This window comes from Phoenix dactylifera, chromosome 8 (assembly GCF_009389715.1).
Source record: "Phoenix dactylifera cultivar Barhee BC4 chromosome 8, palm_55x_up_171113_PBpolish2nd_filt_p, whole genome shotgun sequence".
In the NCBI taxonomy this organism is placed as follows: Eukaryota; Viridiplantae; Streptophyta; class Magnoliopsida; order Arecales; family Arecaceae; genus Phoenix; species Phoenix dactylifera.
The window spans coordinates 12943033-13015121 of NC_052399.1; the positions used below are offsets into that span (position 1 = coordinate 12943033).

At 43.2% G+C, this 72089-nt stretch overlaps 3 protein-coding genes across 3 annotated transcripts; 2 read left to right on the forward strand and 1 right to left on the reverse strand.

Moving 5' to 3' along the window:
- Positions 1–635: 635 nt before the first annotated feature.
- Positions 636–1229, forward strand: LOC103716571 (ethylene-responsive transcription factor 11-like). The gene has a single exon (XM_008804613.4). It carries the CDS (start codon positions 636–638, stop codon positions 1227–1229), a length of 594 nt encoding a protein of 197 aa, XP_008802835.2.
- Positions 1230–21049: 19820 nt separating this feature from the next.
- Positions 21050–22225, forward strand: LOC113463357. The gene is made up of 3 exons (XM_026808257.2): positions 21050–21369; positions 21468–21565; positions 21763–22225. The coding sequence occupies exons 1-3, from the start codon at positions 21266–21268 to the stop codon at positions 21918–21920; spliced, it is 360 nt and encodes a 119-aa protein (XP_026664058.1). The 5' UTR covers positions 21050–21265; the 3' UTR covers positions 21921–22225.
- A 20110-nt stretch (positions 22226–42335) lies between these two features.
- On the reverse strand, positions 42336–49432 carry LOC103716570 (40S ribosomal protein S15-like). Its single transcript, XM_008804612.4, has 4 exons — positions 49302–49432; positions 49058–49203; positions 48860–48917; positions 42336–42863 (listed from the first exon to the last, which is right to left on the reverse strand). The coding sequence occupies exons 1-4, from the start codon at positions 49302–49304 to the stop codon at positions 42615–42617; spliced, it is 456 nt and encodes a 151-aa protein (XP_008802834.1). The 5' UTR covers positions 49305–49432; the 3' UTR covers positions 42336–42614.
- Between the last annotated feature and the right edge of the window lie 22657 nt (positions 49433–72089).

The following is a 72089-nucleotide window of genomic DNA, read 5'->3' on the forward strand; positions in this document are numbered from 1 at the left end:
ATCCATATTTTCAAATTAACCCAAGTAATTAATAATATTTTTGTGTTCCTCGTAAGACCTTGTACTACCTCTCGTTGCGCAAATAGATGAGCTGACGTAACACCTCCAGCTCCATGTCAACATGGTCAAGATGGGATTTCTAATTAAATCAAGGAAGAGAAAAAAAGATATGAGGGATGAGCTTTAAGGTTTGTGCGACTTGAGATAAAAATGAATAAATGCTGATCCAGGTAAGGGGGTATAGTTGCCATTTACACCCTAATCTTTTACAATTGTTCCCGAAAAGACGGTTTGTTAGGGATGCATGAGAAATAATAATAAGTTTACGTAGTCGCTCCGCAAATAAAGATAATAAGAAGTTTGAGAAAATATTGGGTGCGATATAAATATATATATATATATATATATATATATATATATATATATATATATATATATATATATATGTATATATATATGTATATATAAAAGAATTTTCTGTCGGGCGGAACCAAAACCGTCGGTTTCGCTATAAATAAGCCCCCACCCTCCCCTTTCCCCTCCATTCTGTCCTCAAGCCTATTTCTTTCTTTGTTACCTTCTCTCTCGAGCTCTAATTGTGGAGCGGTGTGCTGCACGGTGAAGGCGGGCCGGCGATGGCGGTGGAGACCTTGCGGCTGAGGAAGGATGGCTTCGCTGCCGGGGGAAAGGAGCAGCCGCCGCCGCCGCCGCCGCCGGCGGCGGCGGGGGTGGCGGGAGGGCAGGGAAAGGAGGCGCACTTCCGGGGGGTGAGGAAGCGGCCGTGGGGGAGGTTCGCGGCGGAGATCAGGGACCCGTGGAAGAAGACGAGGAAATGGCTGGGGACCTTCGACACGGCAGAGGAAGCGGCCCGAGCCTACGACGAGGCCGCCCGCAACCTCCGCGGCCCCAAGGCCAAGACCAACTTCGGGTACTCCGCCGAGATCTCGTCTTCCGCCCTCGTCACCGTCGCTTCCGCCGCGCCGGCGGGGGCCTGGGGCCTGCAGCAGTGGCGATCGGCCTACCCGGGGCCGCCGGACGGCCGGGATCTATTCCTGGGGCCTCCGGCGGCGGGTGGATCGGACTTCCCCGCGTACCGGTTCGAGGCGGTGGAGTTGGTGGTAAGGGGCGAGCAGGAGAAGAAGATGATGGCGGCGATGGCCAGAAAGGAGGAAGAGACCAAGAAGAAGCCCTTAGGCTTCGACCTCAACCTTCCCGCCCCTCTCTTCTGATATAGATCCGGCGGCCCAGATTCCTCCTCCGGCCTTCATTTTTTTCTTTCTTTCTTTTTTACGTTTCCGTGTTCGTTTTATTTCCACCCTTTTACCGCCGGCGGATTTTATCTGCCTTTCTTGGCTTGGTGTACAGTCTAATGAACGGCTAATTCGGGAGCTTTTATCGTATAAAACCTGCGAAATTTTCGAGAGACTGCGAGCAAGTTCAGTGCTGAATTGTTATTGTCCGCGGTTCTAATCGTACGTTGCTTTTTTTTTTGTTTTATCTTTTGCGATAATCCTGATAGCGGAGAACTCTTGTCAATATGAAAAGACCAAAATGCCTCTTGAAACTTTCTATAATTGCCACCGGCGACAGGGGGGTGGTCAGCGTTTAAAGCGTTGTACGCCCGTGCTGCTGGCGGAGGGCAATTTAATTATTTTCACTCCATCCCAGATCGCCGACAACTGTTCCTCGGTGACTTGACGGAGCCACGTTGTACCCCGATGGATGCAATTACCAAAACATCCTCGTAACAATACTGAGTCGTGTTGGATTATTTAAGGGCATTTTCGTCGCACGGTAAATTTAGTGGCCCGGGACGGCGTCGTCGCGAGGGGAAAGCAAGAAAGAAGGAATTACTTAGTGGATTAAAAAAATTGGAGCGGCCGCCCGATGCGCCGTATAAGGCACGAGGTGAGGGGGCGGGAGCGAGCTTGCGGGTCCCATTCTTGTGGCGGGGATTATACGTGTCAGCGGATCCGGCGTTGGGGTTGGGGGTCATCGCTGCCTCGCCCCGGGCATGCCGCCTCCCAGACTACCCGCTCGGTCAAAGCGGCTGTGCATTGACCGGGGCCCACCGCGCATCTCGCACGTGCGGAGCGCCACGGCCGGGCTGCCTCGGTACGCGGGGCGCACGCCGCAGGGAGTCCCTCATGCCGTCCACGTCACGAGTCACCCTCCGGGCAATTCCCGACCGGAGTCGGGGGAGCGAATCTGGACCATGGAATTTAAGGTTGACGGCTGCGATGGTGCGGTGGCAGGTGTACGGGGATGGCATGTACGCGAGCGAGAGAGAGAGAGAGAGAGAGGGGAGGGGAGGACGGAGTGAGTTGGGGACCAGGAGATCACGTGCAGGCACGGAGGCTATGGCGAAGCGGGGCCCACCGTTGGGCCTTTGACAGCATGGATGCCTAGGGGGCGGCGCGGACGGCGCGGATGGATCGATGCCTCCTTTGTTCATCGTCTGCACGTGTTCTCTACCGATCGGTTCGGTAGAACAAAGTTGTGGATGTAAACATCACAAGCGAGTTTGGTGAAACGAGGTGTACACGTGTACAGCGCACTACTTTATTGGCACGTGCGATATATGCTGCAACTTGCATGTAGGATAATAAATCAAAGTAAATCAATCACGCAACTCAAATCAAACAATCAGAACGCTTCACTGTCAATCGCAGATACTTCAAATCAAACAATGTAATCCACGTATTGGATTGCCACTGATGTTGAAGTATAAAGTATATATATTTTTTAACATCCTTTTCTACGTAAAATGTGTAAAAAATAGGAAAAAAAAAAAAGAAAGAGAGGATAAACGATGGAAAAGATTGTTGTAAATCTTCAAAAATTTGTAATAGCAATATCGAGAAATAGAACGCTAGAAAAATTATACAAACATGTAGAACTTACTATTCATCATCTCTATTGATAAAATTTTGAAAATAGCTTACAACCACAGACAAAAAACGAACTAGATAATAGTTGGAGCATGATAGTACACATGTCTAAGTTAAGTATTCTTTCTACCCCTCCAATTTCTGTATTGTAGCATATGTCTAGGTTAAGAATTCATTCTATCTCTCCAATTTTTGTATTGTAGTTCTCAACAGGCAAAGCACTACCAATAGCCGTTTATACAGGATCAACTCGTTAAATGACTGTTTTTCATTACGTTCTGTCTTTTGCTCGAGACCATTTATGGACAGTATTCAGTATTCTGGATAGAGAGGGATCTATCCCTAGGGTTAATTTTATTTCAAGGAGCCCTATCTTTAAAATAGACCTTATATTTTTCACACCACATCAAAAGCAATTACCGAGATAGACCTAGGTCCAAAAGCTGTATGGATTATGTTGCTGGTGGTCCAAACCGAGAACGATTGGCACAGTGGTGTGAACGGGATTCCGTCTGAGTCGCCTTGGTTGGTGTTGATTGTGCTCCACCTTCCACCGGGAAACCTGCAAGCAAGCCTCGCACCACCACTGGGGTAGTGGGGGCCCTCCGACGATCAAGTCAGAGGAGATTGGAGGAGAAGGAGAGATAATTGCAGGTAGTAGGAGAATGCTCTGGAAGTTCTTGCTTACCTCCCCCCTTCTCCCCCCCGCAGCATATATACCAGGCTGGGGGGTCCTTCGGGGGGGTTGGTCATCGTGTGGCACGATGGAGTTGCCACTGACATGGCCGTTACAGGGCGTCGTGGGGCAGCGCTGGGTACGGCCGTGACAGGGCGTAGTGGAGCTCCGCCTTGTACGGCTGTTACAGGAGATCGTGGAGCAGCGCCGGATACGACCGTTACAGGGACAGAGGGTCGTGGCGTGCTTCAGGGGAACAGCCTGTCGTTGTCGAGAGGTTGCCGACTCGGGATCGGATTGCTGGATCAAGGGGCAGCCGACTCGGGGTCGGGCTGCGAAGCCGAAGATATCCGACTCGGGGTCGGATTGCTGGATCAAGGGGCAGCCGACTCGGGGTCGGGCTGCGAAGCCGAAGATATCCGACTCGGGGTCGGGTTACTGGATCAAGGGGCAGCTGTAGTCTTCTTGGGCGCGCGTGTCGGTCACGTGGGGCATGGTGGCTGAGTTCCCCCGTAACAGTAGCCCCCCACTTCCGAGCCTGGAACCAGAAGGGGAACGGGTGAAGGAAGTGATGCTTCGAGATTGCCGCCATCCCTCGGAGAGGCGCGCGCGCTTCGAGCTCCCCGTCTTCTTTATGGCGTATGGCGGTTGTTGCTGACCTGGCAGTCTAAGGATTTCGGCGGACATCCTTCCTTAATGGCGTCGATTCGCCTTTGGGGCGCGAGCGACCCTTCGGCAGCCAGGCATCCTCTGGCGTCACCGGGGCGTCACCCACCTTTCCGCCTATTTAACCGGGGGTCCTCCTCCGTCCGCCTTTCTCTTTACAGACATCTTCGAGTTTCTCCTTTGCGCTGCCGTCATCGCCGTCGGACTGTTCGCTTGCTCCTCCTTTGACGCTCTCGGAGCTGTTCTTCCTTCTCTTCCGGTGAGTTGCTCCATTCTTTAATTTAGGGCTCTCCATACTCTCCTTTTGTATTAGTGTACTCCAGTCGTTCCGGTCTTTTCCCCCTTTTCGACCCTGTCCTGACCGTAGATTCACTGGCCATTAGGGATGGGCGAAGTGAGAGCAGACCGCATTAAGTCGGAGTTGGCCGCCGAAGACCTAGATAGGTTCGTGGCTCGATACCACCTTCCCGAGGCCTGCAATGTTACACTCCCGGGGCCTGAGGAGAGGATGTCCCATCCTCCTCCAGGGAAGGTTGCCATCAATGAGGGCATTCTTCAGGCCGGGTTCCGCTTTCCCCCCTCGGACTTAGTCGTTCAGGTGCTTCGGGGTTTAAGAGTGGCGCCGACGCAGCTGGTGCCGAACTCATGGCGCGCCCTGACAGCCTTTCAGGTTCTCTGCCGCATGCACGAGGTTCCCGCCACCCTGAATGTCTTTTGGGAATGCTACGGCCTGAGTGGCCACCCCCAGGATAAAGGGTGGTGGTGCTTTGTGGCGCGGCGAGGGTGCGGCCTCGTCAAGGAGGCTCCCACCTCCATTCACGGCTGGAAGGAGCGCTTCTTTTTCGTTGACGCAGATCCCTCTTGGGGAATCAGGGCAACCTGGGAGACGCCGATGAAGTCCCCGATTGGCCTATCGAGGTTGTCGAGGGAGGAATCCGACGGCGTCGCCGTCTTGAAGGAGTTGGTTGCCGAGGGTCGGCTCCCCCCGGTGTGTCGCCTTATTTCCGAGGATACCTTGGTGAACGTCGGTCTGAGCTCGGTCCCCACTGACCGTGAGCCCACCACCATTTCTTTTTTAGCTCTTTTCTCCTCTTTCGTTTCGTTCTTTCCTTCAGTTTCTCAACCTCCGACCATCTCGTCCTTTTTGCAGAGATCGACGACGTCATGCGGTCGGACAAGGCAACGGCTGTTGGTAGGACGTCCCTACTGGAAGCAGTCCGGAGGAAGAAACGAGCTCCTCCGAGCGGGGCTCCACCGGCGAAGAAGTCCCGCCGGCAGGCGACTCCGACGCCGACAGACGGGTCCGGACCCACCGATCAGGGGGACGCCGCGGGCGCGGACTGGGAGTTGACGTTGTATCAGCCCTCCGATGCCGAGACTACCGTTTCTCCGGAGGCATCACCCGGGCGCGCCCAAGATGGACGGGTCGGACATGATCGGTCCCCAGCCCAGCCTTCGACTCGGTCGGCTCCGGATGATACGAGGAGGGACGCGCCGAGGCCCCGGCCGAGCAGGACCCTGTCAATTCCAGGGGCGGCCCCCGCCCCGAGCGTGGTCAGCATGACTCTTCCCCAAGCGATGGGTAAGGGTAAGGCTGCGGAACCACCGTCCGACTCCGGGGAGAAGTCGGGGTCGGCCTTCACTTTCGCCGGCGCCCGAAACCTCATCGAGACGGTACTGCTGGAGAAGGACCGCAGGCAGGTCCGGGAGATGAGGGTCCCTGACGTTGGGGCTGCCAGCTGCGTCTGTCTCATGTCGGTGAGTGTTCTTTCGGTCGCTTTTATCATTTATAGGCTCTGTTGATCCCCGCCTGACGCCCTCGCTTTTCCTATCTCTTAGCTCGCCCAGTACATGATCCGCCTGGAGGAGTGCTACGAGGAACAGGCGAGGCTTCTGGCGAGGGCCGAGAGCCAACTGAAGGCAACAGAAGAGGGAGGTCAGGCTGCGGCGGGGAGGACGACCAGGGACCTCGAGACGAGGCTCCAGGTAGCCGAAGAGCGGGCACTCGGCTTCGCCACCCTCGAGAAGCAACTGTTGGAGGCTCGGGAGCAACTCAAGGTTGCCTCAGGTCTCGAGGGCGAGATCAAGAAGGCGGAGGAGCGGGCCGAGAAGCAGTCCCGGAAGGCTGCCGACTACCGGGAGAGGTGGGAGAAGGCCCAGCGGTCAGCCGACAACGCCCGCAACCGGACCCAGTCTCTTGAAGCCAAGCTGGGCGAATTGGAGTCGGCTTTGGAGAAGTCCCGCGCGAGCGACCAGGAGCTTCATTCGCGCCTGGAGGAGGCTGAGGCTGCTCGCATCGCTGCCGAGGCGAAGCACAAGGAGGCCCAGGCTGATCTGTTGAGGGTCTCCTCCGAGGCGGATGACCGGATTGTGGCGAAGGTCTTGGAGGCAAAAGCTCAGATTATGGAGCGAGCAGAGGCGACGCTGGCCGAGAAGAGTGCGGAGATCGGGCGTCAGGCGGTACAGGCTTATCGTCAGTCCGCCGAGTTCACCCGTGATATGTCGGAGGCGGTACAGGCCTATCGTCAGTCCGACGAGTTCGTCCGTGATATGTCGGACGCGGGGTCCGACTCCTTTGTCCTAGGCTTCGAGGAAGGCCTGGCAAGGGTGTCGGCTAAGTACCCCGAAATTGACCTGAGTGGGATCTCCCTTCTCGACTCCCCTCCGGCGCCATTGCCTGCTGCTTCTCCAACCGTCTCCCTACCCCCTACGGACGTGCCCGACGTTCTCGACCCGGGGGTTCCTCCAAGCTGACCTTCTGTATTTTGTTCTTTTCTTTGTGTGTTGGCGTTTTGCCAAGTTGTATGGGTCTCAGCCCTGAAACAATGAAAGTTAATGCAAATAGAGTTTCTTCATTTCACTTTCGTCCTTCTTCTTTTTAACTCTTGGTAGCGTCTCACTGACTCCCGACTCTTGAAATTCTTCTAGCGCTAGGCCAGGCATCTGAGGGTTAGGCCTCAGGAAATTCTTCCGGCGCTAAGCCAGGCATCCGAGGGTTAGGCCTCAGGAAATTCTTCCGGCGCTAAGCCAGGCATCCGAGGGTTAGGCCTCAGGAAATTCTTCCGGCGCTAAGCCAGGCATCCGAGGGTTAGGCCTCAGGAAATTCCGCTCGTTGGTCGGCCAAGGCTGGCGCAAGCCGAGGCGACCGGTCGGGGCTTCAGGCTAGTCTGCTCCCGGGATGATCATCGGGTTAGAATGGCATCCAAGGGCCGAGCCTCGGGAAATTCCGCTCGTTGGTCGGCCAAGGCTGGCGCAAGCCGAGGCGACCGGTCGGGGCTTCAGGCTAGTCTGCTCCCAAGATGATCATCGGGTTAGCCTGACATCCAAGGGCCGAGCCTCGGGAAATTCCGCTCGTTGGTCGGCCAAGGCTGGCGCAAGCCGAGGCGACCGGTCGGGGCTTCAGGCTAGTCTGCTCCCGGGATGATCATCGGGTTAGCCTGGCATCCAAGGGCCGAGCCTCGGGAAATTCCGCTCGTTGGTCGGCCAAGGCTGGCGCAAGCCGAGGCGACCGGTCGGGACTTCAGGCTAGTCTGCTTCCGGGATGATCATCGGGTTAGCCTGGCATCCAAGAGCCGAGCCTCGGAAAATTCCGCTCGCTGGTCGTGCGCCTGTCGCTCGCCGCCCGACGGGATTTCTCCATGGCCAGCTGCGATTGTATTTCTCCTCCTCTCCAAGCGTCGCCTGGGGAACACCAGATGGGCATTAAGTGCTAATTAAGGGGTTACCTGGGAAATCGGATCGCCAGTTGCTGCTTGCAAGGAGTGTCAGTTAAGCGGCCGCGATACGCGCGTTCTTCGAGGCGGATGCGGCTTGGGGCGCGAGCGGAGATACGTGGACCTAGGGGTACAGGCCACCCGGAGTGTCCTGCACAAAAAATGCGATTAAGGAGAATGACGCTTAGGAAATCGCGGGAAGATACGCCTTGAGAGCCGGATCGGCTCCGGATTCAATGCGCCCGCATTTATTGGAGCCACCCGTATCGGAATGACCGGGGGGCCGCAGTTTGGCTATAAATATAGGTGCAGGTGCGATGGAGCCTGCCAAGCCGGAGCTGTTCAGGTTGCCATGGATCGTGGGCCTCCTCTCCAGCGCATGGTTGAGAGACCCCTGCCGAAGGAACGGGAGGCGCGCCCTTCGCGACTTCCGCCAACTAGCCGTTTCATCTGGGATCAACAAGGAGGTTCTCCCCGGCGGAACTCCGCTCTAGGCGTTTCATCCGGGATCACGTCTCCCCTCCTTGAAGTTCGGCCTCCCGATTGAGCTCCGCACCAGGTGCTTGATCCGGGACCGCGCCTCCATATGCTCTTCCCCCTTGTATTCCTTCTCTTCCCTAACACTGGGGAGGACCGGAATATCCCTTGGAGGTGGCGTTCCCCTGGAGGCAGCGGGAGCTTCGTCTGCGGCGGCTCCTCGTCCTCTTCGTGGGGCGTGGATGGCGCCTCCGGTTGGAGGCAGTGTGGACTTCTCCTTCGTCCACTTCTTCTTCATCCGCGCCGGCTCTTCGTCTCTTTCGTGAGACGCCGATGGCGCCTCCGGTTGGAAGCACCCACTTCCGACGGGATTGCAACCGCTTCAGATGGAGGTTTCGGGATCCCAGATCTTCAGCTCCTCGGAGTCTCCACCTCTTCTTTACTTTCTTTACACCCTAATTCTCCTCTGGGAATTCCTTGTAATCACACGAGCACGCCGTTGTAACCAGAAATTATTGAAATGCAAAGTGTTATACATTTTTGAACTGTCTTTCTGGCATCGTCGTTCTACTGGTAATACATCCGCAGGTTAGCGGAATTCCAGCTCCTTAGAATTTCTCGACCATCTAGGGCCTCTAACTGGTAGGAGCCAGGTCGGTTTACCCAGCGAACCTTATACGGGCCTTCCCAATTTGGCGCTAGCTTTCCACCTTCCGCAGGTTGAGATGCTTTAGCTCGCCTTAGCACCAGATCTCCGATTCTGAAAAGCTTCGGTCGGACCTTGGAGTTGTAATATCGGGCCACCCTCTGCTGATACATCGCCATCCGAACCTGCGCCATTTCCCTCGCTTCTTCCAAGAGATCCAGGTTCCCTTGGAGTTGTTCCGAATTGGCCTCGGGTCGGTGCGCGGCCACCCGAGGTGAGGGGAGTCCGAGCTCCACGGGGACAACGGCTTCCGTGCCATAGGTTAGGCTGAAAGGCGTCTCCCCGGTAGGGGTCCGATGCGTGGTCCGATACGCCCAAAGGACATTCTCGAGTTCTTCGACCCAAGCTTGCCCCGTCCGACCGATTCGCGCTTTGATTCCTTGGAGGATTGTCCGATTTGTGACCTCGGCCTCGCCGTTGGTTTGGGGATGCGACACAGATGTGAACCGATGCCCGATCCCGAACTCCTCGCAAAAGTCACGGAAATGCTTGTTGTCGAACTGTCGGCCATTATCCGAGATGAGGACCCGAGGTACCCCAAATCGGACAATGATGTTCTTCTTCACGAACTTCCGGACTTGCACCTCCGTGATAGTGGCCAGCGGCTCTGCCTCCACCCACTTGGTGAAGTAGTCGATTGCAACAATCAAAAATTTCCGCTGAGCTGAAGCAACGGGGAATGGTCCGAGGATATCCATTCCCCACTGGGCGAAGGGCCAGGGTGCAGTGATTGGTGCCAAGGGGACAGAAGGGACTCTCTGGACGTTGGCGTGGCGCTGGCAGGCGTCGCATTTCCGTACATGATCCTTTGAGTCCTCCAACAAGGTAGGCCAATAATAGCCTTGCCTCATGATCTTGTGCGCCAAGGACCTAGCCCCCAAGTGGGATCCGCAAACGCCTTCGTGGACTTCGCCGAGGACGTAGGCCGCTTCCGAGGGGCGGAGGCACTTTAAGAGGGGGGCGGTGAACGAGGTCCGATACAGCCTCCCTTCGTTGAGTACGTAGTGGGCGGACTTCATAACAAGTCGCCGAGCTTGATCTTCGTCTTCAGGGAGGATCCCTTCGGCGAGGTAGGCGACAAGCGGGTCCATCCAAGACGGCTCCGGGTCAATCGCCATCACCGCTCCAGCCTCGCCGATGCTCGGGGCATCCAGGGTCTCCAGGTAGATCGCCCTCGACAAGTTGTGTGCGTCTGCGCTCACTAAGCGGGACAGCCTGTCGGCCCTGGCATTTTCACTTCTTGGGACCTGCTGGATGTCGACACTGCCGAGGTCGGGAATGAGTGCTTGCACCTTCCGGACGTAATTCTGCATGGTCGGGTTCCGGGCTTCGAACTCCCCACGGACCTGCCCGACCACCAGCTGGGAGTCGGTGAAGACCTTCAGGCGCCGGATGCCGAGCTCCTTGGTGAGTTTGAGTCCCGTGACTAGGGCCTCATACTCCGCCTCGTTGTTGGTCACTGGAAATCCGAACCTCAAGGCATACTCGACTATCACTCCATCAGGGCTGGTGAGGACCAGCCCGGCCCCTCCACCTTCGGGGTTCGACGACCCATCGATGTGAAGCGTCCAAATCGGGAGGTCGAGGCTAGGTGTTTCCGGCGACCTAGGTTCCGCCTCCTGCACCGTGCACTCAGCGAGGAAATCCGCGAGCGCCTGGGCCTTGATAGCGGGTCGGGGCTGGTAGCGGATGTCGAACTCACCAAGTTCTACTGCCCACTTCACCAGCCGTCCTGCATTCTCAGGATTGCTGAGGATCTGCCGCAGCGGTTGATCGGTCAAGAGGGTGACAGAATGGGCCTGGAAATAGGGGCGAAGCCTCCTGGTCGCGGTCAGCAGCGCGAAGGCGATCTTTTCAGCCTTCGTATACCGCGTCTCGGCATCCCGTAAGACCCGGCTGATGTAGTACACAGGCTTCTGGAACTTTGCCTCTTTCCGAACCAGTACCGCACTGACTGCGGTTGGGGAGACCGCCAGATAAAGGTAGAGCATCTCCCCTTCTTGCGGCTTGGACAGCAGGGGAGGAGACGCCAAGTATTCCTTGAGCTGGTCGAATGCTGATTGACATTCGGCCGTCCAGAGGAAGTCTTTCGGGCGTTTCAACACCTTGAAGAAAGGTTGGCAGCGTTCGGCCGACTTTGCCACAAATCGTCCGAGCGCGGCGACCCTCCCAGCGAGCTCTTGAACCTCCTTCACTTTGGTCGGAGGGGACATATCTTGGATGGCCTTGATTTTGTCAGGGTTGGCTTCGATCCCCCGCTGGTTGACAATGAAACCGAGGAACCTCCCGGCCGAAGCGCCAAAGGCGCACTTCGCTGGGTTCAGCTTCATGCGAAACTTCCGCAGGGTGGCAAAAGTCTCCTCCAGATCCGCGATGTGCTGGTCTGCATGGCGGCTCTTCACCAGCATATCGTCCACGTACACCTCCATGTTCCGGCCGATTTGCTCTTTGAAGATTTTGTTGACGAGGCGCTGGTAAGTGGCGCCAGCATTCTTCAGACCGAAGGGCATTACCTTGTAACAGTACAGCCCCCGGTCTGTTATAAAGGCAGTTTTCTCCTCGTCCTGTGGAGCCATCATTATCTGGTTGTTGCCAGAGAAGGCGTCCATGAAAGACAGCAGCTGATATCCGGAAGTCGCGTCGACCAGTTGGTCTATCCGCGGAAGCGGAAAGCTATTCTTGGGGCATGCCTTGTTCAGGTCGGTGTAGTCGACGCACATCCTCCACTTTCCGCTCGCCTTCCGGACAAGTACGACATTTGCCAGCCATTCGGGGTAGCTGACCTCCCTTATGAATCCTGCCTCCAAGAGCTTGTCTACCTCCTGGTCGACCACTCGGATCCGATCCGGGGCACAGTGTCTCTTCTTCTGCTTTACTGGTCGGTGGGTTGGGTCGACGTTGAGGGCGTGAGAAATGACCTCCGGGTCGATCCCAGGTACATCGGCCGCCGACCAGGCAAATACATCGGCGTTGGCTCGGAGGAATTCCACCAACCGAGCCCGAGCTCCCGGGTCGAGATTGGTGCCGACCCAGACCGTCCGGTCCGGGCGACCTTCCTCGAGGGGAACTTCGATCACACCTTCGGCCGGCTCCCCGTGCCGCAAGGCCACCTCGTCTCTGGCGTCGAGGGACTCGACGCTTAAGGCTTCTACGGGCTTCTTCCCTTTGAGAGTTGCTAGGAAACATTGCCTTGCGGTCGGTTGGTCACCTCGGACCTCTCCAATCCCGGCCGCCGTGGGGAACCGCATGAGCAAGTGGTACGTTGAGACCACCGCGCGAAGGGCGTTCAGTCCGGGTCGTCCGAGGATAGCGTTGTAGGCCGAGGGAACACGGACGACCGAGAACCCGAGCCGCACCGTGGCTTCTGCGGGTGCAACGCCCGCAGTCACAGGCAGCTCAACGACACCTTCGGCCGAGACAGCGTCTCCAGTGAATCCTATGAGGGGGTGGATGTTTTGTGCAACAATTGTCTGGACAAGCTCATCTTTTGGAAGGCCTCGTAAAACAAAATATCAGCTGAGCTTCCACTATCCACAAGAACACGCCTTACATCATAGTTTGCCATAGTGAGGGAGATCACCATGGCGTCGTCGTGGGGGGTCTGAACCCCCTTTACATCTTCATCACAAAAAGTGATTACATTACCGACCCTCTGCCTCTTTGCGACGGCTGCCCTTGATGCTTCAGTCGAGCCCCCCGCGTTCCTCTCGGGCCGGGGGCAGCCCCCAGTGATAGTATGGATCACGCCCGCGACGGGTCGATTCTGCTCCCGAGGCTCCGGAGGGGCCGGGTCGGCCGGACGCGAGTCTGCGGGGGGACGTCGGTCGTTTACAAATCGACCAAGACGCCCTCGGCGGATGAGAGCCTCGATCTCGTCCCGAAGCTGGAAGCAGTCTTCGGTGTCGTGGCCGTGGTCCCGGTGGTACTCACAGTACGCCCGAGAGGGCCTCCTCCCAGGGATCTTCTTCATCTGTCTCGGGACCGGGAGGTCCTCCCGCCCCTTGATTTCCATGAGGATCTGGGCCCGGAGAGTCAGGAGAGGAGTGTACCGGTTGAAACGTCGGGGCGGAGAACGAGGGCGTAGGGCGCCGTGGTTCCTCGCCGGCGACAGGCTTCTGCGCCGACGCTGAGGCGTCGGGCTCCTCCCCTGGCGTGCCTCTTTTCGCCTTTTCTTCCCGAGCTTTGGAGGGATCTCGGCGGCCTCCTTGCTCCGGTGGGCGGCCGCCTCCTCGGCGTCCGCATACTGGTTCGCCCGGGACAACAGCTCCGGGAAGCTCCGCGGCAGGCGTTTGTCCAGGGAGAAGGTGAGTCTGCCCTTTCGGAAGCCACGCTTCAGGGCTGAAAGAGCCACCTCCTGGCTCAGGTTCCGGACTTCCAACGTAGCCTTGTTGAAGCGGGTAAGATAATCCCGCAAGCTTTCTCCCTCGTTTTGCCGGACATCAAAGAGGGAGTCGGAGACCAGTCGCCGCCGGCTACTGACGGCGAAATGGGTGATGAAGAGGCGGGTAAACCGATCGAAGGTCTGGATCGAGTTAGCCTCCAAGCCGGCGAACCACGCCCTTGCCGGGCCACGGAGGGTCGCCGGAAAAGCCTTGCAGAGGAGAGGACCTGATGCTCCGTGGAGGAGCATAAGGGTCCTGAAACTCTCGACGTGATCCCGCGGGTCCGCCGCCCCGTCATAGGGCTCGATCGCCGGCATTTTAAACCCCGGCGGATTCGGGGTCCGCAGGATCCTCGAGGCAAGCGCCGGTTGGGAGGAGATCTCCAAGTCGGCGAAGGGATCTTTAGAGTGGCCCTTCAGGACCTGGAGTTGTCGGTGGAGATCGTCCACCCGCCGGTCCAGGGAGCGCGACCGATGGGTGGGAGACAAGGAGCACCGAGAGGGGGACCGACTGGAGCGCGGGTTCCTTGAGGACTGGGGGGTCTGGGAACGCGCCCGGGCCCGCCTCTCGTACCCCGCGCAGCTCCGATGGGACGGTCCCGGCAGAATGGACCGTGCTCGAGAATCCTCCTCGCGCCGGCGCTCCTCCCCATGGGAGAGGAAGGAGCGCGGGTTAAGGAGGACAGGTGAGCGCTCAGGGAGCAGCGGCTCCTGGGCCCGCTGCGGCGCCCGAGACATCACACCCTGCAGGTTCAGCACCGCCTCCGCGAGGGTGCGAACCTGCTGGGCTAACTGGTCGAACTGAGCGGCTTCGACCATCTGAATGGGGGGTGGAACGGTGGAGTGTTGCTGAGAATGTGTTGGAGACGCAGCGGCCTCCCGGCCGGAGGCGCGAGAGGCCCCGCGACCGGAGGCATTGGAAGCTCCACGACCACCTCGCCGTGCCATTACGATCGCCCTAAGATTCGGCCCTCCTTCTAGCGCCAACTGTTGCTGGTGGTCCAAACCGAGAACGATTGGCACAGTGGTGTGAACGGGATTCCGTCTGAGTCGCCTTGGTTGGTGTTGATTGTGCTCCACCTTCCACCGGAAAACCTGCAAGCAAGCCTCGCACCACCACTGGGGTAGTGGGGGCCCTCCGACGATCAAGTCAGAGGAGATTGGAGGAGAAGGAGAGATAATTGCAGGTAGTAGGAGAATGCTCTGGAAGTTCTTGCTTACATCCCCCCTTCTCCCCCCCGCAGCATATATACCAGGCTGGGGGGTCCTTCGGGGGGGTTGGTCATCGTGTGGCACGATGGAGTTGCCACTGACATGGCCGTTACAGGGCGTCGTGGGGCAGCGCTGGGTACGGCCGTGACAGGGCGTAGTGGAGCTCCGCCTTGTACGGCTGTTACAGGAGATCGTGGAGCAGCGCCGGATACGACCGTTGCAGGGACAGAGGGTCGTGGCGTGCTTCAGGGGAACAGCCTGTCGTTGTCGAGAGGTTGCCGACTCGGGATCGGATTGCTGGATCAAGGGGCAGCCGACTCGGGGTCGGGCTGCGAAGCCGAAGATATCCGACTCGGGGTCGGATTGCTGGATCAAGGGGCAGCCGACTCGGGGTTGGGCTGCGAAGCCGAAGATATCCGACTCGGGGTCGGGTTACTGGATCAAGGGGCAGCTGTAGTCTTCTTGGGCGCGCGTGTCGGTCACGTGGGGCATGGTGGCTGAGTTCCCCCGTAACAGATTACATTAAACTATATTGTGCTTTACCGGTCTAACGTCCAACCTAATTTTTGTAATAGAAAAATCTAATCAATAGCATCCCACTGAAAAAATTCTAACATTATCCCACTTAGGCAATAATGATTGGGTCTTTATTTTATAAAACAATTTATTTAGAAAATGGCTCTCGGGCCAAACAAATATTAGTGGCCATCAGAACAAATAAACATTTAAGTACAAGATCTTGTCCAATGGATATATTAATATAGAACCATGAGGGTTGTACTGCTATTTATGGACACAAGATCTTCATAATTATAAATGTCAATACACCGTCAACATGGATCTCACAGCATGGTAAAATGTAATGTGGTTTAGCAGACATGATCTATGAGTAATAAAGAACATGCAAAATCCATATTTGGTCGACTGTATGGTTCCAAGGAGACCCTTATGGGATTTAGTCCCTTTGCACTTCCAAAGAAGCTAGTCTTATATCCCAATTCATATGAGACCCCTACTTCTTACCTAAAGACACACAAAATTGATGCATCATAAAACATTTAAGCTTTGTTGACAAGTGATATACATTTATGGAAGCATATGAGCACATGATTCAATATGTCCTCGGCAGACATTTATGACCTAGCTAGGGAGTGTGCCTGGTACCTCTATTTTGCTATTTTCAAATTCGAGATAGTGTGTCCGCAACAATATTAAACTAGAGGGGGTGTAGTTGCAACAGAATAAAAGAAGAGGGGGTATGAAACTTCTACCAAAATAAAGGATATGTAACTACAACAAAATTAAAGGATGTGTGAATGGAGCTACTACAAAATTAGAGGAGGTGTGAGCGCAACAATGTAAAAGTATTGGATATATATATGTTGGCCATATATATATAACTAAGATTATGCATTTTGGTTCCGAAATATGCAAAACATTTGGAAATTGCCTGGGATTAGAAAGCTTTGGAGTCGTTTCAATGCAAAATTACCTAAACTTGATTAGGTAAACCCATTTAGTTAAGCCAAATATTTGATTCTTACTGCATAAGTAGTTTCGAGATTACAAAATTAGCTGGGATAGCCTCTAAAAGATCCAACCTCGGACAATCCCCAAATCTCAAAATATTCAACTTAGAACAAGACCCTTAACACACCCAACATTCGAAATTGAGATACCATGAAAAAATTAGCTGTAACAATCCCAGATGCCAACATACAATACACTACACACTTACTCCTTTTGCGACTGTAAAGCTCGGTGTTGCCCAAGGTAACAACCCAAGAGGGGGAGGGTGAATTGGGTTTTCTAAATTTTAAAATCTTTAATTAATTTTTAAGTAAATGTGGTTTGGCCCATGTGATAAATAGAGGTGTAGTGGAAGAAATAGTAGTAAAGCTTTAAACAATTGTGATTAAGTCACTTTTAGAATTTAAGCTAAAACAATTTCTTATAAATGAACAATTAATACCTAAGTCAAGTATGTGTTAGTACAATAATGAAACGACAATGCAAGAGTCACAAAATTAAGCACAACACAAACACAAGAACATATAGTGGTTCAGTGCACCCCAAAGCACCTATATCCACTCCGCAAGCATTTTCTTGAGAATTCACTATAACCCCTCGGGTTACAATTGGATTGTTTTATCGGGCTCACAATCCAAAAACCCTACAATTGGTTTTACGGGATCACCAATTAAACCTAACCGTTGGTTTTACAGGCTCACCAACAACCTACGTTGGTTTTACGGAAACACCAACAACCTACGTTGGTTTTACGGGCTCACCAACAACCTACACCGTTGGTTTTACGGGCTCACCAACAAACCTTACAATGAATGAGAAATAAAAGGTTTAAAGCTCCTAAGTGAGCAAATAATACAATAATACACTTAGAGAAGAGTTAAGAAAATATTTATCGCTTTGTAGATTGCTCTTCTCTTCTTTGCCAATGTTACTTCACTCCTCAAGAGGTTGGTAAAGCTCTTGAATTCACTTGAAGACTGCTCAACCACCTTCTTTCAGAATTTGAATGAAGCAATGAATGAAACTCTCTTAGATTTTCTTTTCTCTTGAATGCACACTTTAATTTCCACCAAGATAACTTTCTTTGATGAATAATGGCTCTTAAATACTTTTCCAACCTCCAAAGATCACCTCCTAGCCATTGAAATGGAGAAACTAGCCATTTATAGCTTTTGGGAGCTCAAAAAGTACCTCTGCAGAACTAGCCGTTATGTTGTCAGCCGTGCTGGGGTCGACCCAAGCTTTTCTGGGGTCGGCTCAAGTCACTGTTCATTAGGCTGGGGTCGGTTCAAGCTTTTCTGGGGTCGGCCCCTGCTACAGTGGGGTCAGCCCTCTCAGAAAATCCAGAAGTTTGTTTTTCTGACTTTACAGGTTGGGGTCGACTCATGCTTTCTTGGGGTCGACCCATGTTACAATGGGGTCGGCCCCTGCTACAGTGGGGTTGGCCCTCTCAGAAATTTCAGAGAAATATTTTTTAAGTTCTGAAGCTGGGGTCGACTCATGGTCTCGTGGGGTCGGCTCAACTAGTTCTGAAGGAAACTTGGGGTCGGCCCTCTCAGTCAATTCCAGAAAGCTGTTTTTGCAGTGGCTGAAGCTTGGGGTCGGCTCATGCAAACTTGAGGTCAGCTCCTCCTAAGATCGGCTCAAGGAAACTTGGGATCGACTCTAGTTACTGTTCATCTATGCCAAATGTACCAGGATGTGCCAGAATATTTCTAAAACGTGCTAGAGTCGACTCCATCTCTTCTAGGGTCGGCTCCTACTCTGTGCCAAGTATTCCAAAGGCGTGCCACTTCATTCCAAGACGTGCCAATTGTATCGGGGTCGACTCCAAACTAATTGGGGTCGACTCTAACCATGTTTCTCTACACTTTGAAGGTTAGTTATGCATATTAAACATATAAAAGAAGTAACAACATTGCAAATCATTTCTTTCTCCTTAGGATGCTTGGCACATTAAAGTTTAAGCTCATTAAGCATGTAAATGACAGAATTAAGCTTCAATCAAAAGAACTTGACTCTAAGGTATATTAAACTCTAAATTAGTTCTTTCCTCAAGTTCTTCCAATATAATTTATTTTTAGATGTGTTCTTGAAAGTTCTTTTAAATGTATTAAGTAAAGCATATCAAGGATGTATCAAATCTTTCTTCCTTACTCACTTATGTACTAAATCAATTGGATTGAAAGCATTAGTATTCCCATTTGACCTCAATGGCTTTGTAAACATTAAAATCACACTAGGATCCTCGCTCGGTCTCAAGCTTCCTGTTGCCCTGCAAGAGCCTATTAATGATTTTCTTGTCCCTTGCATTTCAAGGCGGATTAAATGCTTCCATGAGATCTCTCTCCCCCCCTCCCCCGCTATTTCCCTCTACCTCCCTCCTTTTGCCTTCGGATTTCTCTAGATGCAGAGAACCTACGGTTATTTAGAAACGAATCGCGTGACTTCATGCGATTCGCAATATCCTTAACACCAAGATTCTACCCCAAACAACTGATATCAAGGGTATTTTTATTCTACAACAACTTTATGTTGTCATGGGATGATCATGTGCCACCATTCTAATAACGAAAATGCACGATAGAACTACTTTGGAACAATTTGGAAACTTCAAGGGCTACTTTGAAAATTTTAAAAATGAGAAAGTATGATTGAGGGGCAAAATTGAAGGGGTGAAACTATAATTTTCCAAATAACTAGGCAAAGCTTAGAGTTTGAAAATATCAAAAAAATTATAGTATTAGAAAGAGGAGTCATCGTTCGGCTCCTTACATTTGTACGATGTTGTGGAGGAAAGAGTTTTAACGGCTATTGAAGTCATTGATAGAAAGAATGCTAAATAACTACTCTTGCAGGTGCAAAGAAGGAGATTTTATCGAAATAAAAAGCTTGAATTAACTAGTTGCAATTAGAGGATAGAAATATAGAATGTTTTTGTAAATTGGCAAATGGTCAAAAGAGGTTTAATTCGATTTGCCAAATTGAAGAGTAGGAAGGGTCATCACTAATAAAAAGGAGATAGATGTTTCTACAAGTTTTATGAAAATGTATTTGGACCTTATAAGTGAGTGACATGTATATTGGTGGGTCTTCTTTCTTGATCAGATGGAGAAGGAATTCGCTTTGGATCAAATTAAGGTTGTTGTATTTGGATTACGAGTTGATAACTTTCTAGTTCATATAGAATTTTCCTATTTTATTTTTTGAAAAATCTATCGAGTTTATGAAAGAAGCCAATATCTTGTATAATCAATTGGGAAGTTTCTTGGTATTTTGATTGATATTTTTCAGTCAGATCTTATGGGAGGAAGGAATATTTTAGATGGGCTTGCAGCTGCCCATGAGCTCATTTCATGGTGCCGGATGGAATACTCTTCAAATTGGATTTTGAAGAAGCCTACAACTATGTGGAACAAAACTTTTTTTCAAGGTTTCAGAGATTAGAGGGTTTGGTTCTAAGTGGATTTCGTAGACCAAAGGGTGCTTTTGTAGTGGTGAAGCTATTATTTGATGGATTAAGATTAAAAAGGGCCTTAGGTAAGGTGATCCTTTGGCACCTTTTCTTGTATGCCTTAATAGTTGATGTTCTCTCTAGAATGTTGAAGAATGTTGCTCATTCAAGATTTATTGATATTTTGGCTCCATTATGAGTTGACTATTATGAATTTGAAATACGGACATAATTTCTCCATACATAGAAGTAAAGTTGCCCAAATCTTCTAGTAGTGTGGGAGTCTTGTGTACTAGGATGTCCTTTTTACCGATAATTTAAAGCTTAATTCTTTATATTTTGCTAATGATATGCTGATGGCCTGGCCAGTATCCATTAGCTCTTCTTTGTCCAAGTTTGTTTCATTTGGCTAGGGATCAGAAGGCTGAAATAGCAGCATACCGGATCTCATTGAAGATTCTTTTGGTCAGTTGCTACCAAAGGAACTCATCTGGTCAAGCTTTGTTAAAACATTACCAAATATTGGAGATTCTCAATCTTATTAAACTTTTAGGACTCAGTTCATTTGCGGAAAGAATTTTCCGTCACTAAGATATTTTTTTTAAAAAGCTGATGTCTGAGTATATGATGCTTAAAAAAATTATTTTTGCATATTTAGTTGACAATAGGAAAGTAGCACATCTCGCAGTAACTTATGTTTGGCTGAGCATCTATTTTTCTAAAAAAGTGGTATAAAATATCTGTCATACCCTTAATAAATGAAAAGATTTTATCCTATTCTATCTAAAAGCTTAAGGGTATTTTTTTAAAAAAAAATACCTCACATTTCAGCCGATGGAAATTGGACGTTCTCCTTGTCCCATATAGGTTTTTTTTCTTCATAAAATGTAAAAATCTTGTTTCTATGGGAAAGCAACTTTTCCATCTTTCTTCATTAAAAACTTCAACCAAACATGAAGATCTCTCCATTTTTCCGTTGATCCTGCTTTTTCTCCTCTTTTTTCTACGAACCAAATGAGTCCTTGCTCTACAATGAAAGTGAGTTTTTCCGATGCTTTCCCGCCGATGCTTGAAAGAAGCATCGGGAATTTGGGCACCGCGCCAAAATTTGCCGATGCTTTTTGATAGCGTCAGAAAAAATTCAGATTAGACGATGCTTATAAGCATCGTCACAGTTCTACAACACTTAAAAGCGTCAGAGGCCTAATTATCTCTCGAGTCTTCTTTCCCCAAAACGACGCTTTATAAAGCGTCCTCGGAGGCCTAATGATTCGCTAATCTCCCCCAAAGACGATGCTTTAAAGCGTCGTTGGAGGCCTAATAGACCAAAACGGCAATAAAGCTAACCCCCTGCCTTTTTTCTCCTCGAGCCTAACCCTTTCTCTCTCTCTCTGGCGCGCACGGAGAACAAACCCTAACCCCTTCACCCAGCTGTCATCATCTCAGCGCCCTCTCTCCCTTGATGGGGACGACCCCGCACCGTTGAGAAGGGCACTCCATTAAACCATGTCATCTTTTTGGTTCTGGTCTTCATCTTCTTTCTTTTGGTCTCGATTTTAATGGTGGAGGAACCCACGAAGATCCCCGACCAAGCCGGCGGCGAGGTGCCGAAGGAGGAGGCTGAGGCCTTCCACATTCGGACTCTCGCCGCCGTCGTCGGCAGGTTTCGATCCGTGCCCTTCTCCCTATTTCAATTTCTAGGGTTAGAGTTTTGGATTCGTGGTATCGAGATCTTCTTTGTGTTTTTGTCATGATCCTTAGTAATGAGAAGGTGAAGGATGCGGTGATCTACCACTACACGGATGCTGCCAGCGGGTTCTCTGCCAAGCTCACTCCGAAGCAAGTCAAGAAATTGTCAAGTGAGTTCTCTTCTTTCTTTCATCCCTACCTGCAGGTTCTTCTTTTTTTTGTTTGGTTTTCGATGTTTGTTAGATCTATTTCGTTCAATTGAATTGTTACCTGTTCGCATAGATCTAGTAAGTGATTTCGATTCCATAGGCTTCCGATCCAGAACGACTCAAGAATTTGGGTTTTTTTTTTTCTTGGATCAATGTAGAGAAGGTTGGTCGCTTGGATTTTTCTTCTCGCCCTTTTTGTTGGCAGCTAGGTTTTCAGAGATTCGAAAAGGAAGAAGATGAAGACCAAATGAAGATGAAGATGAAGGCTTTTTTGCTGGCAGCTGGGTTTTCAGCTGGGTTTGCATTTCTACTATAATTTGTAATTATGCTTTCTATTCCTACTGTAATAGATTTTCTATTGTAATTCATAAAAAAACAATAAATTGAGCATTTGTTGTTGTTCCTGTGCTATTAGAAGAAGCAGAATCATGTTGTTGTAATGGAGAATGGATTTCTTGTTAATCACTATCAACAGATTTTTTTCTCTAAAAAAATTAATTAGGTTTTTTTATTTTTTAAAAAATAATTATTATTGCCGACACTTTAAAGTGTCGGTAGAGCTTTCAATATTTGCTGACGCTTTTGAAAAACGTCGGCAATTTAGTTCTCCACTTTAACATAAGCGACACTTTGGCGACGCTTTTGAAAGCGTCGGAAAGAAAAATACCGATGCTTATAAGTGTCGGTAAAGAACATATAAAGCGTCGCCAAAGCCTCTTTTTGCTGTAGTGCTAGCATAAGTTGAAATGGAGGTCATCTTCTTCTAGTGTGTATACATGTGTGTGTGTATAATTTTTTAGATATTTTATACAACATAAATCATGATCAATAACATGAACATTTGTTCAGTGGGTCTATTATTAAATTTTATCAGGAAGCACAATAGCATTCCTAAATTTCATCAATCACGACCTCAAAACTAGTGGTAAATATCTAGTTTAATGGCCTTCGGTTCTAATCTTGTTAATTTATCTACTGTTATAGAAATACAGATAGAAAAAATTTGTTTGGGGAGACAAATTTTTATGCTTGAAGTTAGGGAAGAGGCCAGTGCCGGCTCGAGCCTTAGAAGACCAAGGCGGTCGTCTAAGGCCCCTGGCCCAGGGAAGGCCCCCACCCAGCCACGGCTTAGTTTTTTTTTTTATTGCTCCATTAATGGCGCTATGGCAGACGGGGAGTGGGCTTGGGCGACGGATGTGAAAGGCTAAGCTGGGATTGGGAGTGGGCGGTGGCGTCTGGCAGACGGGGACTAGCGACGGGCGATGGCTACCGGGCTCCGCCCGTACGCCGCTACAGCTTGCAGTGCGTCCCTTCGGCCAACATCGAGTCGTCGACAAGCAACGAGTGGGCAACGTCGAGTCGTCGACAAGCAACGGTCAACGCAACGGCCAAGTCCAACGGGCATTTCCTCCCCGATTCCCCCTTCTCTCCCCCCTTCTCTGACCGTCTGCCGCGGCCCGCCTGCGGCCTGCCTTTTTAATGCCGGAACCTTCTCCGGTTCTCGGTAGAATCGGCTTGCAGAGCGCAAAATGGCAAAAGAATCGATTTTAACTTTTAAGCTCGGCTCTCAGTTCTCTCCAGCTCTCCTCGCCGACGTCGCCGTCCTCGGCTCCGAGCTCCGTGTTAGATGTATGCCCTAGAAGCCAATTTGGCTGACACATTGTTGATTCTAGGGACATAATTTTGTACTTGACTATTTATTATTGAATAAATAAATGGCATCTTTTTCATTCATATTGTTTATGTGTCTATGAATCGTCCAAGAAATTAATAAGATGATGATACATATTCTCAAGAGTTGAGAATTTGAGCCATGTATCATTGGTGATTTATTTCTAAATGCTCCTGATCAATGGATCATCACGAGGACGGTGATCGATCCGATCAGTGCACAGATCACTTTTCTTCTGGATGGACGAGACTTGAGTCCACAGTGTAGGGACACTGAAGTGATAGTGCAGGTGCTTGTTAGAGAACAAGGGTACTGAGCGTGACCAAGACAAGAAGTCACTTGGATGTCTATCCACTCGTCAGTGACTTACTTGATGTTGCAATAGTGTGACTGGTCCTTTGACCTGCGGTGCTTCGGCTACTCACAGTGAGGTTATTGTAGTTTGACTGCACACATACATGGTCTCTAGCCATATGGGTCCATGCAGTGTAGATTGGCTGCAGTAGGTTCACTGTAGGAGTAGGGTATGCACCTATAAGGAATCTATCGACCTTGATAGAAGAGGAGTGATCCTATGTGATTTGTTAGACTGAGTTCTAAGACCTTGGCCAGGGCAGTAATATAAAGTGGAAAAAGAGTTTTCCATTATCGAACTCAAGTCGAATAAATCTTGACATATGACAGACGATGGGGTTTGACGAGTTGTCCATGACCTCCGTCCTGTAGGGATCCACGATAGTAGGACTGTATCACATGTTAACTGCACCTAGAGGTTCATCATTCCATTCTGCTGGGTAGCCACTACATGCTGCTAGGTGTCACTGGTGGATGGTGGGACTCATAGGGATTATCTTGATGATCGATAAACCCTAATGAGTTGAGTTGGAATCGTTCCAACCCATTGAAAGGAGTTTTCAATGATATAGTGATAGAGATCACAATATATCTCACTACCAGTCAGAATAGAACCTATGGGGTCACACTCACTAGAAGTATTGACCGATCCGATGGTTGAAATCGTGATTAGGAATCACAAGAAATCAATTTGATTGATAAGAAGTTGAAGAAGGAAAAGGAATTAATTAATTGGACTTGAAACAAGAATCCTACTTCGGGTAGGATACCTAGAGTTCTAATTGGATTAGGACTGGCATTCCTACTTGGAATAGGATTCCTCAATCCTAATGAGATTAGGAGTTTTGAATTAAAATTGGATTCCTACTTGGAGTAGGATTCCTAGAAATCCTAATTGGATTAGGACTTCGGATTCAAATAGAGTCCTAATTGGATTAGGACTAAAATTAAAACAAATCCTAATTGGATTAGGATTCCTTAAGTTTAAATTAATTATTAATCTAATGAATCAACATGACTCCTAATTGGATTAGGATTGAAGAGTTCAATTGAGTCATGGTTCATTCAAGTCCTAATTGGATCAGGACTAGCATAGATTGAACCCAATTTGGCCAATCCTAATTAGATTAGGATTAAACCATGAGAGAGGCACCTAATCCTCTTTGGAAGAGGATTAGGTTAACCAAGTAAGAGGGGCATCAGCCCCTCTCATCTTGGATGGTGCGGATTGAAGAAGAGAGGAGCTAGGGCCGGCGCCCCTTCTTTCTTTGGAAAGTTATCTAGGGCTCCAACTTTGGAGGAGCCTTTGATAGCTATAAGAAGCACCATGAGGCCGGCGCCCTAAGCATTGGAGCCCTCTTCCCTTGTGCCGTGGCCACCCTCTTCCTCCCTCTTAGTTGCAGCCGCAAGCAAGAAAGAAGGAACCTCCAAGTGTTGGCGGCCTCCTCCTCTTCCTTTTCTTCATCCAGCGCAAGCAACAGAAAGAAGGTTGTGCAGGGGTTCATCTACTTCCTCTTCTTCATCCTTCTTCTTCCTCCTCTCAAGCACTTTCAAGAGTTGAAAGAAAGAGAAGAGATCAGCCATCAAAGGAGTCTTTGCAAGGGAGCTAGCACCCCGGGAAGACAAGAAAGCTTTGATCGGTTCTCTACTTCGTGTGGATACCCATAGAGGCCGGACGTTTGAACGGCTTCAAGCGAACCCTCTTCCTAAAACCACGAATTCAGATTCGCAGTGATCATCTACCCGCGCAAGGTGAAGATTTGATCTTCCTAGTAGTTTTAAAAGTTTTAATTTTTACCTAATTACGAAAGGTCTCGAAACAACGTTCATGCGATGAACGTCGAACTCGCGCATGCCGATTCCGCTGCCATCTGAAAAATTTTTGAAATATCAGCGGCATGGGCGGGTTCCCAAACAGTGGTATCAGAGCCTAGGTTTCATAGATTAAGGTAAGAATTAAATATCTAAAGGCATATTAGATCTGAAAATTAAATGATCATGCATGCTGAAAAATTCTGCATGCAGATTTTTCAGGGGTGCTGATTTTTTACATGCTGATTTTTATGTGATAAAAAGATGATTCTAATTGCATTGTTAATGAAATTACAAAGTTTAGAATCATGATTAGCATGATCAGCAACCTATGTCATGATATAATCAGTTAAGTTTCAGATCTGAAAATTATAATTGTAGCATACGGTGATGATCATAGGATTCAATCCCTTTTGGTATCAAATGTAATGACCTGCGATGTGATCTGCGATGTCATGTAATTTTTCAGATGCTTGCATGCATCTTATTTGATGTTTTGAGAGGCCTGCGTGCCTCCTAAAAGGAGATGTAAATTATTTTTATTTTTATTTTACATCTGGTTGTATTTCTGTGATGTGATGTACATCAACGATCAAGTTGAAGCAAAGGCATGAGATGAAAGGTGATCTAAGCGGTTGATGGCGATGGGATCAAGAGTTAATCAAGGATCGAATCAAGGAAGCTTGGAATCAATTCAAGAGTTGAAGACCACTTGATCGATTGATGTGCATGTGCTTGTAATACGACCTAATTAGAATCCATGATCATCACCTAGTTAAAGTTTAGCTTTAATTATTGCCGCGATTATAACTGCCTGCAATGCGCCGTTTGCATGTGATGTGAATGAGAGTCGGGTAGATAGGCTTACATGTGATGTAGCAAACCCAATTGAGACCTAAATCAAAACCTCCTCAATCAAGTCGAGAGTGAACCGACATGAGCAAGTCATATTAGATTAATTGATCTAATTGGTGTCTAGGAAAGCATGAAAGGTGGTTACTTAATTAGGACCTTACTCTCTGAGTAAGGGGAGCCTCCCACCTGCTTACCTGGCCAATTGTTCGATTATCTCTTATGAAAGGCTCAAGTTGCAAACACTAAGACCTGATTAACCAATATTAAGTCAATAGGTCTTCCACTGTAGTAGAGCTGCTAAGGCCTTTCTGATGTTGACTTGTCTCGGCTGGATACAGTGGTCAAGTTGCATTGGGGGGCTGGACCTCTCTATAGACATGAGATGTTGTAGGGTAAAGGTGGGGTTGGGCACCAATAACTGTTAGGTGAGGACCCAATGACGACTTTATTCCTATGGTTATACGGTGGGTCTGACTTAACTAAGAAATAGGACCAATAACTGTTAGGTGAGGTCTTCATGTCTTAGAGACCAAGTTACACTGCAACATGCTTGAGAAGCATTGTACAAGAGTTGTACACTCATCCATCTATATGTCACCAATAACTGTTAGGTGAGGTGGCATGTAAATCGGTGGGACCGCAGTACCCACTAGAAACCCTAGTCGTGTGGGATTTCCGTTTTCCTACCAGGAGAGTGTGAGGAATTCAAGAAAATAGTGGGAGTCACAATTTGTTCTAAAAAGACCTTAGGACAGATTAGGATCAAGTACAAAAGTCTAAATAGAATCTTTACTCTCTGCAGATACAATGTCGGCTTCAAACCCTTTGACCCGTATTCTTGAGACCAACCGACTGACCGGAACCAATTACAAGGACTGGCTTAGAAATCTCAAAATAGTTTTGGACTGTGAGAAGATAGGCTACATACTTGATTCAGATATCCCCACATTACCAGCACGTCCCACTGATGTTCAGCGTGAGATGCATAAAAAGTGGTTGGACGATGACATTAGAGTAAAATGCTATATGATGGCATCTATGTCTAATGAACTCCAATGCCAGCATGAAAATATAAAGACTGCTAGGGACATACTGGCACACCTGCAAGAGTTGTATGGTGAGCAGAGTCGCACAGCTCGTTTTGAAGTGTCCAAGAGGCTTTTCAAAGCGAAGATGCGCGAGGGGCAGTCTGTCCATAATCACGGTCTGACCATGATCAAGGACCTAGAGGAGCTTGAGAAGCTCGGTATGGACATGCACAAGGAATTGCAAGTGGATTTGATCCTACAGTCACTTCCTGATTCATTTGGTCAGTTTATAGTAAACTACCACATGAATAAGATTGAATGCACTAAGACTGAACTAATCAACATGTTGGTAACTGCTGAGGGAGCCTTGAAAGGTTCAAGGGGCAATGTCCTCGCTGCTGAGTTGACTTCTGGTTCCAAGAGAAAGTCTACTTGGAAGAAAAAGAAGCTTGCAAAGAAGCAGAAGAAAGACAAGAAGCCAAAGAAGGAAGTTCAAAAAAAAAAGGCTAACGACAAAGGAAAATGTTTCCACTGCAATGTCGAAGGCCACTGGAAGAGAAACTGTCCTTCATACCTCGAGAGCCTGAAGAACAAGAAAGGTGACACACCTTCGGAAAGTATAGACTTGCTCATAATTGAAACTAATCTAACGGTTTCTTCTACTTCTAGTTGGGTTATAGATTCTGGTTCTAGTGCTCATTTGTGCACTACCATGCAGGGTCTAAAGGAAAGTAGAAGGCTGGCGGAAGGTGCGGTAACCCTTCGGGTTGGCAACGGGGCAAAAGTTGCTGCTGTGGCTGTGGGCACCTACCATCTGCGACTACCGTCTGGATTTAGTTTAATACTTAGAGACTGTTATTATGTACCTGTTGCTAGCAGAAATTTGATTTCTGTTTCATGTCTAGCACAGGAAGGTCATGTTTTTACATTTGACAAAGACTGCTGTTCTATTTATTTGAGAAATAAAATAGTCGCACGTGGTTTCATGATTGACAGTCTCTATCATTTACATATGGATGTATCTGTGAATGTTACCGAGCAAGATGTGAGTGCCAAAGGATCCAAAAGATCCAGAGATGAGATAAACCAAAGATATTTGTGGCACCTCAGGCTTGGCCATATTGGAGAGGACAGAATGAACAAAATGGATAAAGATGGGCTTTTAGGCTCATTGACTTCCGAGTCATATCCAGTTTGCGAGTCCTGTCTTTAAGGAAAAATGGCAAGACTGCCCTTTGTAGGACATGGGGAGAGGACCACTGAATTACTTGCCCTAGTACATACAGATGTATGTGGCCCATTCGATGTGCTAGCCAGGGGACGTTATTCTTACTTCATTACCTTTACCGATGATTACTCACGGTATGGGTATGTGTATCTTATGAGACACAAGTCTGAGTCTTTTGAAAAGTTCAAAGAGTTCAAGAATGAAGTAGAAAAACAAACTGGAAAACCTCTTAAGGCTCTTCGATCAGATCGAGGAGGAGAATACCTTAGTAGGGAATTCCGGGACTATCTCAAAGAAAACGGCATAGTCTCACAATGGACACCTCCGGGTACACCTCAACTCAACGGGGTGTCAGAGAGGAGGAATCGGACCCTATTGGATATGGTCAGGTCCATGATGAGCTTCACTGATTTACCTATGTTCCTTTGGGGAGATGCCTTACTCACAGCGATTTATTTATTGAATAGAGTTCCCTCTAAATCCGTTCCTACCACACCGTATGAGATATGGCATGGTAAGAAACCAAGTCTGGGTCATCTCAAGATTTGGGGATGTCCGGCCCACGTCAAGCGACTACAGGCGGACAAGTTAGAGGCTAGGACCATAAGTGCTCGTTTTATAGGATATCCTAAAGAGTCATTAGGATATATTTTTTACGTCTCAGAGGATCACAATGTGTTTGTGAGCCGTCATGCCATCTTCTTGGAAAATCAGTTTATCCTTGATAGAGGCAGTGGGAGGAAAATTGAGCTTGAAGAGAAAGTCTCTGAAAAGCAACGAGTCATGGACCCTATTGAACCCGTTCATACAGAGCCAGTACACGATGTCCCTCGACCACCTCGTAGATCTAGTAGGGTCTCCCATCCTCCCGATAGATACTTAGGTATACTAGAAGAGGATACCGAGGAAATGTTCCTAGTGGGAGATAGGGATCACATACAGGATCCCAAAACCTACAGCGAGGCGATATCTGATATCGATTCCGAGAAATGGCTGGAAGCTATGAAGTCAGAGATAGACTCCATGCATTCCAACCAAGTCTGGACCTTAGTAGACCACCAGAAGGTATTGTACCTATTGGATGCAAATGGATCTACAAAAGGAAAATAGGTTCGGATGGAGAGGTAGAGACCTATAAGGCAAGGCTTGTGGCGAAAGGGTATAGTCAGTGCGAAGGCATTGACTATCAGGAGACCTTTTCACCTGTAGCCATGCTAAAATCCATCCGAACATTGCTTGCCATTGCAGCATTTCATGATTATGAAATCTGGCAGATGGATGTGAAAACTGCTTTCCTGAATGGATATCTTGATGAAGATATCTATATGGAACAGCCTTTGGGTTTCACTTCCAGTGATGGAGATCACAAGGTCTGCAAGCTGCAAAGGTCCATCTATGGACTAAAGCAAGCCTCTCGGAGTTGGAACACTCGTTTCGATGATGCAATCAAAACGTTTGATTTCATCAAAAACGAGGAGGAACCATGTGTTTATAAAAAGGTTAGTGGGAGTGCTGTCGTTTTTCTCGTACTGTACGTAGATGACATTCTCCTGATTGGGAATGATATTCCCATGCTAACCTCGGTCAAGGTCTGGTTGTCAAAAGAATTCTCCATGAAAGACCTTGGGGAAGCATCCTATATTTTGGGAATAAAGGTCTATAGAGATAGATCTAAAAGGATGCTTGGCCTGTCACAGAAAATGTACATAGAGGAGGTGCTGAAGAGGTTCAGCATGGAAAACTCCAAGAGGGGTCTCTTACCCCTAAGGCATGGAATTCATCTCTCCAAGAAGATGTGCCCCAACACATCTGAGGAGATTCAACGCATGAGCAAGATTCCTTATGCATCGGCAATAGGAAGCCTCATGTATGCCATGCTATGTACACGACCTGATATAGCTCTTGCTGTGAGTGTCACAAGCAGATATCAGTCGAATCCAGGTGAAGAACACTGGACAGCTGTGAAGAATATTCTTAAGTACTTGAGAAGAACTAAAGATTTATTCTTGGTTTTTGGAGGATCATCAGAGTTAAAGGTAGAAGGGTACACAGATTCAGACTTCATGACTGATGTCGATGACAGGAAGTCAACATCTGGATACGTGTTCTTGTGCAATGGTGGTATGGTGAATTGGAAGAGTTCTAAACAACCGATCATTGCTGATTCTACTATGGAAGCCGAATACATCGCCGCCTCTGAAGCTGCTAAGGAAGGCTTCTGGTTCAAGAAATTCATTGCAGAGCTGGATGTGATGACATCAGATGCCATACCACTCTACTGCGATAATAATGGCGCCATAGCCCTTGCTAAGGAGCCAAGGTCTCATCAGAAGTCTAAGCATATAGAGCGGCGCTTTCACCTCATACGCGACTATGTGGAGAAGAAATATGTAGAGGTGCATAGAGTAGACTCCGCGGATAACGTGACAGACCCTTTCACTAAGCAGCTGAGTCAGCAAAAGACTGAAGCCCACCTTGAGAAGATGGGCCTAAGATATATGACCAATTGGCTTTAGTGCAAGTGGGAGATTGTTAGATGTATGCCCTAGAAGCCAATTTGGCTGACACATTGTTGATTCTAGGAACATAATTTTGTACTTGACTATTTATTATTGAATAAATAAAAGGCATCTTTTTCATTCATATTGTTTATGTGTCTATGAATCGTCCAAAAAATTAATAAGATGATGATACATATTCTCAAGAGTTGAGAATTTGAGCCATGTATCATTGGTGATTAATTTCTAAATGCTCCTGATCAATGGATCATCACGAGGACGGTGATCGATCCGATCAGTGCACAGATCACTTTCCTTCTGGATGGACGAGACTTGAGTCCACAGTGTAGGGACCCTGAAGTGATAGTGCAGGTGCTTGTTAGAGAACAAGGGTACTGAGCGTGACCAAGACAAGAACTCACTTGGATGTCTATCCACTCGTCAGTGACTTACTTGATGTTGCAGTAGTGTGACTGGTCCTTTGACCTGCGGTGCTTCGGCTACTCACAGTGAGGTTATTGTAGTTTGACTGCACACATACATAGTCTCTAGCCATATGGGTCCATGCAGTGTAGATTGGCTGCAGTAGGTTCACTGTAGGAGTAGGGTATGCACCTATAAGGAATCTATCGACCTTGATAGAAGAGGAGTGATCCTATGTGATTTGTTAGACTGAGTTCTAAGACCTTGGCCAGGGCAGTAATATAAAGTGGAAAAAGAGTTTTCCATTATCGAACTCAAGTCGAATAAATCTTGACATATGACAGACGATGGGGTTTGACGAGTTGTCCATGACCTCCGTCCTGTAGGGATCCACGATAGTAGGACTGTATCACATGTTAACTGCACCTAGAGGTTCATCATTCCATTCTGCTGGGTAGCCACTACATGCTGCTAGGTGTCACTGGTGGATGGTGGGACTCATAGGGATTATCTTGATGATCGATAAACCCTAATGAGTTGAGTTGGAATCGTTCCAACCCATTGAAAGGAGTTTTCAATGATATAGTGATAGAGATCACAATATATCTCACTACCAGTCAGAATAGAACCTATGGGGTCACACACACTAGAAGTATTGACCGATCCGATGGTTGAAATCGTGATTAGGAATCACAAGAAATCAATTTGATTGATAAGAAGTTGAAGAAGGAAAAGGAATTAATTAATTGGACTTGAAACAAGAATCCTACTTCGGGTAGGATACCTAGAGTTCTAATTGGATTAGGACTGGCATTCCTACTTGGAATAGGATTCCTCAATCCTAATGAGATTAGGAGTTTTGAATTAAAATTAGATTCCTACTTGGAGTAGGATTCCTAGAAATCCTAATTGGATTAGGACTTCGGATTCAAATAGAGTCCTAATTGGATTAGGACTAAAATTAAAACAAATCCTAATTGGATTAGGATTCCTTAAGTCTAAATTAATTATTAATCTAATGAATCAACATGACTCCTAATTGGATTAGGATTGAAGAGTTCAATTGAGTCATGGTTCATTCAAGTCCTAATTGGATCAGGACTAGCATAGATTGAACCCAATTTGGCCAATCCTAATTAGATTAGGATTAAACCATGAGAGAGGCACCTAATCCTCTTTGGAAGAGGATTAGGTTAACCAAGTAAGAGGGGCATCAGCCCCTCTCATCTTGGATGGTGCGGATTGAAGAAGAGAGGAGCTAGGGCCGGCGCCCCCTTCTTTCTTTGGAAAGTTATCTAGGGCTCCAACTTTGGAGGAGCCCTTGATAGCTATAAGAAGCACCATGAGGCCGGCGCCCTAAGCATTGGAGCCCTCTTCCCTTGTGCCGTGGCCACCCTCTTCCTCCCTCTTAGTTGCAGCCGCAAGCAAGAAAGAAGGAACCTCCAAGTGTTGGCGGCCTCCTCCTCTTCCTTTTCTTCATCCAGCGCAAGCAACAGAAAGAAGGCTGTGCAGGGGTTCATCTACTTCCTCTTCTTCATCCTTCTTCTTCCTCCTCTCAAGCACTTTCAAGAGTTGAAAGAAAGAGAAGAGATCAGCCATCAAAGGAGTCTTTGCAAGGGAGCTAGCACCCCGGGAAGACAAGAAAGCTTTGATCGGTTCTCTACTTCGTGTGGATACCCATAGAGGCCGGACGTTTGAACGGCTTCAAGCGAACCCTCTTCCTAAAACCATGAATTCAGATTCGCGGTGATCATCTACCCACGCAAGGTGAAGATTTGATCTTCCTAGTAGTTTTAAAAGTTTTAATTCTTACCTAATTACGAAAGGTCTCGAAACAATGTTCATGCGATGAACGTCGAACTCGCGCATGCCGATTCCGCTGCCATCTGAAAAATTTTTGAAATATCAGCGGCATGGGCGGGTTCCCAAACACTCCAAGCTCTGGTCCACCGTGCATCTGTGCAGTCTGTACTGCCTCCTCCTCGGCTTCGAGCTCTGGCCTCCTCAGCTCCGAGCCTCTGGCCTCCCGTTCTCTCCTCGCCGAGTCGCCGTCCTCCGTCCTCGGCTCCTCCGACCTCCGGGCTCCGCAGCGACCGAGGCGGCGAGGCCTCCCGACTTCCGACTCCGAGTCTCCGACTTCCTCCTCGGCTCTTCCGAGTCTCCGACCTCCTCCCGAGTCCCGAGTCCCGACCCAGAGAAGGCCCCCACCCACGGTCCTCCGCCGCTCCGACCTCCTCCCGTCTTCTCCTCAGCTCCTCCGCCGCTCTGGCCTCCTCGGGGTTCCCGGTTCCCGACCTCCTCCCACCTCCCGACCTCCTCCCACTTCCCAAATCCCAAGTTCTCGGTTCGGTGGTTCCCACTGATCCCGGTTCCCACTTCCCACTGATCCCGGTTTAGCGAATCGGCGGTTCACTGTGTGTGTGAGGCAGGTGAGTTAGTAAGTAATTATAAGTTACTTAGTTTATTAATTAATTTTTGGTCCAATTAATTTTTATTTAGTCAAGTAATTAATTTAGAATTGGTTATTTTTTAGTCCAATTGTAGATTGGTTGTGACTTCAGCGGTTCGACACTATTCCGCCTCTTCTCGCCGTCGAGTTCGAAACTATTCCACCTCTTCTCGACACAATTAAGTTCGGCACTACTTGTCGGAACCCGAGTTTGTTTTTCTCGACACAATTAAGTTTTATCATTTTTAACTTTTTTATATTTTGATTTGTTTGTGGTGATTTTTTAATTGCTTAGTTTAATAATATTATTTATAGATTAAAATGTCTAATAGAAAATATGACTGTAGGTATGAAAAACTCAAAAAAAAAAAAGAAAAATCGATAAACTCATTCAATCTCAAAAAGGAACTCTAGATAGATTTGTTGTTACAAACAAACATAACACTACATCAATTCAACTCAAGAATTAGCAATTGAACAGGCACCCGAAATAGAGTTAAAAAATGAGATTGCTAGTGAAACAATATCTAGTAAAGAACACAATGAAGAATCAGATGGAGATAGGATAAATAAGGAAAAAGATTATGAAACTAGTTCTATTCCTACAAATTTATATGATCCTGGTCAATGGAAAATGATTGTTACAAAATTTAGAGATCTAACAGTGGAAAGAGATCCAATTAGGGATTATGATTTTCATTTTCCTAAGGATGAAAACAATAGGCACTTCTCTACGATATATTATATTCGTAAGTTACCTAATGGTGAAAAATATGATAGAAAATGGTTAATGTATTCGAAAGATTTGGATAGAGTATATTATTTTTGCTGTAAATTATTAAATTCAAAGCCTAGCACGAGTCAATTAGTCAATGAAGGAAGTAGGGATTGGAAAAATCTAGGTTTCAAGCTTAAAAGTCATGAAACAACTAATGAACATATCATTAGCATGAATAGGTGGATTGATTTAGAAGTGAGATTGCTAAAAAATAATACAATTGATAAAAGTCTCCAAGAACAAATAAACTAAGAGAAGGATCATTGGAAAAAAGTTCTATTTAGAATTATTGCTGTCATAAAAAATCTTGCAAAAAATAATTTAGCATTTCGAGGAAAGAATGAAAAGATCTATCAAAGCAATAACAGAAATTTTTTAAGTTTTATTGAAACGATTGTAGAATTTGATCCAATAATGCAAGAACATATTCGACGCATTCAACATGGTGAAATTCACAATCATTATTTAGGTCATAATATTCAAAATAAATTGATTCAAATGTTAGCATCTAAAATTAAAGCTATAATACTTAAAAAGATTAAAGAAGCAAAATATTTTTCTGTAATACTTGATTGCACTCCTGATACAAGCCATCAGGAACAAATGACCCTAGTTTTAAGATGTGCAGATACTGCAACAAGTTCAGTAAAAGTAGAAGAATAGTTTTTAGAATTTTTAGAAGTAGATGATACCTCTGGAAAGGGCCTTTTTAATGAACTTATAAATATAATAGAAAAACATAAACTTGAGGTTAATGATATAAGAGGACAAGGGTACGACAACGGATCTAATATGAAAAGAAAACATCAAGGTGTACAAAGAAGATTATTAGATATAAATCCTAGAGCATTTTACACACCATGTGGATGTCATAACTTGAATTTAGTATTATGTGATACTGTTAACTCGTGTCCTAAGGCTATATCTTTTTTTGGAGTGATACAACGAATTTATACCTTATTTTCTTCTTCTACAAAACGATGGAAAATTTTACAAGATAATATATCCACATTAACTCTTAAACCCTTGTCACAAACACGTTGGAAAAGTCGTATTGAAAGTGTCAAAGCAGTTAAAAACCAAGCTCCTAAAATAAGAGATGCTTTAGTTCAAATAGCGGAAACTAGTAAAGATCCTAAAATAAAAAGTGAAGCCACATGTTTAGCTACATATGAGATTGAAAATTTTGAATTTTTATTAGGCATGAATATTTGGCACGATATATTGTTTGCTGTTAACTCAGTTAGTATGATTTTACAATCTGAAGACATGCATATTGATGTTGCTATAGATCAATTAAAAAGTCTTCTTTCTTATTTGAAAAGTTATAGAAAAAATGGATTCATGAGTGCTTTGAATTCATCTAAAGAAATTACAAATGAAATGAAAATAGAACCTATATTTTGTGAAAAACGTGTGATCCATAAAAAAAATATTTTGATGAAAATAATGATGATGAGATAACAAGATTAGCTGAAAAATCTTTTAGAATTGATTATTTTTTATATATAGTAGATCAAGCTATTTTTTCAATTCAAAATAGGTTTGAACAATTTACCGTATATGAAAATATTTTTGGTTTTTTGTTTAATTTTAGAAAGTTAAAATCTTTGAATGAAGATGATTTGAAAAAGTGTTGTCTTAATCTTGAAAACTTTTTAAAGCATGGTGAATATTCTGATATTGGTAGTATTGATCTGTTTTCAGAGTTAAAAATTTTAAAAGAATTTTTACAAACAGAAACTAGTACCCCTATTGATATTTTAAGTTTTATAAAAAAAACAGATTCTTTTCCAAATGCATGCATTGCATATAGGATATTATTAACAATACCTGTAACAGTTGCTTCTGTTGAAAAAAGTTTTTCAAAATTAAAGTTGATAAAATCTTATTTGCGATCAACTATGTCACAAGAAAGATTAAATGGATTAGCTATATTATCGATTGAAAATAGTATTTTAATGGATCTTGAGTATAAAAGTTTAATTAGTAATTTTGCTTCTCAAAAAGCTAGACGAATTATTTTTAAATAAAAATTTTAAAATATTTTTATACTTATTAAAAAAATTTATTATTTAAATAATAATAAAAAAAAGGCCTCTTCTAATGAGTTCGCCTAAGGCCTCCAAATGTATTGGGCCGCCCCTGGAAGAGGCCTATCTATATCTACATCTACATCTACATCTACATCTACATATACATATATATATATATATATATATATATATATATATATATATATATATATAGCGCGCGCATGTATGTGTGTGTGTATGTATAGAGAGAAAGATTGACTAGGATTTTACTCGAGTATAGCTAAACCAGATCAGGTTACATCTGCCGCTGTCTGACCAGCTTGCATCATGAAGCCCAGAAACCAGCCGTTAACAACAGCCTCTCCATTGTTACCTCCAAAAAAAAAAAAAAAATACAACATTAACGAGATGGGATAGCATTCATACCTTTTTCCACCTCTCTTGCATTCAACACTAATCCTTAATGGGATGGGACTAGGGCTAAAAATGGGCTCGGGCCCGTCCCAATTTCATTGGGCTAGACTGACTTCGAGTCGGGCTTCGAGCTAGGTCCGAAAGAGTTCAAATTGGATTTGGGCTTTAATGTAGAACCCATTTATTTTTCAAGCCGAGCTCGGGTATGTCATAGGCCCAAGCCCGAACAAGCCCCAAAACAAAGCCCAAATTTACGCCTGAATTAATTTTTTTTCTATATTGTTATTTATAAAGAATAATGAGGAAGTAAAAAACAAATTAAGATGGATTTAGCTGAAAATAATGTATCATATATTATTTATTTGTACTATAGAAGAGAGCCTAATTTTTAACTAGCTTATTTTCTTGTGAAACAATATTTATGAAATATTAAACTTTAATTGGGTTTAGGCCGGACCTATTTTTGGTCCAAATGCGTAATTCAGGCCAGCCCAATCGGGCTCGGGCCTGGATTATTCAAGAATTTTGGGGCCAAGCCCGAAAAAATAAAAAATTCGGATCGGATCGGGTGGGGCATAGCTCCGCGCAGCCCACTTCCAGGGACATGACACGCTACCCATGCTCGTACCCATCCCATGGGATATGCCCCGCCCATGCCAAAAAAATTTTCTGTCTATTTCCACGATATTTATGTTTATTTCCATAGATTAGGTATTTATCATCATAGGATTAGTGTTTAATTCTGCAAAGTTACTTTTTTCTCCTAGTATGTTAGTATTTATTTACTCCCTTTGAACTTTCTATTTATCCTTCTCTATTGCTGTTACCTATGAGGTAGCCTTCATCAGACCGATAAGGGCTAGATCTTTTTCATTTATTTCTACGATATTAGTATTTATTCTTGCAAACAAGGTGCTTATCATTTTGAGGAATGCTTATCATAAACACGTTAGTGTTTATTTTTGCAGGGTAGGGGAAAGAGAGGAAGAGAGGGAGAGAGAGGGAGCGGGCGGAGGCATGGGCACCGCGTCTCATCCTATTAATTAATGCTTGTCTTTCTTTCTTCAGAAGCTAACAAAGCTTGAGTTTTTATCTAGTTCCATTTATAAAAAGTAAAAATGAAGACTTCAAAAATAAATGGGGCACTCCTTTCTTCAGAGGTTAAAAAAGCTCGAGTGTTTGCTCTATTAAGAGTAAGCAAACTACTAGCAATTATTTTTTCTTCTAAAAGGGGAAGAAAAAAAAATGCAATCAACGGATATAGCATTGTGAATAAGGCATCTGAGATTAGTGACCTCATACATTTGACATGGTGTCACTAATACCCTCAAGGGGAACTTGGCAAAAAGAAGGAAAAAAAAAAAAACCAAATTCAGCTCATTTATATATTTACCCAAAATCCAAAGTTCGCCTTTTCTTTTTCAAAAGTGATCACTTTGTATTTTTTGTATTTTACTATACTATTACACCCTAGTCTCATATGAAAGCATGCACTTAAGGATTTATCTTAACTAGAGCTCTGAAATGCATGTGAGAAGATCATGGATTGTAGTAGGAGTTGGATTCTTTTTATGTGATTTTTTTTTTTTTTGATATAACTTGATGAATTTACTTCTACTTTTGGCCTAGGGGACTTTTTAAAGGGTACTAGTGGCGTGGGTTGGTTTAGGTTTCAGAACAAGTTGAACACGGCTCGGTTCAAGGGACTCTCAACCTAAACGCAACTCAATTGTAATCGGGTAAGAAAAATGTAAATCCATATCTAGCCCATTGATTTTATATAAACCTATATCTACCTACTAATCCATTTAAACTTTTACTTATCGAGTATGTATATATATATATATATATATATATATATATATATATATATAATCAAAGAGATAAAGAAGTAGATAGAATGTGGGGCTTGCATGGTGGTGGTCATGGGGTGCATCTGCTGGCGTGGGAGGCGTTCTGCCAGCCGATTCACAAAACAGAGTTGGGTGTTCAGTCTCTGCTTATAAGGAGAGAGACGTTGATTGCTCGGCATGCAGCGAGACTTGTACTTGAGCTACAATTTTTTGGAGCCAGGTGATGATTGCCTGCTACGGACCGGCAACAGTGGATAGGGCAGCTCAGGATGGTCGGAGGTGCTCCTTCCTCTAACAGAAGATCTACAAGTATGTGTTCATTGCTTTGGCTAACATCAGGTGGCTGATCAGTGATGGATGCAAAGAATGATATTGATATGTATCTGCAACTATTAATTAAGGAGTTATAGGAAAAAGGCATTGGTACTTACGATGCCTCAATGAAACAAAAGTTTCCAATGCATACAGTAGCCTTATCAACTTTAAATGACTTCCCTGCATATGGCAATTTATTGGGGTGGAGTACTAAAAGGAACATAGCATGTCCTTCTGCAACAAAGATACATATTCATATTGGCTGAAGCATTATAGTAAGTTTAGTTATATTGGTAGCCGTTGTTTCTTGGCACTTGGCCATAAACGGTGAAATTCTAAAAAGATATTTAATAGTGAGAAGGAACTGAGGCCACCTCCTAAGCAGTTGTCAGGAGATGATGAGATGAAGTGCTTGATCAATTGCATGAGTTCGAACATGTTATTTTCTGTGGGAGCGGGAAGAAAAGAAAACGTGTAAACTCTATACAAAGCTATAATTGGAAGAAAAAAAGCATTTTCTTTGAATTACCATATCAGAAGGATCTTTCTTTGCATTATAATTTAGATGTTATGCATATTAAAAAGAATATATGTGATAGTGAAATTCAAAATATACTTGTGAAGTGCTTAAAAAGAATATATGTGACAGTGGAATACAAAATATACTTGTGAATTTTACTAAAAATTGAAGCAAGAGTTTTGAATGCACTAAGGATTGAAAAGCTTCAAAACTCTTAAACATAATATATTTTTCAAATAAACTAAGTTGAAAAACTGCATAATATACATGTTCATAGTACAACATACAAGCACACATTTTAAAATTACTTGAATACAATATCAACTTTAGCCTAATTTGAACTAAAAAAAATATTGTCATGGCACAAAATAAATTATATTTTTATGTAACAGTTACTTCAGCCTAAGATTATTGAGAGTACATGAGAAAAAGCCTTTCATATCATAAAATAACTTTAAATCTTGTGTAATTATTTTTCTTGGCTTCTTTTACTTATCTTCTATTTCCATTTTTTAAGGTTATTATGATTGAAACTGCACAATTTAGAAAGGAACTGTCAAAACCACCAAAATTGAAAACTCCACAAGAGATTTACAACAATAATTCCATATATGCTAAATATTATATTTGTTTAAATCAGTTCCAGAATACTTGTATACTTATCAACTTATATATCTTGATGAACCTAAACAATTGGCAGAATTGTCACAAATTGAGGTAAATTTAATACAAAATTGTATAAATTTAAAAAAATAAATTCTTTTTTTTGGTCCTATCCCAATCATACCATTTGTAAACAAGGTCTCTAAAAGCTAGCCTTGAGGCTTAAAAAACTTGCGCCTCGAGTCGAGGTGGTGAAAAAGCAACCTTAAAAACTTTTTTCTTCAAGTTACTAAATAAAACCTGCATTTGGCATGTGACACTTTATTTCATTGTATAATATCTCTTTAACATTAAGAAAAAAGCGTAAGACTTTGCTTTATAACTCTAAATATTTTTGAATGATGATTATAACCTGAAAGATAAAAAGATAAAAATAAAAGTAAAAATAAAACGCATTCCCTTCGTTTCATCTGCCTCTCTTTTTTTCAACGTTTTTGACATCCTAACCCTTGCTTGACACCAGAAGCTCCTTGACTCGAATGGCTGGCCATCAATGGTCTAAAGCAAGCCATGGATGGCCTATCTATAACTACAATGGTGTCTATAGCGGACAGAACTAAATATATTGAGACTAATGCTTTAAAGAGCGGTTTCTGATTAAACCACTCTGCCTCTGCTTTTAGGCTTTTGAAACCGTTTTGAAGAAATAACGAATAATGAGTATTAGACCATCCCACTATTTTAGCTGATATATAATGACTATAGAATCAAAGAATAATAGTGAATATGGTAGATCAAAATAATAAGAATAACCATTCATTAAGACTCTAGTACATTGATCATGATATTTCGTAATGAATTAATCATAGCATAATGAAAGAATTTTAAAATTCTGACTCAAGCCATTATTTTAATGTTGCATTGGCCACTATTGTATATCATTTCACATTATCCAAGATAAAATGGACCGGCAGTAAACATAGAAATGACCTTGAGGGCATTAAAACCATGGCTTACGCCTTAAAAGGGTATGCCAAGCCCTGCAACTATAGCAAACACGCATGGATGCCAAATCATGCCTAAAACTGGCCTAAACCAAATGAAATGTTAAGATTAAAAAAAACTTATTTTGCATGTGTACTGCATACTTAAGATTAAATTTGATCAAATACCAGTATATTTATATTTAGATTTGTTTTATTTGACAAACACAGATAATATTTATTTTAAACAAATAAAGACACAAATTCGATATCAAAAATATAGATATAAATACAATATAACCACAAAATTAAAAACATTTGTACATGGATAATAAAATAAGTTAGTAGTATGCTAATATAGCCATCTTTAAAAGTTCATAAGTTCTATACAAATTTAAATAAAATTATAAATAAAATCAGATATTCTGATATAGATCTAATGGTTGCCGATCTATATCCATATCTATGTTTTTTTGATAAATATTGACACGAATATTAATCGAATGCACAAATTTTTATCCATATCCGGATAAATTCAAATACAAAAACGAATCTAAATAAATATTATCCGGATAAATTCAAATACAAAAATGGATCTAAATAGATGTTATCTGATCCACTTTCACCCTGATACCTTATGTTGAATAGCCTATAATACAAGCACCCATTTTCCTAATCTGAACTGCACCATCTTCTGTAAGAGCGAACTCTCCATAAACTCCATATGGGGTCCTGGTGTCATCTGTCACGTTACCACCAAACCCAACAGTGGTATGTCTCAAAAAAAATTTATGACAGCGAACACGGTCTAGCATTAACAAGTCAGCTATTTGGGAACAAATCGACTGAACTAAACAACCAATCACAATGGATACATTCGAGGTTGTTTGAGTATTAAGAGTTCAGAATCTGAAGGCAATGTCAGCAACCACATTTTCGACCATATTGGAAAAGGCACAAAAAGAGCAGACATATAGATCTTTAAAGAAATAAAACAATAACAAAATCAGAAATATGGAGTATCAATTTTGATGTTCTAAATGCTGACCATCGATAGGCTAAAAGCATCCAAAACAAAACTTTCATGAAAAGCTTTCCGGGGAAAACAAAGAAGAAGATACTTCAAGATGCGGTCACTAGAAAAGATTGTTGCAAGGAGATAACCCCTACAAACTAGCAAGGAGGCTCTTCACTTGAGAGGAATGAATCTTGAAGAGTGGGTGGCACCAATCCCAGGTCTCCCATGCTTGACAGGCTTATAGGAGATGGAGAACTCAGCAAGGTAGTGGCCAATCATCTCGGGTTTAATCTCAACCTGGTTGAAGGTCTTGCCATTGTAGACCCCAACGATGCTCCCTATCATCTCAGGCACAATGATCATGTTGCGAAGGTGGGTTCTGACCGGCTCTGGCTTCTCACCAGGAGGAGCTTCCTTTTTCTGTTACAAACCAAAGAAGAAAGATGAAGATCTTGAAAAATCTTGTAATGGTTTTACCATCAAAGGCTATAATCCATTTTCATTAATTAATTCCAAGGGATGATCAACAGTGTCTCATCTCAGCACAGAAGAGATTGAAAAACACATTACGGAAACCTCAAACCAAATGTGGGAATTATTTATTAACTTATTGATTGTAGAGGGTGTGGTGTTGGTTACAGAAAAAATTAAAAGTTTCATGGGGGTATACTACGGAATATCAGATGAACAAATTATCAGCCAATTCCACAGACAATTTAGCAAATGGAAATAAAAGACCTTAATAATACAGAAAAGGCCACAAGGCTCTATGTGGAACAAATTATCACTCATCACCTCTGACAAGTTTTATCTTCTTTTCCCAGTTTATGTTGCTTCCATGTTTCAGAAGAATCACATGATAACATCAGCAATATCAACTGTTCCTTTTAGGCATACAGTCAAAAGTATACAAAGAAAATTGCAGAAGATAGAAAGCAACATGAAGAATGAAAGACACACTTGCATGATGCCGTTTAAACTTGAACTATAGGGATGATTGTTATGTTTCTTCATCCATAAGCTAAAGGAGTTCTTTCACATTTCAAATCTGATGTATTCATTCTATAGACCTACGTAATCATAAACATTTTGATCAGATTACAATAGCAGATAGATGATATCAGGGTTGGGAAATTTTAAGGATATCAAAGGGTGCATGGCTCCCTTTGTCTAGCTCATAGCTTGCAAGCCTCACTCGGATAAAAAATAATAAATATATAGATTTATATGGTGGTACAAAAAAAATTTAAAACAACTAGACAAAGGTCTAATAACAGGCATGGTATGCACGCAGCAAAGGTAACGCAGAGACCCACATAGTCCCTAGGTAGTACACAGGCACCTTTGTTGCATCAAGGCAGAAGAGAAGAGAAGACACTGCAGAGGAAGCGAGAGAGGAAGATGCAGAGGGGGCAAATGAAGTGAAAGGTAGAGGAGAATAAGACAGGAAGCAAAACACAATGGAGAAGGGGGATAAGGCTAGCTATATCTACGTAACCTGCACAAAAGGTCTATTCAGGCACTAAAGAAACCATTATGTGGCTTAACTGAAGGAAAATATGCATATGCGGTAGACTTCTAGAATAGTGAACTGAACATGATGCTTCTTTCACATTGCATGCTATAACTAAGATAGCAGGCATTCTTTCAGGCAATTGCCTGAACAGCCAGGTGATAGATAGTCATTAGGATGCATAGGGTGTTTTACTCCCTTTCAATTCAAGCTGTCAGTTTGCTCCCCCAAATTATCTAAAACTCTGAATATCCCAATATATTTGATCAGTATGATCTAATTTTATTGAAAATTGGTAACATATCAGTAAATTATTTTTATTAAAACATAGCAGCAAATTTACTTCCTATATGTTAAAAGGCCCTTATAATTTTCCTTTTCTCTTCTTCAAACAAATTTAAGATTCAGTCGAGACAATCTCAATCAAAAAGGTGATCTTCCATGTTCAAATAGAAGATTTAAATAATAATTGTTTTAATCTTCAAATTCAATATTTTAGAAGATTTTTCTTACTAGTTTAATTTTTAATATTTTCTTTGGGTTTTTATTTATTATTGTCTACCATCTAACGTGCATTATACATGCTAGCTTGGTAGTTCATGTGTATGTATCTGAAGGATTACTAGTTCCAGCCATGTATTTCTTTCTAGACCTTCACTATTTTCTTTTAGCAGCAGTTTCTATTTACAAGAGCAACACATGAGCCACAAGATAGTGATGTATATTATTAGTTGTTATTGTGTTTTATTTATAACTTTAGTATTAATTTTACAAACTATGATATATCTTTGAAGTGTTGTAAATTGTTAATGTTCACCTTCCATGCCCTAAGTACTAAATTTTAATTATTATAAGAATGTAAATCTATTAATACAACTCAAATAGTTGAACCTGGGTAAGTTCATAATCTAGGATTTCTTAGACTTCTTAGCAACCTAAATTTTTTATTTCAATATGTTATCATTATTTCTTGTTTTTTGCTCATATAATCCAAAAATATCTAATGTTTTAGCAATTATATTCATAATGTACTCCAATCTAACATCCTCAGTGATTTACAAATTCAACACAATCTTACCATTGTTCCATTACTTTAAGGTAAATAAAGAAAAAGGCTAGTGGTACTATTAGAATTTAAGAGACATCCTTTTGATTTATTTTTTTTCAAAAATCTTTATGATAGTTATACATACATATATACATAAGCACATACATATGTACACACACAAATACATATATAGCATATTGAGCTTGAACACAAGCTTGGAGTAATATGTCAAGTAAAAGATTTATGGTGATGACTTTGAGCTATATTAATTTGGAATTTTCGAACAGCTTCTTTTCACTATTTTTTGGGAAGTCATATGAAATCAAATAAATTATTTAGAACTCCAGAGCTTTATCCTTTATATAAGACAGATCATCCATTACTCCAAAATGTTTGTTTAACTAATGCATGGACAATCTTCAGTACGTAATACATGGACAGCATTTATGCATGGACTAGGAACAATCTTCAGTACGTAATACATGCACAGCATCTATACAACAATCAACAGTATTTTAGATCCTTTTTTCTAAGCACTAATGAATTCATTGTTGTGCTTCACCCAGCAACTGGTTAGAATAGATCATTTAGCCATAAGACACCCCATAATGGATCTTCATCATCACATATTGAAGAGAACTGGCATATTCTTAGTAACTAAACAAAGTAAGGCATAAAGACTCAGTCCCTCACTCCGGAAGGGAAGGAGAGAGCTCAGAGGGCAAAGGATGTGTTTCAAGTCAAGAAGCTCATCATTTTTACTGATTGAGCACTTAGCAAGGCAAGAGTGGATTGACCAAGGATGGGATTCATCCACACCAATGAATGGATTCAAAAATTCTAGAAAATCTTGATTTTCTTTGCAAACAAGCAAGAGGGGTACTTGTGGAACGATTGAGACAAAAAAGAGAAATAGCCTTTCAAACAAATTCACAAACAGATAACCAATAACTACCATGAACCTCACTATATATGAAGCACATGATAGGGTAAAAACCCACCTTCCTACAACAATCTAGAAGGTTAATTGTTTGCGCTTGCTTTGCCTCTTATCAAATTTTTTGAATGACCAGTTATATAGTCTTCTAAAGGTGTCAACTGCGAACTGGTTCAATTGGTGAAGTCACTAGGTACCAATCACCTAGACTAAAGTCCCACCCTCACCTCAATTTCAACTAGATTTTCTCCAATTGCAATTCTCAAAAAAAAAATACCCTCTTTATTTCCATTCTATTAGTACCATTTTTATAGGCCATGGTCAAAGGTTTCAAACACCAGTAACAGACCTCGTACTGATTTTTTGTTGGAATGGTATGGTACTGATACATGGTATGAGACCACATTCCATACCAAAACACTATATATTATTGTCGGAAATCAGCCAAAACAGTATGGAAAGAGGTGATTTAGAGCCTTGAACAAAATCAAATAATGGGTCAAAAATGGCTGCAAAATCAAATAATGGGTCAAGAATGGCTGGCAGAAAAACAGCAAACATGTCTTTGAAATAGAGATGAAGGCTTTGCTTGGGCCCACAAAAGGTCTAGATGGACCAAAGATCAAGTCTCTCGTTGCTAGTCTTGGCTGACAAATATGGTGAGGGGTGTGAGATAGGTTGAATTAGGCGTGGCAATTGGGTCGGGTCAAATATGGGTTGGGTCAAAAATTCATCAATCCAAACCTGACTGGTTTATTAAACAGGTCAAAATTTCAGATTTGAATCCGATCTATTATTAAACAGGTAACCTAACTCGACCCAAATAATCCATTTATTAGATAGGTCAAATCAGATTAAGTAGGTTAAACAGATTTTTTAATGGATTAAATGAATTTAAACAGGTTAAACAAGTTAAGCAACTCGAGTTAAATAAGTAAGAAATAGGTTAAGCGGATTTTAAACATGTTAAAAAGGTTAAATGGTTCGGGCTATGACCCGATCCAATTATTAAATGAGTCAAAATCTAAACATGAACCCAACCCATTTAACAAATAGGTCTAGACGGGTTGACTCATTTATGACTCAAACCTGTTTATGCCAAACCCAAACCTGCTTAAAGCAGGTTGTTCAAGGGTCCGGTTGACGGATTGGGTCATAAATTGTCATCCCTAGGTTGAATGAAAGAAAATAGAAGTGGAAGAGGTGCACAAAAATAAAAGAGAAAGGTTAAAGAGTAATGGATGATGAACTCGTTTTTGGATGGTTTTGCGCTATGTCCAATGCCCTAGAGAAGGAGAAAAGTGAAGCAAGCTTTCAAGTGAACTTTTTTGAAGGAATACATATTGATAAGTGAAAGCCTTATCGCCACCCAAAGAAAAAAAAGGCAGCGTAAAACATAAAAAAATATAGGTCCTACTTTCATCACATAAGTCCCTAGCCTAACAAAGATGTGATAGAAGAACTCAAAACAGAAAGAAGTAGAGAAAGAACTCAAAACTAACCACAAAGGACTCACAAGATTAAAATTTATGATCCTTAGCATCCACATTTCCAAGCCAATGGCGGAGAGAATCCTCTTGTGACATCACGTATAGCTCTCCAATACTGAGAATCAGTTTCATTAGCATTTTGAGTCTTCAAGATTGGTTCTGATTTTTATATTAGACACTTGGTTTAATAATTTTATTTATTTATGTTACAATTTTTAATGGCCAGTGACTTAAGGAAACTAGGTGAAGTCTACATCATGCCAGACCGAGTCCAAATAGCATCCATTTGCAAGCCTACAACTTCACTCCACTCTAACAATGACAAATTTGAACTGCAGTCCAAGCAAACTGGTTCCAAGCCTGAAGACAGCAAAACCCTCCTACAGGGTTCAGAATCTAGTGTTACATCAGATCTTTGAACAGCAGACTAAGACTACTTTCCATTCAGAAGATAACAGGTGCCTAATATTACATCAGGTCTTTTAACAGCAGACTAAATATACTTTCTATTAAGAACAGTAAGGTCCTTGTCAACCTTTCAAATGCCTCCTTGATGCTCCAAACTTTTAAATGTTTTTTTTTCCCTATCAATGTTAACCATCTTGAAGTTGGTGATTGCAACCCCCTCAGTCAATGGCATAAAACTTTGTTGCAGTCTTAGTGACTTTTGATTCTCTACCGACAACTTGTTATTGTAGCATCGATAGCCCCACTTGTTACCTTTCTCAGCATATAAGGCATGGCAAACTAAATTCCCAGCCTGCTCATTATCCAATACAAAGAGATGACATTTGAGTAGGCTATAAGTACATTAGCTTTATGGAATCATAGACAATGGCTAGATCATTCTCAGAACTGAAACAGCAAACTTGATAATATATAAGCAACAAGTTATACCATATGATGTATACATGGGTCATGGGTCCATTTATAAAAGGTCATTCAAAACCCCTTAACTTTAAGTCCTGTACACCAAAGGTGCAAAAACTATGAACTTGATCATGGACTTAACAAGATAATAATTACTCTTTTTTCAGCAAAAAAGAACCATAATATATATAATCAGCAAAACTTGATGGAGGTATATAACAATGCCCACCATGAAAAAGAAACAATATGCATAAGAAATGAATCTTGCGATGGGAGATCCAGAAACAACAGTAAACTTTGGAACAGAAATAACTTATAGCTTTTGTTGGCATCCTATTTCTTGCCAAGAAACAATTCTCATTTCACTAACATAATTCCAGCCTTGAGCACACTTTAATGAAACAAATCATTCTTCCCATTGCCTTGACAACAGCATAAATTAAAGCCAAGAGGTAACTACAAGAAGAAAAAAGCTGACACCGTGGTCGTATGTAACCAGAATTTACTTCTAAATTAATATAAAATGTCATAAGCATATAAAAGTGGGTCAACTCATACCGCTTTGCGGAGCTTCTTGATCAGAGCCATCGGCTTCCTCTTCAGGCCGCGCTGAAACCTACCAAAAGATGCATTATTTCACAAACATTAGTCAATGATGGAGACGTAAAGTGAGAAGGAGAGGGAGAGAAGAACGAATGAACATGTTAGATCTGTGATCGGATCGGAGATGAGGAAGGGAAGTAGAAGAAGGCTTGCCTCCTGCGAGCCCGAGCGTGGAAGAGCTTGACGAGCTCGTCGGTGGACATGTCCAGGAGGGCATCAAGATCGACGCCACGGTAGCTGAACTTCCTGAAGGTCCGCTTCTTCGGCTGCCCGGCCGCAACGTCCGCCTCCACGTCCGCCTGCGTTCATGCCACAAAGAATTAGTGACAGAGAGTTCGAAGTCTGAGCTCCCAAGGTCTGAGGCTGAGGCTGGAATGGAAAGGGATTGGAAGCTCACCATGGCTGCGAGCAATGGGGAAGTTCGTCCCGGGGGGCGCCGCGAGCAAGAGGCGATCTAGGGTTTTGGAGCGGAGGCCGAACGGGTTTTCTCACTCTTATAATACCCCTTTCTTTCGTTTTTCTTTTTTTTTCAAATTGGACCTTGGCTAAAGGTTAAACACATCTAGCTCCTCAGATTTTCAATGCTGATCCTCTTCATCACGACGTCACACGCACCGAGCCTAACTCGGAACCATAACTGACGTGGTCGAACGTAATAAGCCCTTGACTAGATTTATTAAAGTATGCACAATTAAGGCTATCAACGGGCCGGGCTGCTCAGGCTCGGCTCCGGCCTGGCTCGGTAAAAGCCTGGCTTGGGCTCGGCTTGTTAGTCAAACAAGCCCGAGCCCGAGCAGCTCACGAGCCCAAACGAATCCAAATGAGAGCTCAGTCCAATTAGCAATTTAATTAGGTCCCAATTAAACTTGGACTCAACCCAATTAAATTTTATTTGGCTTAATCAATTTAAATCCCAATCTGATTGAACCCAGTTGGATTTAGATCAGACCCAACCCGAACTAACTCAAATCCATTTAATTTCTTTAAATCGAATTGAATTGATTCGGGTTCAGACTCAACCCGTTAACCCGAACCAACCCGTTAACCCATTCCCTCCTCCTCCTCTTTCTTTTTCTTTTCTTCTCCTTTCTTTTCGGTTTCTCTAGAACCTTCCCAACCCCACCTCCACGGCTCCACCCCCACCCACGACTCCATTCTCCTCACCCCCAAGCCTGAAGCCGATGCCCCCCTCCCTGCCCCTCCCCTCTGACAACGGCTACGACGACGAGGGCAACGACGACGATGATGCCATACACCCGATCCCAGCTCTCCAAGAAGCTCCGCCGCCTCTACAAGAAGTTCCGCATCATGTCTGGCCGCATCGCCCGTGGCCAGGACCCATCCCGCCTCGCTCTGCATGACCGCAACCTCCTCCATCTCTGCGCCCGCCTTTGGCACCCTTCCTACGCCTCCTCTCCCTTCTCCGCCCCTGATGCAGCCACCCCAGGCGGGGGAGGCAACAAGTGCCGCCGCCCCAACTCCCGCGCCCCATCCAGCCGTTCCTGCACTGAGGCTCCCCCTACCCTCCAGCTTTCACTCCCTTCCCCGCGGCCGAGCCCGCGGCCGACGCCCGTGCCGACGATGCTCACGGCCGCCTCCTTCTTTCTTCTCTTCTTCTTCTTTTCTTTCTTTCTTTCTTTCTTTTTTTCCTTTGTTGGGGATAGGGATGGGGCGGGCTCGGGCCTCGGCTCGAGCAAACAAGCCGCTCAAGCCCGAGCCGGGCTGTGCCAAGCGAGCCCGAACCCGAGCCTAATACAGGGCTCGGTACCGAGCCCGAGCCTGAAATTTTATGGAACGAGTCGAGTGGAGCCCGTGCAGGCTCGGGCTCGGCTTGTTAACAGCCCTATGCACAACCCGTACTTCATCCTACTCGATAGCTTAATACTTTGGGTATGGGTTTGATTCTACAATCGCAACCCAACTGACCTGATTATACAGAGGATTGTTTTGCCCTTTTCATCCCAGCATTTCTTTAAAATTTATTAATTGTACTTTAAGACAAAGTCATAAGTGAATAGGTCATAGAGTAGAAAGGAAATTAAGCTTTTCAAATAATTGTACATGCTTAGGACCCAGGTCTAGTCCTTATCCAACACAAACCAAGATTTGAATTCATCAAATCCATTCTCTATCTCTACCTACTCCTACTTGATTTTGACCTAGAATTCTTGAACAAGCAAGATTTTAAGTTTAAATATAGACTTGATTCCCGAACAAGTAAGGTTTTAAGTTAAAATATAAACTTGACCACATAACAAGTAGAATTAGAAGATACTTAAAGTTCACTAGACAATGATGAACATGTAGATGAACATCAAAGATTTGCAGCTGCATATTAGGACATCCGTTGATGATATTTCCATATAAAAAGCATGTACATAGTATTTAAAATATTTATACCTTCCCATGGTAATGATTTTGGAGTAGATTTGATCCTCCATGAGAGAGACTAAAGTCGCAGATTGCATATGAACCTTTGAGAATTACTACATACAGCTGCTTCAAACCATGTTCTCTATTTCGAGGCTTTGCTTAGCCTTAGATCTCTAGCAATTGCAAACCAAGGGGGTGCTCTACAAGATGACCTTATTCTATTGCTTTACAACAAGTGTTCTTCTCTCATCCTCTCTCTTTTCTTAGAGAGGAAGCTTTCTTCTTGACATCCTCTCCCTTTATTTTTTGTCACACCAAGGTTTTTCCATATCTCAAACCCAGCACCTCCTCTAGGATTATATAGAAGAGGACAGGAGATGGTTTCTGTGGCAGCTCTAACTTGGCCACCCTAGTCCTAGGAGGACTTGGGCCATAAAGATGGAAAGGAAGGGGAACCCACATGGCTAGCCACCTGCTACGTGGACCTAGTCCAAATTAGCGCAAATTAAGGCTCGATTGGTCATTTCCAGACTTGACCTAGCCTAAACTCCATTTGAGGCTATTTCTTAGCCTAGTTAGATGATCCAATAAATATGGACCTTACTTGATCCAATCAAGAATTATTTGATGGAAGGATAATTAATTGGAATTATATCGCAATTAACGTAAAGATAGATGGCATCTGCTATATGCCTTATCGGAGTAGGTCAACTCAAGTCCCAGCTTACCAATAACCTATCCCAATAGGTTTTCTATTATCACAATATCAATGTAGTCCGATATGGAGCTATAGAGCCCATATATCAGACCTCTAGTGAGTCAGGATGAAACCTGTCGATCTTCTTGTTCTTACACATTTTTTAAGTTACAATTCAATCCCACATATTCCCGCATCCTCATATGAGCATTAAGAACTAAGGCTAGGTCAAGCTCTTAATTAGTCATATAATATCATAGCTCATTAAAACCCTAAATCATGTCAGAAAACTTTTGATAAAATTCATTCACACAAAATCTTTCAAAACTAATTAATTATTAATTATAATATTTTTGGTAAAATAATTATTTCTAGAACTTAAGTAACTGCTTGGGTCTTAAGTCTTCTATATCTAACCACATCTCTACTATAATATGGACACTACATATAATGGATTTCATGTTGGACGACTAGTCCTTTACATCTAAATCTAGTAAATCATTGTACTTCCTATCAAGGACATGGTCTAGGATATCATTATCGAGTTTGGCTACAAATTTACTAACATCCAGAATATAGCGATGTATTATGTCTTTCAGGTGAAGGAACCTATTGTATGATATGCAACCTAGTTTCACATCCCCTTAATAGTGATATTCGGGGTACTGGATTACAAGTGTTGACAATTCAATGTGATATCACACCCAGAATTAAGGAGAGGTCACCACCTCGATGGGAGAGAAAATCCACATAATCATCTGTGCACCTTAACAAACTTATAGGTATAATACCTATGCTCACCATAGCTATAAAAATAATTAATCATGGGCCGGTCTTGGGCACAAAAAAGGTCAAATTTTCAATAGGTTAGCATAAAGCCTGGCTAAAAATAAATAGAGTTTAGACCCAAGGCCCGGCCCATGATTAGCTTTAGCTGTAAACATATATTGAGCACTTAGAATATCCAATCCTCTCCATAATAAATATTCCAACCTTTTAGATAATTCTCCAAGAGCACTTGTGTACACTGTGGAGTGATTGAGTAAATCCCTATTTAATTTTGATGAGCTCAAAGCATTTGAGTATTTTATGTTGTACTAATGAATTCAATCTAGTGTTTCAGGTAAACATATGTGAATTTCTGTTTAAGTGCCTCAAGTTTTGGTTCAAAGTAATTTGGATAAGTATTGGACTCCATTTGAACCAAAGTCTGCATCTCGAGTCGACTCCGGAAGATTACGAGTCGACTCTAAGTGGTTTAAAGATTCTGGCACAAGCTCGAGTCAACTTCAACTGAGAACAGATAGAAAGACAGAAAGAAGAATTTCAGACACTGTCAGCGAGTCGACTCCAAAAGATTTCGAGTCGACTTCGATGCTTGCCGAGTCGACTTCCGACGGTTCCGAGTCGACTCCAAAAGGTAACAGACAGAAAGACAGAACGATGGATTTTAGACCCTGTTACCGAGTCGACTCGAGAAGGTTACGAGTCGACTCCGACGTTTGGCGAGTCGACTCCTAATTGTGTCCGAGTCGACTCCCAGAGGAAAGCAGTCTGAAAGGCAGAGAACCAATCTCGGAAACCCTATGAACGAGTCGACTCCAAGAGTTTCAGAGTCGACCCCCAAGTCAGCCGAGTCGACTCCAACAAAGCGTGAGTCGACTTCGAGGCAGATCAGTTCAATAGACAGAGAATCGATTTTTCGGACTCTGAGAATGAGTCGTCTCCTGAAGATCTCGAGTTGCCTCTCAAGAGAGCCGAGTCGACTCCAAGTATACCCGAGTCGACTCGAGAAAGAAAAACAGAAAGATGGGTTTCTGAAACCCTGAGAACGAGCCGACTCCTAAGTGCCCGAGTCATCTCTAGATGTTGGCGAGTCGACTCCAGATTTGGTCCGAGTCGACTCCAGGACGGGACAAGCACTTTAATTCAAATCCTGAACAGTGGGCTAGTCGTCTCCAGTAATGCGTGAGTCAACTCCAGCAACAGCCGAGTCGACATCGCACGAGTCGACTCTGATCCCAACGGATACATTGTCAGGATGTGCAGATGGGACAGAACGACTATGAATCAGTCTTTAATGGCTATTTTTCGAATGGAACCACTTACATAGCCAGAGTGAACAGTAGTAAACAACAAGAGAGCCATTCCATCTAAGCATTAAAGCATTTCAACCACCAAGAGCTTCCGTTGAGTAAATCCAAGAAAAAGAAGGAAGAAGTGCATTCATCTCAAACCTGAAAGTGCTTCCTTCGCATTCAAGGCTCTACTACTGTCCTCCATCATTCGGCACATTCAAGAGGAGACTCAGAAATCGAGAAACCCCCACTTTCTCATCTAAAATCTGTTTGAGGGCTTCTAACTCTACTTTGCTTATATTGTTCTTGCACTTGCTTTTTTAGAAGCTTTCTTTGTGAACTCCCAAATTTTGTTTTACTTACTTGATTCAATCAGGGGATTGAATCAAGGGTTGTAAGGTTTGTTGGTGAGCCAAAGATAAAACCAACGGTGTAAGATTGTGGTTGGTGAACCCGGAAAAACCAACTAGGTTTGATTGTGAACCCGGAAAAACAATCGGATGGTTCTAGTTGGTGAGCCTGTGAAAACCAACCGAGTTCGTTGTGATCTCGTAAAAACAACAAGTTGGATTGTGAGCTTGTAAAACAACCAGCTGTAATCCTAGGAATTATAGTGAACTCCCAAGTGCGGCTTGAGGAGTGGACGTAGGAGCAAGAGTTGGCTTCGAACCACTATAAACTTTTCTGTATTTGTATTGGTTGTTGTCTCTTTCTCTCTCTTCACTCACTGCATCTAATAAACTAACTAATTTGCTTGCAATAGATATAGTTAATTACTCATTATATTTTTAATTGGTCAATATTTAATTAAAACCCAATTCACCCCCCCTCTTGGGTTGTCTCCTTGGGCAACAAGTGGTATCAAAGCAGGTGTTCTTATATCGATTGGTGTTCCAATCCTTAAAAAGTGTTAAAGATTAAGATGACAACCCCTTTTGGATCTTCCCTTAGTGAGGGGCAATCCACCAATAGGCCTCCATTGTTCAATGGAACTAACTATACCTATTGAAAAGCTAGAATGAGGATATTTATCCAAGCCCAAGATTATGATGTTTGGAGCATCATAATTAACGGACTATATATTTCTTCTACCTATGTTGATAACATTACTATACCCAAGCTTGAGAAAGATTGGGATAATAATGATAGAAGTAAGGCACAACTAAATGCCAAAGCAATAAATGTTCTTTATTGTGCCTTGGACCCTAATGAATTCAATAGAATCTCTACTTGTAATTCTGCAAAAGAAATATGGGATAGACTTGAAGTTATCCACGAGGGTACAAATCAAGTCAAAAAATCTAAAATTAACATGCTAGTACACAAATATGAACTATTTAAAATGGAATCTAATGAAACCATTTCTTGCATGTTCACAAGATTTACTGATATTGTCAATGGCTTAAAAAGCCTTGGCAAAAGTTATACTAACAGTGATCTTGTCAGAAAAATTCTTCACTCTTTACCAAGGTCATAGGAAGCCAAGGTCACGGCAATCCAAGAAGCAAAAGATTTGAACAAGCTGCCACTCGAGAAGCTTCTTGGATCACTAATGACACATGAGCTCACAATGAAACAACACAGCGAAGAAGAATCATTTCATAAGAAAAAGGTAATTGCCTTCAAGTCTACTTCTTCTAACAAGGATCTTTCTTGCAGTAGCAGCAGTGAAGAGAAGACAATGAGGAAGATGAAGAAGAAGCTCTTCTTGTGCGAAAATTCAGAAAATTCATCAATAGAAAGAAGCCCTTCCATAAGAAGAGAGTTCCCTCGAGTTCCTTCTACAAGGATAAAGGTAAGAAAAAGGAAAGTGAGGGAACCGGATACTATGAATGCAAGAAGTCCGGTCATTTCAGAGCCGACTGCCCCTTGCTGAAGAAGGGCAACAAGTACAAGAAAAAGAAAGCTCTTGTCACCACCTGGACTGATTCCGATAAATCATCATCATCATCGGAAGAAGAACAAGAGGAAAAGGCCAATTTCTGCTTTATGGCAAATGGAAATGAGGTAACATCTAAAACACACTTAGATTTTACCTTTGAAGAATTGTATGATGCCTTTAATGAACTAATGGATGAATATAGGTCAATAAACCTTAAAAACAAAGAATTGAAGCTAATTAATCAATCCTACATTCATAAAAATGATAAATTAATTAAGAATAAGGACTCTATCATAAAAGAAAACTTAGAACTTAAAACAAGCAACCAATTGCTAACTCAAAAAACTGGTATCTTAATTAAAGATAAAGAAAGACTAACTAAGGAAATTTCAGAACTTAAAAACAGTAATCAAATTCTAAAAGATAACTTTACAAAAGATTTAAATTTACTAAAAATAGAAAAACTGAACTTAACAAAAGAACTTGAAAAATATAAACCTATTGTTGAGAAGTTTACCTATAGCTCTGAAAAACTTGATATGATCCTTAATAGTCAAAGAGCTGTGTTTAATAGAGCTGGGTTAGGGTATAAGCCCAAGAACAAACAAAAATTTCTCAAAAACTTCTTTGTAAAAGCCGGTGAAAGTAAAACTAAAAATGTAACCTATTTTTATTGTGGTAGAGTAGGACATAAAACTAATATATGTAACCATAGAAAAACAGAAGCTAAAAGAATGATTAAAAAGATTTGGGTTCTAAAAGAAACCAACATAACTAACCTTGAAGGATCCAAGAAAACTTGGGTACCTAAGATTGTATGATTTCTTTGTGTAGGAGTGTCTTGCAGCTAAGCTCAATAAACACTGTTGGTACTTGGATAGTGGCTGCTCAAGACACATGACGGGTGACAAGGAGCAATTCTTCACCCTAGAGTCTAAAAAAGAAGGTGCGGTGACTTTTGGAGACAATAACCAAGGTCACATCATTGGTATCAGTAAAATACAAATCACACCTTCAACCTTTGTTGATAATGTTCGGTTTGTAGATGGTCTTAAGCATAACTTACTTAGCGTTAGTCAATTATGTGATAGAGGTTTTGATATTCTGTTTAAGCCATCTTTATGCATCATAACCAACTCAATTAACAATAGCTTAGTGTTCAAAGGACTAAAACGTGGCAATGTTTATGTAGTAGATCTTGAAGATCTTGCCAAAAATAGCTGCTGCTTAGTAGTTAGTGATACTAAGGTCAATGATGCAAGTTGCTTATGGCACTGTAAATTAGGTCATGCAAGTATGGATACACTATCTAAATTAGTTAAAAGGAATTCTATGATTGGTTTGCCAATACTAAAATTTGAGAAAAATAAAATTTGTAGAGTGTGTCAATTTGGCAAACAATCTAAAAGTTCTTTTAAATCTATAAATTGTCTCTACTACTAGACCCCTTGAGCTACTTCACATGGATCTTTTTGGACCAATTAGGACCACAAGCCTTGGTGGAAATAAGTATGGTCTTGTCATTATAGATGATTTTTCTAGATACACATGGGTCATATTTTTAGCTCATAAAGATGAAGCATTTTCAGTATTTAAGAAATTTCATAAGGAAGTGACTAATGCAAGAAATGCTTCAGTTATAGCTATTAGAAGTGATCAATGGAATGAAATTTGAAAATCATTTATTTAAAAAATTTTGTAGTAAAAAGGGGATAACTCATAATTTTTCTGCACCTAGGACTCCACAACAAAATGGAGTAGTGAAAAGAAAGAATAGAACCCTAGAAAAAATGGCTAGGACCATGTTATGTGAAAGTGATCTTCCAAAGTATTTTTGGGGTGAGGCTATTAACACATCATGTTATATACTAAGTAGAGTTTTATTGAGACCAATTAAAAAGAAAACACCTTATGAACTTTGGAGAGATAGAAAGCCCAAAGTAAACTATTTTCATGTTTTTGGTTGTAGGTATTTTATTCATAATAATGGCAAAGATACCTAGGAAAATTTGATTCCAAATCTGATGAAGGTATCTTTTTGGGTACTCTACATCAAGTAGGATATATAGAGTCTTCAACAAAAGAACTCTTGTTATTGAAGAGTCTATTCATGTTGTTTTTGATGAGACTAATGATGCTTCCTCTAGCAAGAGAGTAGCTTTTGATGATGATGCAAAGATACTCGAAGAAAAGATGGATGACATGACCTTACAAGAGGGTGAACCGAAGCAAATTGAAGAGACTTCAACAAATAAAAAGGTAATTGCTGAACATAGGCTTACAAAGGCTTGGAGGTACGCTCACAGTCACCCTAAAGAGTTAATCTTAGATGATCCATCTCAACCTATTAGAGCTAGAGCATCTCTTAGAAACTTAAATAATCATCTTGCATTTGTTTCACATTTAGAACCTAAAAACATTGAAGAAGCTGAAAGTGATGTAAATTGGATAAATGCTATGCAAGAGGAACTTAACCAATTTACAAGAAACAAAGTATGGAACTTAATTGAAAGACCCTCTGAATACTCAATAATTGGAACTAAATGGGTATACAAAAATAAACTTGATGAAAATGGAGTTGTGGTTAGGAACAAGGCTAAACTAGTAGCAAAGGGCTATAATCAAGAAGAAGGTATAGACTTTGATGAGACCTTTGCTCCTGTGTCTAGACTTGAGGCAATTAGATTGTTACTAGTATTTGCATATTTTAAAGATTTTAAATTATTTCAAATGGATGTAAAAAGTGCTTTCTTGAATCGGTATATTAATGAGGAGGTTTATGTAGAACAATCTTCTGGTTTTGAAAATCATCAATACCCCAACCATGTTTACAAATTAAATAAAGCACTTTATGGTCTACAACAAGCCCCTAGAGCATGGTATGAAAGACTTAACAAATTTCTATTAGACCATGAATTCTCTAAAGGGAATGTTGATACAACCTTATTTTTGAAAAAGAAAAACAAAGATATGTTAGAAGTGTAGATTTATGTAAATGATATTATTTTCGGTACTACTAACAATCGTCTTTGTGAAGAATTCACTGAATTAATGTAGAGTGAATTTGAGATGAGTATGATGGAAGAATTGAACTACTTTCTCGGACTTCAAATCAAACAATCTAAGGAAGAAATTTCCATCAATCAAGCTAAGTACATCAAGAAAATGCTGAAGAAATTTGATATGCATGGAAACAAGTCGATTGGCACTCCCATGAGCTCATCATGCAAACTAGACAAAGATAAATCAGGTAAGTCAGTAGATCAAAAGCTGTATAGAGGTATGACGGATCATTATTATATCTTACAGCAAGTAGACCTGATATCATGTTTAGTGTATGCATGTGTGCTAGGTATCAATCTAATCCTAAGGAATCACACCTAATTGTAGTTAAGAGAATTTTTAAATATCTAATAGGAACAAAAGACATAGGTTTATGGTACTCTAAAGAATCAAGCATAAACTTAATAGGGTATGCTGATTCCGACTTCGCTGGTTATAAACTTGATAGAAAAAGTACCAGCGGGTCATGTCAATTTTTAGGAGAGAACTTAATTTCATGGTTTAGCAAGAAACAAAACTCGGTTGTACTATCTACGGCGGAAGCCAAATATATTGCTGCCGAAAGTTGTTGTGCTCAAATTTTATGGATCAAGCAACAACTTGAAGATTATGGCATTAAACAAGATAAGATTTCCATAAATTGTGATAATACAAGTGCCATAAATCTAACTGAAAATTCAATTCAGCACTTAAGAACTAAACATATTGAGATAAGACATCACTTCATAAGAGATCATGTGTTAAATGGTGATGTGATACTTGAATTTGTTTGTACTGATGATCAACTTGCTGATATCTTCACAAAACCCTTGAGTGAAGATCGATTTTGTACTCTTAGAAAAGGGTTAGGAGTGATTGATCCATTCTTGTGATACTCTTCTCTAATTCATTGATTTTGATGATTAGCTTATATTGGATATAGGATTTCATGTCTGTGATCATCAAATCATTTCTTAAGTTCTAAAGATTTTCATATCTCTCTCTTTTGGCACGGAATTAACTGAGATTTTGAGTATGTGCCAGAGTTCGAGTCGACTCGAATGAATTTAAGAGTCGACTCGTGAGCGGGTCGACTCGCGCATATTTAGGAGTCGACTCGAGGTCGGAAATCCATCTTTTAACCCTAATCGAAATGACTTTTTCCAAACTTTCTTTTTGGCCGCCACTGTTCAAAAACCCTAGAGTCGTCTCCTACCTCATCTCCGACCACTTTCCTCATCCTTTCCCCCGTGTTTCCTCCCTTTTTCCATCCTTCCTTTCGGTTTAGGTCAAAAATGCCTAGGAAAGCTGTCGTCCCGAGCCGGAAGAGACCTCTCACTGCGAGCGGCGCCGAGAGACGGTCCAAGGCGCGGAACGAACCCGTGAGGCCACTACCTTCGGTTCCTTCTCCGCCTAGATCGATACCCTCGCGTCCGTGCGCCGAGAGGGTTGTCTCCACCGGAAGGAAGGTCAACTTCGACTTCCTCTTCCGGGAAGGGTTCACCTTAGGGCATCACCTTAGGGCCCAAGGTCTAGATTATTTTTGTTCCCTTGACCTCCCTACTTACCCAGGGCTAGTTAGGAAATTTTATGGGACCGTCACACGGGGTGGTGGTGGTATCCAAGGGATTGTAGCAAATGTTCCTTTTTCTATCTCGGAGGATCTCATTGCTCGAGTCCTCCACCTCTCCCGAGAGGGGATTGCTCCCACACATCCCAATGATAGGACTGAGGCCCTTACGACCATCCTAGGGAGACCACTTCAATCCCCCATAGAGGAGGTGTTTGCAAATCAGCTTTCAGCTGAAATGCGACTCCTCCTGAGTATCATCTCTAGGACTCTCTTTCCTAAGACCGGTAGGTTTGATTTCATTTCTGAAAAAGATCTAGCCTTAATGTTCTATATTCTACATGATATTTCTATCAACTTCCCCAAACTTATCTACAGCTATATCTGTGAACCCCTAGACAAACCTAGGTTGAGTCTCTCCTATGGCATGCTTTTCACACTCATTTTTAGGGAGTTAGAAGTCCCTATTCCTGAGGAGGAACCCTCTCGCTCACTCAGATATACAGATCATATGGGTGAGAGGACTCTCCATCGGATGGGTTTCCACAAGGTGGAGGGTACTTGGGTTAGGAAGTCATCCACATTCACACCATCTGAGCCCACTACTCATCACTCACCTACCTCTGACCATGATTAGGACCACTCCACAGATCCTTCCACCTTTCCATCTACAGCTGATCCCTCATTCACTGCCGAGCCCTCGACCTCTGCTGGACCCTCCACAGTGCCACCACCTCAGCAGCCACAAGAGGTCAGGATTAGTCCTGAACAACTCCGAGAGTTGAGGGATGACATAGTGAGGGAACTCAGAGGTACCTCCAGTGCACCCTCCACTGACCGCACTCCCTCCACAGCAGCAGTATCCCTGATGGTAGCTGAAGTCAAGGAGGAGTTGTCAAGTCTGAGGAGTCTAGTTTAGGGTGTTAGATGTATGCCCTAGAAGCCAATTTGGCTGACACATTGTTGATTCTAGGGACATAATTTTGTACTTGACTATTTATTATTGAATAAATAAAAGGCATCTTTTCATTCATATTGTTTATGTGTCTATGAATCGTCCAAGGAATTAATAAGATGATGATACATATTCTCAAGAGTTGAGAATTTGAGCCATGTATCATTGGTGATTAATTTCTAAATGCTCCTGATCAATGAATCATCACGAGGACGGTGATCGATCCGATCAGTGCACAGATCACTTTCCTTCTGGATGGACGAGACTTGAGTCCACAGTGTAGGGACACTGAAGTGATAGTGCAGGTGCTTGTTAGAGAACAAGGGTACTGAGCGTGATCAAGACAAGAAGTCACTTGGATGTCTATCCACTCGTCAGTGACTTGCTTGATGTTGCAGTAGTGTGACTGGTCCTTTGACCTGCGGTGCTTCGGCTACTCACAGTGAGGTTATTGTAGTTTGACTGCATACATACATGGTCTCTAGCCATATGGGTCCATGCAGTGTAGATTGGCTGCAGTAGGTTCACTGTAGGAGTAGGGTATGCACCTATAAGGAATCTATCGACCTTGATAGAAGAGGAGTGATCCTATGTGATTTGTTAGACTGAGTTCTAAGACCTTGGCCAGGGCAGTAAGTGGAAAAGGAGTTTTCCATTATCGAACTCAAGTCGAATAAATCTTGACATATGACAGACGATGGGGTTTGACGAGTTGTCCATGACCTCCGTCCTGTAGGGATCCACGATAGTAGGACTGTATCACACGTTAACTGCACCTAGAGGTTCATCATTCCATTCTGCTGGGTAGCCACTACATGCTGCTAGGTGTCACTGGTGGATGGTGGGACTCACAGGGATTATCTCGATGATCGATAAACCCTAATGAGTTGAGTTGGAATCGTTCCAACCCATTGAAAGGAGTTTTCAATGATATAGTGATAGAGATCACAATATATCTCACTACCAGTCAGAATAGAACCTATGGGGTCACACACACTAGAAGTATTGACCGATCCGATGGTTGAAATCGTGATTAGGAATCACAAGAAATCAATTTGATTGATAAAAGGTTGAAGAAGGAAAAAGGAATTAATTAATTGGACTTGAAACAAGAATCCTACTTCGGGTAGGATACCTAGAGTTCTAATTGGATTAGGACTGGGATTTCTACTTGGAATAGGATTCCTCAATCCTAATGAGATTAGGAGTTTTGAATTAAAATTGGATTCCTACTTGGAGTAGGATTCCTAGAAATCCTAATTGGACTAGGACTTCGGATTCAAATAGAGTCCTAATTGGATTAGGACTAAAATTAAATAAATCCTAATTGGATTAGGATTCCTTAAGTCTAAATTAATTAATAATCTAATGAATCAACATGACTCCTAATTGGATTAGGATTGAAGAGTTCAATTGAGTCATGGTTCATTCAAGTCCTAATTGGATTAGGACTAGTATGCATTGAACCAAATTTGGCTAAGCCTAATCAAATTAGGACTAAACCGGATTAGGGCCTCCCAATCCTCATTAGATGAGGATTAGGGCAAACCAAGAGGAGGGCCGTACGCCCCCTCCTTCTTCTCTTTTTGGTGCGGCAAGGTAAGAGGGGCCGGCGCCCCTCTTGGAAAATAGTATGGAGCTCCTAAAAGTTAGGAGCTCCACAATCTATTTAAAGGGGCTCAAGGGGCAGCACCTAGGGGATTGGGATTTCCTCTCCCTTGTGCCGTACGCCCTTCATCCTCCCCTTGGGTTTTCAGCCGCCATCAGCAAGAAGAGAGAAAGGGATTGCCGGGTCATCCTTCTTCTCTTGTTTGGGCTCCAACGCAAGCAAGGAAGAGAAGGCTGCAAAGGGTTCTTGTTCTTCTTCATCATCCCTCCTTCTTCTTCCTCCTCTCAAGCACTTTCAAGAGTTGAAAGAAAGAGAGGAGATCAGCCATCAAAGGAAGTCTCTGCAAGGGAGCTAGCACCCCGGGGAGACAAGGAAACGTTGATCGGATCTCTACTTCGTGTGGATACCCATAGAGGCCGGACGTTTGAACGGCTTCAAGCGAACCCTCTTCCTAAAACCACGAATTCAGATTCGCGGTGATCATCTACCCGCGCAAGGTGAAGATTTGATCTTCCTATTAGTTTTAAAAGTTTTAATTCTTACCTAATTACGAAAGGTCTCGAAACAACGTTCATGTGATGAACGTCGAACTCGCGCATGCCGATTCCGCTGCCATCTGAAAATTTTTGAAATATCAGCGGCATGGGCGGGTTCCCAACAGTGGTATCAGAGCCTAGGCTTCGTAGATTAAGGTAAGAATTAAATATCTAAAGGCATATTAGATCTGAAAATTAAATGATCATGCATGCTGAAAAATTCTGCATGCAGATTTTTCAGGGGTGCTGATTTTTACATGCTGATTTTTATGTGATAAAAAGATGATTCTAATTGCATTGTTAATGGGATTACAAAGTTTAGAATCATGATTAGCATGATCAGCGACCTATGTCATGATATAATCAGTTAAGTTTCAGATCTGAAAATTATAATTGTAGCATACGGTGATGATCATAGGATTCAACCCCTTTTGGTATCAAATGTAATGACCTGCGATGTGATCTGCGATGTCATGTAATTTTTCAGATGCTTGCATGCATCTTATTTGATGTTTTGAGAGGCCTGCGTGCCTCCTAAAAGAAGATGTAAATTATTTTTATTTTTATTTTACATCTGGTTGTATTTCTGTGATGTGATGTACATCAACGATCAAGTTGAAGCAAAGGCATGAGATGAAAGGTGATCCAAGCGGTTGATGGCGATGGGATCAAGAGTTGATCAAGGATCGAATCAAGGAGGCTTGGAACCAATTCAAGAGTTGAAGACCACTTGATCAATTGATGTGCATGTGCTTGTAATACGACCTAATTAGAATCCATGATCATCACCTAGTTAAAGATTAGCTTTAATTATTGCCGCGATTATAACTGCCTGCAATGCGCCGTTTGCATGTGATGTGAATGAGAGTCGGGTAGATAGGTCTACATGTGATGTAGCAAACCCAATTGAGACCTAAATCAAAACCTCCTCAATCAAGTCGAGAGTGAACCGACATGAGCAAGTCATATTAGATTAATTGATCTAATTGGTGTCTAGGAAAGCATGAAAGGTGGTTACTTAATTAGGACCTTACTCTCTGAGTAAGGGGAGCCTCCCACCTGCTTACCTGGCCAATTGTTCGATTACCTCTTATGAAAGGCTCAAGTTGCAAACACTAAGACCTGATTAACCAATATTAAGTCAATAGGTCTTCCACTGTAGTAGAGCTGCTAAGGCTTTTCTAATGTTGACTTGTCTCGGCTGGATACAGTGGTCAAGTTGCATTGGGGGGCTGGACCTCTCTATAGACATGAGATGTTGTAGGGTAAAGGTGGGGTTGGGCACCAATAACTGTTAGGTGAGGACCCAATGACGACTTTATTCCTACGGTTATACAGTGGGTCTGACTTAACTAAGAAATGAGACCAATAACTGTTAGGTGAGGTCTTCATGGCTTAGAGACCAAGTTGCACTGCAACATGCTTGAGAAGCATTGTACAAGAGTTGTACACTCATCCATCTATGTGTCACCAATAACTGTTAGGTGAGGTGGCATGTAAATTGGTGGGACCGCAGTACCCACTAGAAACCCTAGTCGTGTGGGATTTTCGTTTTCCTACCAGGGGAGTGTGAGGAATTCGAGAAAATAGTGGGAGTCACAATTTGTTCTAAAAGACCTTAGGACAGATTAGGATCAAGTACAAAAGTCTAACTAGAATCTTTACTCTCTGCAGATACAATGTCGGTTTCAAACCCTTTGACCCGTATTCTTGAGACCAACCGACTGACCGGAACCAATTACAAGGACTGGCTTAGAAATCTCAAAATAGTTTTGGACTGTGAGAAGATAGGTTATATACTCGATTTAGATATCCCCACATTACCAGCACGTCCCACTGATGTTCAGCGTGAGATGCATAAAAAGTGGTTGGACGATGACATTAGAGTAAAATGCTATATGATGGCATCTATGTCTAATGAACTCCAATGCCAGCATGAAAATATAAAGACTGCTAGGGACATACTGGCACACCTGCAAGAGTTGTATGGTGAGCAAAGTCGCACAGCTCGTTTTGAAGTGTCCAAGAGGCTTTTCAAAGCGAAGATGCGCGAGGGGCAGTCTGTCCATGATCACGGTCTGACCATGATCAAGGACCTAGAGGAGCTTGAGAAGCTCGGTATGGACATGCACAAGGAATTGCAAGTGGATTTGATCCTACAGTCACTTCCTGATTCATTTGGTCAGTTTATAGTAAACTACCACATGAATAAGATTGAATGCACTAAGACTGAACTAATCAACATGTTGGTAACTGCTGAGGGAGCCTTGAAAGGTTCAAGGGGCAATGTCCTCGCTGCTGAGTTGACTTCTGGTTCCAAGAGAAAGTCTACTTGGAAGAAAAAGAAGCCTGCAAAGAAGCAGAAGAAAGACAAGAAGCCAAAGAAGGAAGTTCAAAAGAAAAAGGCTAACGACAAAGGAAAATGTTTCCACTGCAATGTCGAAGGCCACTGGAAGAGAAACTGTCCTTCATACCTCGAGAGCCTGAAGAACAAGAAAGGTGACACACCTTCAGAAGGTATAGACTTGCTCATTATTGAAACTAATCTAACGGTTTCTTCTACTTCTAGTTGGGTTATAGATTCTGGTTCTAGTGCTCATTTGTGCACTACCATGCAGGGTCTAAAGAAAAGTAGAAGGCTGGCGGAAGGTGCGGTAACCCTTCGGGTTGGCAACGGGGCAAAAGTTGCTGCTGTGGCTGTGGGCACCTACCATCTGCGACTACCGTCTGGATTTAGTTTAATACTTAGAGACTGTTATTATGTACCTGTTGCTAGCAGAAATTTGATTTCTGTTTCATGTCTAGCACAGGAAGGTCATGTTTTTACATTTGACAAAGACTGCTGTTCTATTTATTTAAGAAATAAAATAGTCGCACGTGGTTTCATGATTGACAGTCTCTATCATTTACATATGGATGTATCTGTGAATGTTACCGAGCAAGATGTGAGTGCCAAAGGATCCAAAAGATCCAGAGATGAGATAAACCAAAGGTATTTGTGGCACCTTAGGCTTGGCCATATTGGAGAGGACAGAATGAACAAAATGGATAAAGATGGGCTTTTAGGCTCATTGACTTCCGAGTCATATCCAGTTTGCGAGTCCTGTCTTCAAGGAAAGATGGCTAGACTGCCCTTTGTAGGACATGGGGAGAGGACCACCGAAATACTTACCCTAGTACATACAGATGTATGTGGCCCATTCGATGTGCTAGCCAGGGGACGTTATTCATACTTCATTACCTTTACCGATGATTATTCACGGTATGGGTATGTGTATCTTATGAGACACAAGTCTGAATCCTTTGAAAAGTTCAAAGAGTTCAAGAATGAAGTAGAAAAACAAACTGGAAAACCTCTTAAGGCCCTTCGATCAGATCGAGGAGGAGAATACCTTAGTGGGGAATTCCGGGACTATCTCAAAGAAAACGGCATAGTCTCACAATGGACACCTCCGGGTACACCTCAACTCAACGGGGTGTCAGAGAGGAGGAATCGGACCCTATTGGATATGGTCAGGTCCATGATGAGCTTCACTGATTTACCTATGTTTCTTTGGGGAGATGCCTTACTCACAGCGATTTATTTATTGAATAGAGTTCCCTCTAAATCCGTTCCTACCACACCGTATGAGATATGGCATGGTAAGAAACCAAGTCTGGGTCATCTCAAGATTTGGGGGTGTCCGGCCCACGTCAAGCGACTACAGGCGGACAAGTTAGAGGCTAGGACCATAAGTGCTCGTTTTATAGGATATCCTAAAGAGTCATTAGGATACAATTTTTACGTCTCAGAGGATCACAATGTGTTTGTGAGCCGTCATGCCATCTTCTTGGAAAATCAGTTTATCCTTGATAGAGGCAGTGGGAGGAAAATTGAGCTTGAAGAGAAAGTCTCTGAAAAGCAACGAGTCATGGATCCTATAGAACCTATTCATAAGGAGCCAGTACACGATGTCCCTCAACCACCTCGTAGATCTAGTAGGGTCTCCCATCCTCCCGATAGATACTTAGGTATACTAGAAGAGGATACCGAGGAAATGTTCCTAGTGGGAGATAGGGATCACATACAGGATCCCAAAACCTACAACGAGGCGATATCTGATATCGATTCCGAGAAATGGCTGAAAGCTATGAAGTCAGAGATAGACTCCATGCATTCCAACCAAGTCTGGACCTTAGTAGATCCACCAGAAGGTATTGTACCTATTGGATGCAAATGGATCTACAAAAGGAAGATAGGTTCGGATGGAGAGGTAGAGACCTATAAGGCAAGGCTTGTGGCGAAAGGGTATAGTCAGCGCGAAGGTATTGACTATCAGGAGACCTTTTCACCTGTAGCCATGCTAAAATCCATCCGGACATTGCTTGCCATTGCAGCATTTCATGACTATGAAATCTGGCAGATGGATGTGAAAACTGCTTTCCTGAATGGATATCTTGATGAAGATATCTATATGGAACAGCCTTTGGGTTTCACTTCCAGTGATGGAGATCACAAGGTCTGCAAGCTGCAAAGGTCCATCTATGGACTAAAGCAAGCCTCTCGGAGTTGGAACACTCGTTTCGATGATGCAATCAAAACATTTGATTTCATCAAAAACGAAGAGGAACCATGTGTTTATAAAAAGGTTAGTGGGAGTGCTGTCATTTTTCTCGTACTGTACGTAGATGACATTCTCCTGATTGGGAATGATATTCCCATGCTAACCTCGGTCAAGGTCTGGTTGTCAAAAGAATTCTCCATGAAAGACCTTGGGGAAGCATCCTATATTTTGGGAATAAAGGTCTATAGAGATAGATCTAAAAGGATGCTTGGCCTTTCACAGAAGATGTACATAGAGGAGGTGCTGAAGAGGTTCAGCATGGAAAACTCCAAGAGGGGTCTCTTACCCCTAAGGCATGGAATTCATCTCTCCAAGAAGATGTGCCCCAACACATCTGAGGAGATTCAACGCATGAGCAAGATTCCTTATGCATCGGCAATAGGAAGCCTCATGTATGCCATGCTATGTACACGACCTGATATAGCTCTTGCTGTGAGTGTCACAAGCAGATATCAGTCGAATCCAGGTGAAGAACACTGGACAGCTGTGAAGAATATTCTTAAGTACTTGAGAAGAACTAAAGATTTATTCTTGGTTTTTGGAGGATCATCAGAGTTAAAGGTAGAAGGGTACACAGATTCAGACTTCATGACTGATGTCGATGACAGGAAGTCAACATCTGGATACGTGTTCTTGTGCAATGGTGGTACGGTGAATTGGAAGAGTTCTAAACAACCGATCATTGCTGATTCTACTATGGAAGCCGAATACATCGCCGCCTCTGAAGCTGCTAAGGAAGGCTTCTGGTTCAAGAAATTCATTGCAGAGCTGGATGTGATGACATCAGATGCCATAACACTCTACTGCGATAACAATGGCGCCATAGCCCTTGCTAAGGAGCCAAGGTCTCATCAGAAGTCTAAGCATATAGAGCGGCGCTTTCACCTCATACGCGACTATGTGGAGAAGAGATATGTAGAGGTGCAGAGAGTAGACTCCGCGGATAACGTGGCAGACCCTTTCACTAAGCAGCTGAGTCAGCAAAAGACTGAAGCCCACCTTGAGAAGATGGGCCTAAGATATATGACCAATTGGCTTTAGTGCAAGTGGGAGATTGTTAGATGTATGCCCTAGAAGCCAATTTGGCTGACACATTGTTGATTCTAGGGACATAATTTTGTACTTGACTATTTATTATTGAATAAATAAAAGGCATCTTTTCATTCATATTGTTTATGTGTCTATGAATCGTCCAAGGAATTAATAAGATGATGATACATATTCTCAAGAGTTGAGAATTTGAGCCATGTATCATTGGTGATTAATTTCTAAATGCTCCTGATCAATGAATCATCACGAGGACGGTGATCGATCCGATCAGTGCACAGATCACTTTCCTTCTGGATGGACGAGACTTGAGTCCACAGTGTAGGGACACTGAAGTGATAGTGCAGGTGCTTGTTAGAGAACAAGGGTACTGAGCGTGATCAAGACAAGAAGTCACTTGGATGTCTATCCACTCGTCAGTGACTTGCTTGATGTTGCAGTAGTGTGACTGGTCCTTTGACCTGCGGTGCTTCGGCTACTCACAGTGAGGTTATTGTAGTTTGACTGCATACATACATGGTCTCTAGCCATATGGGTCCATGCAGTGTAGATTGGCTGCAGTAGGTTCACTGTAGGAGTAGGGTATGCACCTATAAGGAATCTATCGACCTTGATAGAAGAGGAGTGATCCTATGTGATTTGTTAGACTGAGTTCTAAGACCTTGGCCAGGGCAGTAAGTGGAAAAGGAGTTTTCCATTATCGAACTCAAGTCGAATAAATCTTGACATATGACAGACGATGGGGTTTGACGAGTTGTCCATGATCTCCGTCCTGTAGGGATCCACGATAGTAGGACTGTATCACACGTTAACTGCACCTAGAGGTTCATCATTCCATTCTGCTGGGTAGCCACTACATGCTGCTAGGTGTCACTGGTGGATGGTGGGACTCATAGGGATTATCTTGATGATCGATAAACCCTAATGAGTTGAGTTGGAATCGTTCCAACCCATTGAAAGGAGTTTTCAATGATATAGTGATAGAGATCACAATATATCTCACTACCAGTCAGAATAGAACCTATGGGGTCACACACACTAGAAGTATTGACCGATCCAATGGTTGAAATCGTGATTAGGAATCACAAGAAATCAATTTGATTGATAAAAGGTTGAAGAAGGAAAAAGGAATTAATTAATTGGACTTGAAACAAGAATCCTACTTCGGGTAGGATACCTAGAGTTCTAATTGGATTAGGACTGGGATTCCTACTTGGAATAGGATTCCTCAATCCTAATGAGATTAGGAGTTTTGAATTAAAATTGGATTCCTACTTGGAGTAGGATTCCTAGAAATCCTAATTGGATTAGGACTTCGGATTCAAATAGAGTCCTAATTGGATTAGGACTAAAATTAAATAAATCCTAATTGGATTAGGATTCCTTAAGTCTAAATTAATTAATAATCTAATGAATCAACATGACTCCTAATTGGATTAGGATTGAAGAGTTCAATTGAGTCATGGTTCATTCAAGTTCTAATTGGATTAGGACTAGTATGCATTGAACCAAATTTGGCTAAGCCTAATCAAATTAGGACTAAACCGGATTAGGGCCTCCCAATCCTCATTAGATGAGGATTAGGGCAAACCAAGAGGAGGGCCGTACGCCCCCTCCTTCTTCTCTTTTTGGTGCGGCAAGGTAAGAGGGGCCGGCGCCCCTCTTGGAAAATAGTATGGAGCTCCTAAAAGTTAGGAGCTCCACAATCTATTTAAAGGGGCTCAAGGGGCAGCACCTAGGGGATTGGGATTTCCTCTCCCTTGTGCCGTACGCCCTTCATCCTCCCCTTGGGTTTTCAGCCGCCATCAGCAAGAAGAGAGAAAGGGATTGCCGGCTCATCCTTCTTCTCTTGTTTGGGCTCCAACGCAAGCAAGGAAGAGAAGGCTGCAAAGGGTTCTTGTTCTTCTTCATCATCCCTCCTTCTTCTTCCTCCTCTCAAGCACTTTCAAGAGTTGAAAGAAAGAGAGGAGATCAGCCATCAAAGGAAGTCTCTGCAAGGGAGCTAGCACCCCGGGGAGACAAGGAAACGTTGATCGGATCTCTACTTCGTGTGGATACCCGTAGAGGCCGGACGTTTGAACGGCTTCAAGCGAACCCTCTTCCTAAAACCACGAATTCAGATTCGCGGTGATCATCTACCCGCGCAAGGTGAAGATTTGATCTTCCTATTAGTTTTAAAAGTTTTAATTCTTACCTAATTACGAAAGGTCTCGAAACAACGTTCATGTGATGAACGTCGAACTCGCGCATGCCGATTCCGCTGCCATCTGAAAATTTTTGAAATATCAGCGGCATGGGCGGGTTCCCAACATAGGGTCAGTACTTGAACCTCACAGCTATTAAGGAAGATACGAGGCAAATGAGAGATACTATCAGATCAGAGCTGCTAAGGCAAAGTCAAGGTGCAGAAAGGCTTGCAAATGTTTTGATAAACAAGCTCGATACAATCAATGAAAGTGTGACCCAACTGACCCAGACACATGCTACGGCGACCTCAGAGATTATTGCTCAACTAGGAAATCTCTCTGAAGGAATGGGTTTGGTTTTGCAGGCTCACCGGCGAAGTATGGGCGCATCATCCTCTTCTACTAAACATCCTTAGATTTGTATTTTTATGTTATCATTTAAAGTCCTTCGGGACTTTCAATCAATGTACTCAAATTTTGTAATCAGTGAACTGAAGTCATTTTTTGAAAAATTGAGCATTGTGTCTTTTGTGTTATGTGTCTCTACATTGATTCTTTGATACTTCACCTTTTTGCTATGATGACAAAAAGGGGGAGAAAATATGA

Excerpts from the sequence above, each read along its gene's own strand:
- LOC103716571 (XM_008804613.4), top strand. The coding sequence starts at position 636 with ATGGCGGTGGAGACCTTGCGGCTGAGGAAGGATGGCTTCGCTGCCGGG.
- LOC103716570 (XM_008804612.4), bottom strand. Across the intron at positions 48,918-49,057 it reads CACGCTCGGGCTCGCAGGAG|GTTTCAGCGCGGCCTGAAGA; the intron begins GCAAGCCTTCTT and ends ATCTTTTGGTAG. Across the intron at positions 42,864-48,859 it reads TCAAGAAGCTCCGCAAAGCG|AAAAAGGAAGCTCCTCCTGG; the intron begins GTATGAGTTGAC and ends GGTTTGTAACAG.
- LOC113463357 (XM_026808257.2), top strand. The coding sequence starts at position 21,266 with ATGGTGGAGGAACCCACGAAGATCCCCGACCAAGCCGGCGGCGAGGTG. Across the intron at positions 21,370-21,467 it reads CTCGCCGCCGTCGTCGGCAG|TAATGAGAAGGTGAAGGATG; the intron begins GTTTCGATCCGT and ends CATGATCCTTAG. Across the intron at positions 21,566-21,762 it reads GCAAGTCAAGAAATTGTCAA|AGAAGGTTGGTCGCTTGGAT; the intron begins GTGAGTTCTCTT and ends GGATCAATGTAG.